Raw genomic sequence first — 56,410 nt, 5'->3', positions numbered from 1 at the left:
TAAACACATAATAACATCAAAGGCTATAAATATAATCCTACCACCATGTGTGTTATTAATTATTATGTTAATGACGATTTATACATATGATTATTATCACACTGTTATAATTATAATTTAGAATTGTCATAGCTATTAACTATTAAGTAAATAGCATTTAATGCCAAAATTAGATTACGAACAATGTACATGGTTACTAAATTTAAATCGAATATAATTATCGTTCATTACGATATGTACATCCTATAATAATAATATTGACATTTATTGTAGAAACATAAACATTGAAATGCTCTGTACAGAATATATTTACGACAAACCAATAGATGTTTTACACAGAGTATATTATTAATTATAATCAGGAGCGCAATTTCAATGAAAAAACTGAGGGTGCTGAAGCTCCTCTATCTTTTTTTATAATGTTAACTTGTCATCTTGAGGTTATGGATACCGCTGTTTTATTAAAATCTAAATTAACACGAAACAATTTTCTGTTGCTAATTTCAAAATTGGGGTGTTAAGCACACTCAAGCCCCCCTAAAATTGCGCCTATGATTATAATATATAATACAGGGACTACCTCAAAATTATCTCTCGGAAAATGATAGACTATCATTTAAAAAATAAAAAACAATTATTTATACTATAAAAGTATAAGTGTTATTTTTCTTCGTAGTCTCCGTTAAATTCTTTGTACTTTGTATTTTTGTAATGCTGCACGGTTTTACCGTGGCCTTTCTAAAGAATGATGCCGTTGGTGTTCCAAGCTATTGCAGGTTCACTCGTTCATAGGGCTTTTGTTGTATGCAAAATATTGTAATAGGATTTACGATTTTATCCCTGGAAAAGGTGATCATTACTCGGTGCTAAATCGAGATTATTGGCCAGATGATAAAAAATAACTCAAACTCGCCTTCAATTACAGTTTTTGTGCGTACAAGTGTAACATTGTGGTGGTCGTGGTTTTTTACTAACGTCTTGGTAACTGGTAAACATTTATGCCTTTTGCTTTGCATTACTCTTCTTAGGTTACGTAATGCGTTCTAGTAAAATGAGTATCTTTTCCCAGCGAAGAAATTATCAATCGAAACACACGATTTTACAAACAGTGAAGATCCCGTACGAACGGAGTAAGCCATCACTGGCATCGCCTGAATTTTTTAGGGAGTTCGTGCTTCGTTAATCGTTACTGCAAATATCACATAGAATTAAACGGCGACTATAATACGCAGAAATGTTATACTTAAATACAATTGTTTATATTATAATTTATTGGTTTGTAAATTTTAAGTATATAATTATGGATGCCCTCTGCAGTAGGTTGATTTTGAGATAGCGTGTACCTATATGACAAACCACGATAAGTATATTATGCATATTGCATACATATTAACCTATATAATAGACCTAATATCCGCAATATACTATATACGGTTTTGTCTGTTCTTCGCAGGTGTTGGTGTATCTGCCGGTGTTCTACAACAAGTTTTACAAGTGCGTGCTCAACAATTGTTCGGAATCGGACACGGCGTTGCTGCTGTCGCCGGTGTACACCGAATATCAGGGACAGGTGCTGAGCGTCGGATCGGACGCAGTGGAGAAATGGGTCGACACCAATCTGCAGGTCGAGTCCAAGCACGGCCACACGTACGTCAGCCTGTACGCGCTCAAAACCGGCCGGAGCTGTGCAATGAGATCGTCGCGCTCATGGACGACCCAATCGGTGGTCGGGCTGCACCTCAAGGTCGTGTCCACGTTCGTCGCCGAACCGGCCAAGCGCAAGTGGTTCACCGAAGTGCTGGACAACCATGTAAAACTTCGCGAAGTCAATCTCTGAACAGTCTGAACTCTGAACCGTAATAGGTACGTCCGGCAACGGAGGAGGAATACTCAATTTGTATAATATTGTGGATTATATCCGACGACCTTTAAAAAATAGCGTTAGGTCGATAGTGTAAATTGTGTATATAGTACCATAATATTATAATAAATAATAATTAATAGTACCTATATGAAATGACTGCAGCACATCTATGGTCGGCAGGAGATCGTCAATAGTCAATATGTAGACGGAAAAAAAATTATTATTTATTATTTTCTAGTATATATAAAATTATATAATTGTATATATAACTTTATTTAAATTGTTCAGTGTTTACATAAAATAACACTAGTAATTTTATTGAAAAATTATTAAATAATTCTGTTTGTATAAAAAATGTTCATTACATTTTAATTTTTTATGATACTCGTAAATCGTATGTAAACTTGTGTATGTATAGTATTTACTATCTATAATACATTAATACGCATGTATTAAATAATATAATATAACTATCACTCCATATACGAGCAGATATATCAGATTATATTTATTTCGATTGCATTAGATGTAATAATAACATCAGTCGTCGGTGTCAATATTTCGAGGTAAGTATAATTGTTATTACTGTTATTCGTTCTTTTGCATACTGCTGTTACTTGTATTTAAACTGTATATGTACATACATGTTACTTGATATAATATAATATGATGCATGGATATAAAAATAAACATTTTAAAATGTATATCTGTTTGAGTTGTACGCGCTTATACTATACAAGGTGATTTTTTTTGTCACTAACATTATTTCAAAAACTATATTTGAAACTATCGCCTTATATATTACTATACGTCTATACATGACTGTAATTATTCGTATACGCATACTGAGCATAGATGGAGAATTACTATTTAGTCAAATTTTAAGGAAGAGACATATGCGTTTACAAATTTGTACGTTCCTACGAGCCACGAGGGAACTAATTTTTTGTTGGATTTTTTTAAACAAGGTATATTATTGGTTTTAATTGCTAAAAAAATTTGACATCAAAACCAATTATTAACGGACGTGTTTGTCTAGCAATTAAAATTCCATAGGAATCGTAATAGTTTTTTTTTTCACGTATAGAATTTTTTTGAAACATTGGTAGTGATGCGATAGTAGAAAAGTCTATATGTGCAATGTATGCTTAGATGATGGTCAGTCACCAGTTATCATAGACGGTCGCTATAATATCATATAAAATAGAACAGATAAATTACCAACAAATATGAAGAAATCTAATTTAGATCTTATCTTCGAATCGGTCAAATCGTAGTCTCCGGAAGCCAATATGTATATTAATTTAAAAATGGCGCGTTTTGTTTTCAAATTTCCCGGTACTATACATTGCTATGTTAAGTTGGTATCCGTGACCATCTACAATCTTTGATAATGATGCAGTGATAAACTAAAGCTAAACCAACCAAATGCAGTAAACCACCCACCACCGGTCGACCATACATTATTACAATTTGTAATACCTCGTTGTGATTTTGTATATTAGTGAACAATTATTAAAGTACTGAGTTTTTGATATTTTTCTAAAATCAAAATAGCCGTTATTCCGGCATAGTTTCTATTCGTTGTATAGTATTAACATTATTCTACAGATCGCCAAAATGGTAAGTAACAATGTTTATTGTTTCGTGTGTTCACTTAACCTACCAAAACTAGTGTTTTATGTAGGCGTTTTTTTAAGAGTACTTAGTAATATTATTTGGTTATTTTCTTCCAATAAAGGTTTCTTTAAATCCAGTACGTATTCTAAAAAATCAAGCTGAAGAAGACAAAGGTGAAAATGCACGCTTGTCCAGTTTTATTGGAGCCATCGCCATTGGTGATTTGGTCAAAAGCACATTGGGTCCAAAAGGAATGGACAAGATACTCATATCAGCCGGCCGCGGAGGAATGGATGCCAAAGTTGAAGTCACCAACGATGGTGCAACAATTTTGAAAAATATTGGAGTTGATAATCCAGCTGCTAAAATATTAGTTGATATGTCTAAGGTTCAAGATGGCGAGGTCGGAGACGGTACCACATCTGTTACTGTTCTAGGTAATATAATTTATATTTTTTATATTTATGATTTAATTCATAAATTTATGTATAATTGAATGAATCTTTAATGTTAACAAAACTTGTTGTTAGGTATTTGAATACTTAAATATAAAAAATTGATTATGAATTTAATTTACGAATAACATATGATGTTTCAACTTCTGTTTTATAATATTTAGAGTCTTACTTTCTTGTCAAAACTATTAATTTTTTATCTCAATAGCTGAAAATAATAATTAATATATAATTAACTGATAATTGATAAATTTTAAGGCTGTCTAATGTGTTAGTTATTTTAGGGCTGTATGTAATTCTTTTTAAAAATTATAATTCATTAATAACAATTAAATTTACATTTTGCAATATGTTTATAAATTTATAAGATTATAAAAATATAAATTATTAACTACCTAATTTATGACAAGTTTTGTTGCTTGAATTAAAAAACATTTAACTTCATAAGTCTTTAAGACTATATTATACATTAGGTACATTTTTGTATTCCTCCTTATTTTTTTTTTATTCAAGTCCTACTTGTAATAATTTAATTATAAGACTGATGTTATATCCTTTGTTTAGCTGCTGAATTATTACGAGAAGCAGAAAAATTGGTTGATCAAAAAATTCACCCTCAAGTAATTATATCCGGATGGAGAAAAGCTACAACCATTGCACATGAAGCTTTACAAGCTTCTACAATGGACAATAGTAAAAATGATGCTAAATTCCGTGAAGATTTACTGAATATTGCTCGTACAACTTTAAGTTCAAAATTTTATCTCAGCATAAAGAACATTTCGCTAAATTGTCTGTTGATGCAATTTTGCGTCTAAAAGGTTCTGGTAATTTATCAGCCATACAGATTATTAAGCTGAAAGGTGGATGTTTAGAAGATTCATTTTTAGATGAAGGTAAGTACAAACATAATTGAATAAAACATAATAATTATTAATTGACTTTAATTTAAATAGGTTTTCTTCTTGACAAAAAACCGGGCCAACATCAGCCTAAACGTATTGAAAATGCACGTATACTTATTGCCAATACTCCTATGGATACTGATAAAATTAAAGTATTTGGTTCTCGTATTAAAGTTGATTCTATGGCCAAAGTGGCTGAGCTTGAATTAGCAGAAAAAGAAAAAATGAAAGATAAAATAGGAAAAATACTTTCTCATGAATGTAATGTTTTCATTAACAGGTAATATAAAATTGTCTTATAATATAATAATAATGCAGCTATGATTTTTTTTCACGGAATAAATTAATTGTGGAAAAATAATTCTATATGATAACTGTATTTTATACTGTGCTCTGCTAAGCCCCAACACTCTGCAAAAGAAGTTTAGGCGCTCTTGGTCACATCTATATAAATAAAATTCAAATATTATTAAATTGATATTCAATATTATTTAAAAACTTGTAAACGTTTAAACTATTAATAAACCTGCGTATTTTGTGTCATATTTAAAAATAAGATTAGATACTACAAGTTTGGTTTTTTTTTTGTTCATTTTACATGTATGATAATTTTGTTAACTTATCTACAATTTACAAAGTTCTAATAATTTTTCAGTTATTACTCATTGGATATCGCTGACATAATTATTATTTATGTTTATTTATTTTGTATTATTATGTGTATACTATTTTAAAAATTAAAAAGTTATTCATTACCAATTTACATAATTTTTATGAATTATTGTCTCAAATTAACTTTCTTGATTTTTGGGGCTCTGAAAAAATATTTGTATGCAAGAGTTCTGTAAGGTTAGGTTGGTATTTTTTTGATTGTTTGATAATTACTTAATATAGTATTCCTCAATGGAGTAAGAAAAATTCATAAAATAACTTAGGAACTGCTACACCAACATTTGTTTTTTCTGTCTATCTCCCACATAATATAGAAACAAAGATACTCCGTATTTCCATGATTACAACTCTGCTTCAGTTTAGGACAAAAGCATCTATTACGTAAATAATAAAAAAAACTATTTCCTATGCATTGACCGGATAGATTTTTAATATTTTTATAAATATAAGCATGTTTTAATTTAAAATAATTTCAATTATTTTTAATTATTAATAATTTATTCAAAATTGTAAATATTTAAAAACCTATATGGTCAATGCACAGGATATACTTTTTTTTATAAAATATATAATTGGTGCTTTTGCTCTAAATTGAATCAAAAAGTCGTAATCGTGGAAATACGGAGTATCTTTGTTCCTATATTATGTGGGAGATAGACGGAGAAAAAAATGCTGGAGTAGTGGCCCCTTAAAGTATTTTGAAAATAGACTGGTAAATAACCTTTTACGTGTAAAAATGAAATAAAACTAAAGTCTTCAATTCTAAGTTTTAATTTATAAGTTAGGTTAATTTATTGTTTTATTTCAGACAATTGATCTACAACTATCCTGAACAACTTTTTGCTGATGCTGGTATTATGGCTATTGAACATGCTGATTTTGATGGTATTGAACGATTAGCCTTAGTAACTGGTGGTGAGATTCTGTCAACATTCGATTCTCCTGCAATAGCCAAGTTGGGTACATGTAAACTTATCGAAGAAACAATGATTGGAGAAAGCACATTGTTACGTTTCTCTGGCGTAGCTCTTGGTGAAGCATGCACCATCGTAATTCGTGGTGCGACCGAACAAATTATTGATGAAGCTGACCGTTCTTTGCATGATGCCTTATGTGTATTATCATCCACTGTGAGAGAGCCAACCATTGTGTATGGTGGTGGTTGCAGTGAAATGCTAATGGCAAATGCAGTAAGTGCTGTAGCTGCTAAGACACCTGGAAAAGAAGCAGTAGCCATGGAGGCATTTTCACGGGCTTTACAATCTTTGCCCACCACTATTGCCGATAATGCTGGTTTAGATTCTGCACAGCTTGTCAATGAATTGAGAGCTAATCATGCTCTTGGAAAGACTACAATGGGTCTTGGTAAGTTATCTTATGATATTTAATTTTCTAGTATTATATTATGTTAAACGTTTTTTTTAGATATGGAGAAAGGCACTTTAGGATGTATGCGAGAAATTGGAATAACTGAGTCCTTTGTTGTCAAAAGACAAGTACTAGTGTCTGCAGCTGAGGCTGCTGAAATGATTTTACGTGTTGATTGTATCATTAAAGCTGCACCAAGACAACGAGTTGAAGATCGTGGTCACTGTTAATTTCTAACTATCTTAAATTTATTTAATAATATTCATAACAAACTAACTCCAAACACATCAGGTTGTTTTAATTCACATGTTTTTTATATACATTTTTTTTTTATAATATATAAAAATATGAAATACTATTTACGAGATATTAATTTAAACATCTTAGTATCTATTTAAAAAAAAAAAAAAATGCTTTTCAATAATTATATTTAAATCTATTCAATAATAAGTGTATTTTGCTATATATATAAAAAAAAAAAAAAAAAGTAAGCAAGTTATTTGAAATAATAAATAATTGACTAGAATCAGGATGATCAAAAATGTTTTTACATTATAATGGTAACAAAAAAAAAGCTTCATAAACGCAAACTGAACAAATTCGAGTGTCTGGATTGATGGAATTAATCAATCGTGTAGTAAAATTAGTTTTATAAAAAGGTCACCTGTTGGTCAGTCTTAAATATATATATATATATATGTAAAAAATTTGGAATTTTTGAAACCAAGATAGTTTGAGCTGGAAGATTTATAAATTGTAATATTGAAAGTCAATGGACTCCTCCAACAGGTTTTCACTGTATGAATGAAAATCATTATTTGATAAACTGATTTGTTCGTTTACGTACTTTGATGGACTGGAAATCAAAAACGAATTGGTATATATTTCTGAAACAAAAACAAAAATGTATAAAATTGACTTTTATTCTTTACTACAACATAATAAAATAAAATAAAATTGTAATTAAATAACAAATACATTAAAAAACAATAACATAATTATTTTTACTTTGGTGTCAACATCAATTTTAAAATGATAACCACAAACTATGTACTTGAAATCTTAAACATTTGAAACTTCATGAAATTACTATAATATTCTTAGAAGTAAGTTGTTTTGTATAAACATAATTCCTAAACTATGTTTTATAACTAAAACATTTTATCCAAATGAAAAATATATATATTGCTATTTGCTAAGTAAATAAACAAATAATTTGCTTCAGTTATAATTTTTAAAAAATAAGTTATGACTGAATGAACTTATTAGGAATAATTGAATATTATTAGTTAATAAAGACAATACAAATTATACATAACGTATTAATTTTGTGTTAATTATTTTGTATTTTAATACGTACTATACATTTAAAATATAGTAGATCTGTTTAAAAATAAATTAAATAAAATGCCAACAAAATATTGTACTGTACAAAGTGGCACTTATACACATTTTGATTTTAACTTAATCGAGTGTTAAGATTAATATTTATTAAATAATATTTAGTTATACAATTTGTTCGTTGACTAGACACCAAAAAACATACCATTCTCTAATTCTGTGTTGATATTTTGAATCATTTTTACATCTTCCAAACTATCTCGTTGTAACTCCCCTTCTAAATATTTGCAAGCTTGTTCTAATTCTGATGACTCTTGTGGCGAAGATGTGTCGTCTTCAGTAGCCATGGAATATTCTCGTTGGCCCAAACTCTCTTCAATGTTGCACAGCCGCCAATAATGTCCAGCGCCTTGAGATTTTCTACCTTTTCTGAAATTAGGATTAATGGACAAATTGTGACGCACAGAATTTTTCCAACGTTCATCGTCTTCGCGGAAATACGGAAAATGACTTCTGCAAAATAAATATATATTTTAAAACCATAATAATATTTAAAATATGTATAGTTATTTTGTTTTGATTATTCTTAACTTAAGTTTGAAGATGATTTTATAAAGAACCTAAAATTTATCTATTACCTAACTATTTTCTAAAATATTTCTTTAAAAAAAACACTTATATTTTAATATATTAAAACCCAGATTTATGTAAACAAGTATGTTTGTGTAAAAGTAATAGGAATTAATATGTTATTAAAATACAAAATAGGTATAAATTATTTTTCTACTGGCATGAATGTAGATATGTAGATTTGAATGTATAACTTGTTACTTAATATTAGTATTTTAAGTATTTAATTTATTTCAAATATTTTTTAATATAATAATATAGGTAGGTACCTACTAGTCACTTAGGTATCTATCACACTATACACGATACTACATTAATAACTTCAAACTTCAAACTTGAACAATGAACTTTCCATAGTCAAATGTTAAATACTTAAATAATACGAGTAGATACCTATACTTACTAATTACTACCAACAAACTATTTGATTATCTTCTAGTCAACCGCAAAAAAAATGTTCTACGATTATAATATGCGTCTAAGCAGTCTATCCAGTGATTTTAATTCGGTGCTATAATATAATAATAGGTATAGGTACAATCATGATCGTTTATGTCTGTAGTTGCCTACGCTAAGACAGGAATACAACAATGTCGTTTAAAACTTCGTGAAATAGGCGTCATAGCGTACTAATAATGATTAGAAAATATTAAAAAGTAGTTTCTAAATAATCATCATACATTTTAGTACCTAATATCTATTTCATTTAAACAGTTATAGTTGCATATCTATTGACGAATAATATTTGAAATAAAATAACCGGATAACTTGCTCTGATGTGACTGTGTAATACTGTAATAAGTTTCGATTATATATACTTACCTATCACGGTACACAGACCGTTTGAGTGTTATGCGTCAATACTCAAGAGTTTGTGGCAATTATAAAGTTAGGATATTTGGTCCCTTTGAATTAATAGCTATAGTGCTATACCATATTAGCATTATATTATAGTTAATTTTTAAACAGTAAAAAATAATTAAATACCTAACCAAAAAATAATAAACTAATATTGAATTAATTTCTAAACATAGTACTATTTCCTTGCTATTTAAATATTAAGTATCTACTGAAGAAATTACTTTAAAAATAATTATAAAAACATTTTTGGATTAAATGACTTATAAATTATAATCAATATAGGTAATGAGAATACAGTCCCCGGTAGCCGTGCACCAAACGTCCTTATAACAAAACGTAATATAGGTAAATTATTTATTTTATATTTTCGGAGTTATTTCTAACATGCATTTTAAATGTGAATTAACTGAACCGTTTTAGATCAACCAAATTGATATTATACTAACCATGACAGCCGTTTACATACATATAACTCAGTGAGTAAGCTAATCCGAATTGAGGTAAAATAGTTATTTAAGTTATGCAAGTATTGCAAGTAGGTAACCGTAGTAATAATAGAGTACCTAGGTTACTGTAATAGATAATACATCAATCACAATACTTAGATGCAATTGGTGTCCTAAGGTATAAACATGATCGTATTATTTTATACGCGTTGCTTATGACACTGGTTTTTGGGTAGAGCCGTAGCGTAGGTACCTAATCGTTAAGATATATTTCCAAAATATGAATATATTATATATTATATTATTATATTATAAATATATTATAGTCACATTATTTATTAATAATTATACATGCACGCATGGGCTTTCGATGAGGGGGCAATACTGGGCATTTTCCCTTACCCTCCCCCTTAACGGCTTAACGTCAAATATAATACATTTTGCAATTGTTAACCATTATTATTAATTAAATAAACTTTTCAATAATATTTTCGCACTTAATAAGGCGTAATGAACATATTAAAATTGAAATGAATATTATATTTTTTGATACTAGTTTATTTAGTTTATTTATACAACTATTAGTCATAACTGATAACTATGCAATACTCGTAACCCGTAAAATAAATGAATTAATGTGGTACAGGTACTAGATACATATGTAAATATTATCACATTATGACGCACATCTATATTTTATTATTAATTACTACAATATAATATCATACGTCCAATATTGACGTGTGGTTGAGAAACCTAGTCAGCGACTAAAGCCAAAGGAGACGAAGAAAAAAATAATGCTACGCTGAATGGTCGGATGATCCTATATTCCTATAAAGAGACTACCTACAGAGAATTTAACAGACAAACAAATTATAAGAAATTTATCAATTATTTCCAAAATGCATTTATTAATGCTTATTTGAAAAGTACAATAATATAATGGGCTGACCTTGTTTCAAAGTTAAAAATGTATAATAAATAAAACGTAAACTAGAAAACGGAATAAAAAAAAGCCTCAATAGTCGCCTTGGAATCTACACGGGTGAAATGAGATTTTACCGACATTTTTCAAAGGTCAATAATAGAAGATCAAAGACTGAAATAGGTAAAGAAGTGTAATGCAATCCATAAATACTCTATACGTAGGCTGTAAAAGCTGAAATAAAAAGAGTATCAGATCAATAATATCGTATTAAAACTTAAAAGTCAATGCTAATATACTGATGTATAATGATAATAATAAATACATGGTATAAATAGCTAAAAAAACAATATAAATATTTTGACAGTTTGATTAAGTATGTAAAGAAAATGCTAATATAAAATATATTTTATTAAAATGTCAACTTCATATACTATGTAGTAGTAGGTACCTAATATAGTATCTATTGTTTTGTACTAATTTCTACTGTTTTCAAATAGCTTTTCCATATCAATGAAAAAAGTAGGAAGTTATCGCTATTGGAGATTTTATTTTTGTAATCTTCCTAGGTAGGTACTAGTTAAATCAAATTTTTCATTAGACGTGGATAATTGAAGTTTTTTCTGCTCCAAAACATAATAATAGACAAAAATAATCACATATAATTTGTAAAACTATCAATATCTACCTACATTCCTCATCTAGAAATTAGAATCTAAAATACAAGTTACTAGTTAGTAGTTAAGTCCCTATTAGGTAATTTAGAATATCTATTCGATTAACCAAAAATTTTCTTATTTATATGTTTAACAAAAATATGATCTATTGGTAGCTATTATATTTAACAGGTATAGGTAGTTAAGTATAAATTTATAGTCATATTAATACAAATATTTGAACAGATAAATGTTAATATTTGTAATCTGATAAATTGTACGATCTACGTCGAATTGTCGAAATTATATTAGAATTACAAATATTATTGGTATGGTCTACTGGTCTCTATTGTTATAGGATAATATCAAACTGCAAGTTTAAAAGGGGACCGTGACTTCGGTAAAGTTAACCTTATTTCTTTAATTTCTATAAGAAACACAAATGGGTGCCTGGTACCAAGGTGGTACGAATACAATAAACGTGTGTAGGGGTGAGTTATTTTCACTCATAGGTAACATACACACGCTATACTCATAAACAAAATCATTTTTTTTATTTCAAAACTGGTCGCATTGAAGAATAAAAAAAAAATCTACATTTGTGGTCAGATATCGTCAGCAATCATATAGTTATTCTATATGAAATATGAATAGTCATGTATCATGTAGATATTATCTTTAGTATGTATGGCATATGCACAAGGCACTAGGGTTTAGAACTTGAAGACACAAAAATGTTTTTATAAAATGCACAAAGAATAATCTATTATCTACAATTAAAAATAAAACACAAAATTACAATTTTACTATAATATAATTATTAAAATAAATTAAGAAACATAATTTAATAAAAATATCTTGTTCATCGATTAAATATTGTATTCGGATTTAAATACCTACTTTTAAACGAAAAATATATAAAAATTAAATTTTAGGTACCTTAAAGTTAATAATTCGCATGTGAAAATGGAAGACTTTAAACACACTGTTTAGCACTCTAATATATAAAAACTATTATACAATTTCCATTGACATAAGTCAGTGATTAATTATCTCACAAGTTTGTAAATACAATTTATCTATAACGGAGTTTTCTTTTGGTATAAAACAACTAACAAGTAAAATAATATTATTTGAATCTTGAATGACTTGTATAAAAGTTGAAGGTAGGTATGCTTTTTATGACCAATTAAGGAAAAAAAGAAATTTAATGGTTAGGTAATCAAATGTATAAAAAATTAGAAAAATTATTTTATCATTTCGATTTCCATATAAATTTAAGTTATATATTTTATATTTAAGGTGGGTATTGAATATATCTAAAAATTAACGAAAATGCAATATATTTTATAAGAATGACCGTAAAATACAAAATTTCCTAAAATTACAAGTTAAAGCAAAAGTTTTGGATACCATTATATTCTATATTTCATATTTTCATGAATCGAATTTCTGTGAAGATGGACAATGAACATTAACTATAAAGTATTATTATGGAACATAATAAAATCAAATGCAATTACAACAAGTTCTGGACTCTAAATATAATTGATTTTATGTATTTATTAGTGTATGAAATTTTAAAATATAGTATAATGCATTCTTAGGATATAATTTTAGATAAAATGGATAGAAAATAATAGATATATTTAGTTACTATTATACTCGTAACTGATTAGATTACGACTTACAAATAGTCACGACACAAGTTTTTTTTTCAATATCTTTGGGGTATTGCCAGTAATTGGTTGAAATAAAAATTTTGTGAAAATGTATAATATATAATGTAAATTTGTACCTAAGCTTGGATGTAAGGTGAATAAGATTTAATTTGAATGATAAAATGGTGCATTTCGTATCATTCGCAATCGTCAGAAGATTTTGTTTTGGTTTATTTTTATATTTTAAGTTTGACACCCTCAAATTTGTATGTTGTAAATTCAAATATATAGGCTATATAAGATTCGGAAGTAGTTTGCAAAGAGTATTAGTTTAGATTTTTAATGAGAAAAAGTCTAAATATAGGTGGTAATTTAATTTAATTTGTGTATAGTTTATGTGGCGTGTCATTATGTTATTATTTAGTAAAAGTTTACTCCAAAGTATTTGTTGTGAATTTTTATTTTTAAATATAACAAAATGCATTTAAATCTAAATTGTATGGAAAAATATTTTTTTAAATAAGTGCAATCAAACCTTGCAGTAAAAATCCATCGATGTATGTGGTTATTTTTACACTATATATAATATAATATACCAACCTAATAATACATATTAGATATATATAGGCTTTAAACGATATAATTTAAATAAAATTATAATCGTCATTATTGTGTATAATATCATCTATATATATCAGGGTGAGAATAGGTAAAAAGTTTCACGGCCGGTTGATTACGGAAGCAAATAGACAGAAACCATTATTAACCCTTATAACCCCCTTATCCAAAACAGTTTTACACAGGAAACACTAACACGTGGCAAGGGAAATTTATAGACAGGTGAAGTGAAACTAAAGGAGAAGTATTTTTTGCTAATATTAACTTGAGGGTGTGGGTCATGGGAAATTATAATTTATAATAATCGATTTAAATATCTAAATAATATACTCGAATTTTACTCGTCGTATTAAAATACAATATAATATAATATAATATATATTTATTATTTAGTATATGTTAATATATTATCATATAATAATTTAAAAGTAAGTACATAACTTATTATAGCGATTAGCAGTACCGAATTAACTGTTATAGATACTATAGCTCTAAATGTCGGGTGACATGTTGTTCAAAGGTGCCAGATAGCATTTTTTTTTTATCTAACCTTAATCAAAACATAAACATTTTTATTTTTTTGGTTAATCATTTAATAATAAGTTAGTTATCGAGTAACATCAATGTGACTAGTTAATTCGGTATGTATGCACACAAATACACAATAGTATAGATAATCATTAATCGATATTATCAATAATATTTTAATTTTTGATTTATATTCACGAAAAATTAGGATAGTAAAATGTAGATAAAGTCATTGTCTTTACACGTATTTTTGTTTAATCCTACCCAGAGCAATAGCCATAGTGTCAAATATAGCTGATTAGATAAAACAACAAAAAAGTAAATTTTATTCTACGATTATTCAACATGTCAAAATCAATGATATATAATAACGTCTATTTTATTTACACTAAAATATACTTTTGGAATTTAAATTTATAAAATTAATAATATACACGATACACCATCAGTTTGAAATTTGAATAGTCATTCAGCCACATATTGCAACATATTGAAATTTTATTATTATTTAGTATTTTATATATTAATAGGTAATAGGTATACCTATAGGTATTTTACAAGCTAGAAATAATGCTATTTCATTTAAACATTTGGAGTTATAACTTATAAAACTTTAAAAAAAATTTGTTTACTATAAGTAAATTGCATTTATTAAAAATTAAAAAAATTAATTTTTTGATTATTTTTACCTAGACCCACTGCATATAAGACTTAGAAATTTAAAATATTATTATTTATTATTTTATAAATTAAAATATATTGTCATACTCTTGGGTGCTATACTTTGTAGTTTAAACCTCATTTTTATTTTAAGTATTTTAACCTTGCAGGCACACAGCCCTAAATGCACTTGTCTATCGTATGCATATTACGTACCTTCATATTTGTTCTCATAATGTCACGCGATACATAAACAGCGATTCCTCGCCACTGAACCGTAAAATTGGTGTTAGCACGCTCGAGAGACGTTATTGTAAATATACGGGTGTGGGAGTTTTAACTGTTGTGGTTGTCAATTGATGACTACGCAATGCAAGTAAAATATTTACATAATAAACACGTGGGACAATATTGAACATAAATATTGTGGTGAAGACATGTTAACATGAATGAAAAGAGTTTACTTTTTATAATCACTGCAGAATGCAGATCACACAATGATTTAATAATATATATAGATATCTAATTAATATGTTGATATTTTATTATATTATTATTATGTAATATGTTATAAGACAGGGGTTGAGTATTCTATATTTCTATGGGTATTATATTGAAATTATATTTACATAATTTTAATGATTTTTTATCAAGAGTGTCCGAGTGTACTTATTATGTTAAATTTACACTAAACAGTCGGCTGTTTCCAATATACCTACTGAAGTGCTGAGTGCTTACATGTTGTGCAACAGTAGGTAACGATTTAAAAAAAAGAAAATTCAAGGATATTTTACATTTTAATTAAGTTAATTTGACATATAAAATTATTATCAATAAATTATAAATTGTCAAATGATTAGGAATTATGATATTTAATTTAACATTTATCTTATCGATAGTATAAAATACAATTATTTATACTTACGATATCCATTGATAGATTTCTGCTACTGGTAGTTCTTTTTTTTCTATTAAGGCTTGATGAATCATTTCTGTGTAGGTGTATCCAGGTTTGTTGGCTTTATCTAACCTCGAAGGTGGCATTCTATATGGTTTTCGGCTTATTTTGGACGAAGCTAAAACAATTTGATTAAATATGAACTTAATATTTATACTTGATTTTCAAATAATATTATTTTAATGCAGCGGTTCTCAAACTTTTTTTTTTACGTACCATTTAGGTATATTATCTATCAGTCGCGTACCACTAATGACTAAAAATTGAACGATCCAAAATCCAAATTGTACAGTTAAATACATTTTTTTTAAATAATAAGGCAGTAAAATACAACAACTACAGTATAATTATTTTTTATTTATTAGTTTTTTAAAATAAGATATGAATGATATAATATTGAATGAGTTTATTATTCAAAAACGCCCCCCCCGCGTACCACCATGTAGTTTTTCGCGAACCACTAGTAGTAGGCGTATCACAGTTTGAGAACCGCTGTTTTAATGAACTACTATAAGATATTTTTCTTTAAGGTAAGTATAGATAATATTATAGACTATAGTATTAATAATCTTGTAAGAGTAAACTATATATATAACCATAATTAGAGAATAAGACTTATATAGTCTAGGTATTTATTCTGATAACCTATAATATTAATGATTTATTAAATCTCATGTTAATGGTTTATGCATAACCATTAACATGAGATTTAAATTAAAAAATGTGATTAACCATTGAAAAAATAATCATAGTTAAAACTTTAAAGGTGATGGCGTGGAATATACATATCTATAGCATCTCTTAAAATTCACGAAATACGATGATATAGAACAGTCTAGAAAGTCATAATTAGGGGCTAAAACGCCTAAAACTAAATTATCATTTACCAACTAAACACTTTCTAAAATTTCATACATTAAAAAATAAAAAGATATGTATTGTTACATACAAATAAGAGAAAACGGAAGGAATTTGAAGTTTTACTGTAGTAGATTTGTGATAATAATCTAATAGGTAAATTTTTGATTATTTATTTAAAAATATAACATATTAAGCAATACATTTTAAGCAATACTTTCCTGGAAATATGGTATAAACAAATTAATGGGTGATCGAGTAGGAGTAGTCATACATAAATGCACCACCAGAAAAAAATTTGGCCCGATATTGTCCCTCCAATAAAAAATATCTGGCGCCGCCACTGATAATAATAATATTAGTACGATTTTGGGACACCTATATAGACGCACAATTTTCACCCTGAATGTTTTATTTTGTATTTTCGGTCATATGTCCGGTAAAAAATATACTCACGTTTCTGATCTAATTTGGTGGATTTTTTTTTCTGTTTCAGCGTCTCTGGCTCCGGCCATTCGGTGTCCATGACATTAACTCCTGGACCAGCACCATTTCCACCGGTGGCGGTACCGCCGTTACAGGTGGGTTCGAATATGGACGCCACCTGAAAGTTGACCAGCCAACTCAAGTCGCCGGGCTTGTTGCCGTTTTGGTTTTGCGGTTCGGCGGCCGACACGGTCTTGGCGGGCGGCTGCAGCGACGATTGTGCTGGCGGTGGCAGGTGCTGTAACGGGCGTCTTTGCTGCAGCGTATTGCCCGCGCCGGACGCCGACTGCACGTGATGATGCGACGGCGGCGGCGGCGGCGGCGGTGGCTGCGACTGCGGCTGATTGTAACGTTCCACAGGCCGTAACCACATGGACATCTGCGACGGCGGTGACGGCGACGGTTGCATCTCTTCGAACACCAGCGGCGTGAACACGTCGGAAGGCTCGTAGCGGGCGTGCACCGCGGCGGACGCGGTCGGCGGCGATACCCAGGCGGTGGACGGCCAACAGTCGGCGGCGACTGCGGACGAGTCTTCGCAGATTCCTCCGCCGCCGCCACCGCCGCCGTCCAGCAGATTGTTCTCGCGTTCCAGCTTGTACACGTGCGGCGGTCTGGCGCACGACAGGTACCTCTTGGACAACACCAACGAACACAGTCCGTCCGACAGCGGGCTGGGCTGAGTGACCGCGGTTGACGAAGACGACGACAACGACATGGGTGGTCGATCGGTGCGTAGCGCTAGACGGCGGTCGGTGCGGAAATGCCGTGCGCACGGGTAGTTCCGCGCATAGACGAGTTGTACAATATTATAATGTGTTCCGCGGCCGATGATGATGATTGTGATAATAATAGTAAAACAACGAGTCGTGTAATTTGTTTATGTGAAATTGCCGTGCGCGACCCTTTCGGAGGGAGGGGCGCCCATCGGTGGACGGCCGCAGGGAGCATGTAGCTTCTCGCGTCGGCCAACCGACGGGTCCGTGGCGCCGGGGCGGAGCTTATATATACGCAGACGTACATCACGTTGTGGTAAGTTGTAGTCGCGTTTAGTGTGTGTACTCTATGTAGTACGTTTTTAATGATGGATAATAATAAAATGTGTAGGTACAATATATGTTATCAGTGCCGCGCATTTATAATATAAACATACATTTTGCACCCAGGGGAAAAGTAATTTCCCTCCCCCCACCAAAATTTAAACTTTGCTGTCAATGTGAGAAAAATTAAAACTGAAAGTTCTTGATTTCATTTTTTTAATTTCACATTATTTTAAATATAATACATATTATTAAGTGCCTACTCATAATTTTTGAAATACTACAACGTAACTATGTCACTCGGGATGGCAGTTCCCACAAGTCCCATTCCTCTAAATGCGATCCTCATCATGACTATTTATACTGTACCAGCGCACAGTACTCGTAATAGAAGGAATAATGAACATACACGATTTGTAGGAATAAGAGAGAAGGTAAGAGTTATAAATGTTAAAATGATGGTAACAGACAAAAAGTCACATTATATATATAATGTCATTGCAATTTATATGTAATCGTAAATCGTAGTTTAAAACACTTATCTTATAATTTATAAGTAAGGTGATCAGCGTAATTATAGGGGGGGATCCTTTTTGCTTAACAGTTTTTAAGACAGGAAAAACTAGTAAAAGTTACGGAAAAATATATTCCTTGCCTACAATTTTTTCGGGCCCTTTTCTTAATTTGGGCCCTCTCTTATAACAAGACATCTACATATTTTAATGAATTATATAACGCACGAATAAACATTACTTACATTTGATCACATATTAATTAGTGGTATTACTAGTACCAAGTTGTATTTTTTTTAGTTGTATTTCATTAAATAGTTGGATCTAAAATCTATTTTTAAGATAATTGCAATATTTATTTATTATTTTTACTTTTGTAGTCAATAACACCTACTGTTATAAATTATAATCATAATAAGTTTTACCACGCAAATTTAAAATATTTTACGTTGTATTATTTTTTTTTATCCCAAAACATAATTTTTTTTTATCACATATCTACTATTTTTATTCTAGTAACATTAGTTAAAACTTAAAATACGGACCCATATTTAGGACTTAAATTTTAGGGCCCCAACTACAAGTCGGGGGCGCCCAGGAACATCCGGAACTACCCGTGCGCACGCCTATGATTTAGTTATCTATACTGGGATCGACTATACAATAAGTATAAAGTAGGTAAGCATGGCGTATATTTATATTCACAATAATACAATAAAGAGTTAATTTTTGAAAAAATAATAGATATCTGTTTGGTGTATTATTAATTGTATGGGACTATGGATTATTATTCCAATAATATATATATATATATATATATACATAATAATTTAATTATGCCGTTTATATTTTATTATTTTATGATATAGATAGAAAAAAAGTAGATACGTGATTCACCCCTATTTTAAATTCTGAGCAGAGCAATGAATGTATTGATTTTACAATGTGTTTTTTTTTATACAAGTATACCTATACTGTATAATGCTATACAATAAGTTGTCAATAAAATGCTTTGATTTTCAACTTTGAGGGTGGTTTTAGATATTAAATTAGATCTAGTTTGTATTTTCACTTAGAGAACAAAATTAAAAATGTTCAGTAATTTTATTTATGATTGGGAAAAATAAACAAAAATTAATGAAAAATTGAAATATTTACGCTGTAAACAAAATTTTAAATAAATTAGTTTACTTTTCCTTATTTATATTATAATTCGAAAACGAACAACTACAGAAACTTGAAACTTTTTCAAGTATCATTTTATCATTTTCTATTATACATCGTATAATTTTCAAAGTACTTTGAGTTATTTTTAGATAATTGAAATTTTTAATTTTTTTTTTTTTATTGTTATTTAAAATATTTCAAATGGGTAAAAATACTAGAAAATTTCATTCAAGGTTCCTAATATAATATATTCTAAAATATCGAAAATTTGTAATTATAATGTTTTCTATAAGAAATTTCAATTTAGAATTTTGACCAAATTCGTAAAAATCTTGATAAATGCATGTTATTTTGTAGTTTGAAATAGAAAATAAAAAATCGCCTCAAGTCAAAACATTCCTTAAATAGGATACAGAGTTACTTTTTTTAATGACAACATTAATCTATTTTTAATTTCATATTTCAAAGCAGATAATTTTTTTTAAGATTTTTCTATACCTAAAAATCGATTGGTTAATTAGTTATAATTTATAACTTATATATACTTGTATCTTTATTTTAAATTGAAGTTTATATATAATTAGATTCATAATCAGATTATTGAAGCTATATTTCACTGAGTATCTATCTATATCACTGTATTTGGCTTATAGAAATTTGGTTTTTATGTTTTTGTCAAAGTACTCCAAAAAATATTTTTGTTCGAAATTTAAAATTAAAAATGTAGGTATGTCATGTTTAAATAAATATAAAACAAAAAACGATATCGACGAAAAATCGTATAAATATATGTTGATTTTTGCAATCAGGTATTAAATTATATAGTATAATATAGGTAAACTGTATGTATTTCTTATGAAAAGAAGAATAATCGATAAATAAAATTATTGAATTATACAAAATTTTATAATTATATAGGTATATTGTATAACAATTAATTTAAGCATACATGTTGCCTGCTAGTTATGTGTAAGCTATAAATTTATAATGAAAAAATATTAAAAATTATGTACTTTTTAATGCTTCTTATATGCGGAGATTATCGTTAACGGCAATTGACAGAACTTTGCTGGCAGACGTTTTTATAGAAATTAACGCCGTACCTGGTGGAGGATTCACCCCCCTCCCCCCGAAATTTTTTCGTGTACCTATAAAATATTATAATAAAATTAGAACCCAATTTTTTTAGCTTAACCCCCCTCCCCGAAAATAATTTCCAGTTACGGCCTTGATAGAAATGATCGATTTTAGAGAAATTGATAAAATTTTTTTAAGAAAAAAGGGGTTATAGATAAAATGTAAGAACATTTCATCTTCCCCCTACAACATGACAAAATTATACCATTGAAAATCCGCCGTAGAGTAAGAAGTAGAGACCTAACATTTTAAAAATAGGCTATGCACGTAAATCTGAGTATAAAAATATATAGATAACAGTATCGACAGTTAGTATTTATACTATTACTATATTAAAATACCTATTTAATATCTTGTTTTTTTTTTTTTAATAATAAATTTGGCTGACATTGAATTGAGTCCCGTAAATAATTTTGAGTTATCGGAGTTGAGTCTGACCAATATTGTATAGGTTGTTCGAGTTGAGTCCCTTCAGCCTATTATTGATATATATATATTGATTGATTACATTGTTTTTAATAATAATAATAATAATTATGTGTAATATAATAATGTTAATAATTAAATAATGGTTGGTAAATATTGAAATGATACAGATTTAAAAAAGTTAAATATCCAAATTTGTTTATTTATATATTAGTTTGTCTGCTTCCGTAAAAAATTTTCTTTTTCTTGTGTTTCTTTACATGGTCTTTTTACTTTGCTTTTTAATTTTATATACCTATGTATTAGACTGTATCTCCAGAAGAGTGTCTACAAGAATAAAAATATTTGAATTTCCCGAATGAAAAAAAGCATTTAATTTTTAGTGAATTTTACTGAGTATAGGTATAGTTATGACCAGTGCCGGCGCTAGGGGAGGACAAATGGGACAAATGTCCAGGGCCCCGTTCTTGTTAAAGAGCCCCGCGATTTTAAATTATCATCTTAATACCGTGAGACACATTGACATTTTACATAATTACAATTTAAATTACCAATTTATAAGTTTATAAATTTATTATTCTATACTACACATCATACATGTATAATATTAGAATGGGGTACTCTGGGGTACCTAATGGCTAATACCTTGTCCAGAGGCTCGCAATACCTAGCGCCGGCACTGGTTATGACATTTTATCTATAAGGACTCAATTCAAACACATAAAAGTAGCATGGACTCAATTCAATATCACCGATAAATTAATTTGTAGGTTTTAATAGGATGGGAGATAGGCCTCCGAATATTTTTCGTGTTATACGTGATTATTTTTTTGTATGATGATTTCCATTTGATATATAGATATACTTTGTTATAAGTTATATGTAATTAGGTATATTAAATGTATAATACATAAACATAACTAATGACTAATGAGATGTATTGTAATGATAGCTATACTACTCTTTATAATTAATGACTAACAAGAGTGACTATCATCATAAATTCATAACCTTTATTATGTACTATTATAAACTGTATATTATGTCTTTATCTACATACAATATTATATTAACTCTAGTCAGAGGACATCCATCTGTGATCTGTCCAATTTTGACATCAGCACCCGGCAGTTTTCTTGCGTTTATCTGTGGTAAAACACTGTTAGTTATTCTATTGTGATATTTTTTTTAAATAATATAAATATGTTTTATTTAGTATGACTATTATATACAAGGGCTAATTGGAGACCTATTTCTTCTTCATTTGTCCAGGTCTGCAGTTGAATTACATGGTAAGATAAATAGTTACTTATACATTTTTAATATTAATATTCTTATATGCAGTGGCGAAGCTTGGGTTCGGGATTAGGGTAGACAAATTTAAAATAATATTTTTTAGAAAGAAATTATTTAAATAAAAATACACAAATAAACTTATTTTATTCATAGCACTAACTAGTAACAATTTTTTTATATTATTTTATAGATTAAATCTATTTTTCTATTTTTTGTTTTTGCAAATAAATCAATAACTTCATCAATAAATGTAGGATCTGTGGATAACTCGTTCAACATTTGTTTTTCAATGGCCAGTGATGACAAATTTGACAATCGGTCATTGTTCATAGAATTTCTTAAAAACGTTTTAATACGTTTCAAAGCACTCATATTCCTCTCACTAGAAGAAGTTGTTACAGGGATGCATAATACTAATTGTAATAATTTTGAAAGTTCTTGATATACATCTAGTAAATTGTCTAAAATTAAATAAAAATAATTAATTATAAATATTTTAAATTAAAATGTACATTATAATTTTTTATATTCTTACTTTTGTATAAATAATTGAATAAATCTTTTGGTGTTAAATATTTATCAGGGCTGTCATAAATTATTTCCAATTCATTTTGTAATCGTTCTAAGTTAAATATGTCTGGAAAATGATTTTTTAGTTCCATTAGTTTATCCATTGGGAAATTATTTTTGTAATCCTTAAACGACGTATTATTTGTAAGCTCGACAAATTTTAAATTTATGAAATCTTTAAATCGAACTTCAATTTGTACTATTATAGAATCTAATATTTCATAAGTTAGAGTTTTGAGATCAATTATATTTTTTTCTGAATATTGTAGTTCGCTATTTAACTCCATCGCCGATTTACAACATATTGATATAGTCTCCTCTTTTCTCATTGCAATTAATTGATCAGAAAATATTTTTATTTGTTTGACACAATATTGAACATCAGCAGTGCATTTAGTCTGTAGTATTAAAAATACATGATCTGAATATAAAAATAGTTTTTTAAACAAACAAAGTAAATAAACAAATTTAAAATTTGTTAGCTTATGCAATAAACCATATGCCATATTTATAGTTATTGGATCCCAGTCGTCTTCGTCTGTAACACAAGTTATCGCTTTTTTCAATTCTATAAAATGGGTAGTAATAGTTGCAGCAGCTCTGGAGTGATAATTCCACCTCGTTTCACAACTTTGAGGAAGTTTAAACCCTTTTTCCCTTAAAAGCTGACTTCTTTTTGGCGATCTACTAAAAAATGTATGAAACATAGTCAAATCACTTATAAATATTTTCACAGATTTTATCGATTTTGATCCGTGTAGAAACACTAGGTTAAGTTGGTGAGCATAACAATGTATGAACATTGCTTTTGGATACGACTTTTTAATAATAGCTTGAACTCCATTCTTTTGCCCTGCCATAACAGCTGCTCCGTCATATGTTTGACACACTAGTTTATCACCTATATTCCAATTTTTTATTTCTGTTAATAAAATTTCAGATAGGCCAAAGGCAGATTTATCTTTTGATACATCGAAAAATCCTATAAACCTCTCTTCAATTTTGTTATCGACTACATATCTAAATATAATGCTCATTTGAGATTTACACGATACATCTGTTGTTTCATCAGCTTGAATAGAAATAAAATTTGCTTTTTGTAATTCGTTTGAAATTTTAGTTTTTAACACACTAGTAATACAGGAAATTAAATCGTTTTGAATATCGCTTGATGTTCCTTTAAAAACTGAATTCGACATAAAATGTTCTCTGAGAAGTTGCTCTTCTCGAGAAAGTAAATCTAAAAGTTCTAAATAATTTCCTTTATTTATAGAAGAACTATCTTCGTTATGACCACGAAAAGCTATTTCTTGCTTTCCCAAAAAACAAATAACATGTATTAAACGTGTTAATATTCGACGATTAACACCGACATTTTCATTATGTTTAATTGCAGCCAAACGACGTCCTTCCGACAGTGCATGTTCAATCCGATTTGCCCCAAGTAACATAAATTGTTCTTGGGAAGTTAAATGTGTTTTACTTATTGCATGTTTTGATGCTTTACGATCAAAATTTTTCATAACTGAAATACTATCACTTCCCCATGTTTTTTCTCCCCGAAACAGTAAACAATAATAACAAAATAATTTACCTAGATTTTTACTTCCAGCTAACCACGCATATTTTGTGTACCATGATATTTGAAATTTTCGTATTGTTTTCCCATCAACCGTTTCCAAACTTAAACGTGGTGTTGGTTTTTTCGTTTTTAATTGAAGTTTATGTTCGAAAGAGTAGTTATGAATTCCTACTTTTAAAATTTCACTTATTATATCTGAACACTCCATATTATTAAATTTAAAACACTTCGCGTTCCAACGAGAAACAACAACTAGGTACCTAAATAGTTTAAAATATGTTTAAAAGATTCATCAATTTAAATATAAAATATAAATTATTAAAAATACACTGCTATTAAAATTAAATACGTATTATGCTATTATTATTACTGCTTACTGTATAAATACGAATAAGAAAATAATTATTACTATATTATATCATTATCTTATCGTCATGTGGGTATATTTATAAATATACCATAACGATACATTCGTGAGACATGTCTCCATTAACTCAATGCGCACGATACCCCTCCTTCAAGAACCCACCACACCGCATGTTCTAAAGTATGAGACACTATTCACATTGTCTATATATCTAGCAAATAACATTATTATTGACTATTGTCTTGTTTTGACCCGACAGCGTCTATTTAAATCTGTTTATGCATGTATATTTTATATTTTATAATTTTTAGAATAATTATAAACTAAAATATCGTCTATAATAAAAATACAAATTTGAAATTACAATACATTTTAATTTTTTAAAAACTTTAGGTATATTTTAATACGATTATAAAACACAAATTGACGAATCATTTTTAATGGGTAGACAATGTCTCTTTGTCTCATAGGTAGCTTCGCCACTGCTTATATGTTTGTAATTATAACTTCTCCAAAATTTGAAATATGACAATTTTTAAATTCTACTTATTTAACATGAGTTTTTTTTGAATTTAAGACAATAAAATAAAAAATGTGGAAAAGTCAATGTCAAGTAGATTTCATGATAAATTTAAATCTGTTGTCAGATTTATCATCACTTCACTCGATCAATCAGTACATTTGGCAAAGAATTTAGAATACGACTAGTTTTCTATGTTTTGGGTGTATTAGATGGAGACAGAAAAAATTAGTATCGAATCCCCCCTTAAAGCTAATTATCCTGATCATATTAGTACCTACTCATAATAATAATTTAAGGATAAATAGTTAATAGGATATATAGTTGATGTTATTGATTATAGAAATATAGAATTATATAATTATATTATAAGAATATAAGATAATATGTATATTATTATTGAAATCAAATACAATAAAATATCATTATTGAACTATTTAGACTACTACAATTATGAACTAGGGTTTAGGATTAAAAAATAAGAATGCAACATAATATAATATATTAATATCTATTATCTAGGTATCGGGTAACAACAATTTGTCAAAATAAAATTTTTTTAAGAGAATTGCAGGTTTTGCAGGTAATATAGAATGGTTAGAATTCGTCAGATACAGATGAGTTTCTGGGCAGTAACGACAACGCTATCTGTCGCCATTGTTTTCAACTATTATTTGCGAAACACGAAGAACAAAGAATGCGAAAGTGAGTTCTCTACATAGATTTATATTAATCTATGGTTCTCCTTCTCTACTCACTACTACCGTGGTTAGGGGTGCAATTTTAATGAAAAAACTGAGGGTGCTGAAGCTCCTCTATCTTTTTTTATAATGATAACACGAAACAATTTGCTGGTGCTTATTTCAAAATTGGGGACGCTAAGCACACCTAAGCCCCTCTCAAATTGTTACTCTTACCGTGGTCAGGCCGGATCATAGACATATTTATGTGTTATATGTCTATGGACCGGATCCAGAATATATTTACGGGGGGGGGGGGGGAGCGAATATCATGACGTGTGTACCGTATTTTATCGGCTGTCGAAAACAGACATCGTAGAATTTAATTGTGTAGTCTACAGGTAGGTATAGCTCCTTAGGGGCCTTGGATCTGTGACTGTAGCCAATTCACTTATCTTTCATCCCTGCCGTGTATGAGTATGATTAATAAATTGTTAGATACTGATTTCTGACCGAAGTTGTGTTTTATTATAATTTATGTTAGGAACTACGCAGGTAATTCGACAAAGTCTTGTATTCTTGTGGTTTGGGAATTAAGGCGCTGATTAGAGCCTTTCTCGCCTAATACAAAGAAATCGTGAATTCCTGAAAATTCCCACGTTATATGTGTACAATTTTATAAGTCTATAGGAGCATAAAATGTATTGTAAACGAGTAATTTTTAAGTAGGTACCTACAGGCTACAGCAACACAATATATTTGAGAGTAGGTGAGTTTTTTAGGTAGACGGATTAGAATAGATGTCTTAAGTATTACACAAAAAATGTATCAAATGAATACTATTAAGTACAAATTATCTGCTACAAATACTATAAAAATGTGAACATGTAGTAGGTGGTGGGTGGTTAAATTAATTAGGTTTAATATTCTAGTTGGCAACATAAAGTTGTTGATACATGGCGTCACTGAGTATCTACATAAATTACTAATTAGTCATATTTATTAAATCAAGGAAATTTTGCATAGCTTTAGATAATATGTTCAATATAGTTTTCAATAATATATTTCATGATATTAAAGAAATGTTGCTATATTTTACATTTTAATACTGAAACAACATATTATGTAATGTTGCATTCCTTATGCGGTTGTGCCCAAAAATAAATGAAGTCATTGCTTAGCATAAACAAAAAAAAAACTTTTATAATTGTTTTGGAATCAATATCAAAGATTATTATAATATTATTATTTAATATAAATATAGTTATATGGTATAGGAATTGAGAATACATTATCAAAACTTAAATTAAAATTTAATCTAAGAACTAGAGCTTCATTATTAGTTGTTTCATACCTATATAATAATATATCACTTGTATGGATATGATCTAATTTTTAACACAAAAATGTTAAAAGGCACTTTCTTTTTATGTATCAATATTCATTTATGTATGTAAATTTGTAATTTCAGTATTTATTTTAACTACACCATGGTTAGCATAAATATAAAACAAAGTTAATTAAAAATATGTAATATCAATGAACCCGGGTATAAACAATTATATTTTCAAACAAATTTGAACAAGTAGTTTTAATAAATTGTATATAAATAAATTCTACTTATTTTAATTTTAAATTTAATATAGTTTATAATTTTAATTTATGAAATATTTAAAATTAAAACTATGAGTTATAAATAAAATTAAAATATTATTATTATTCAATATTGTTTTATATTTATGTACGAATGTAGTAAATTAATAAACACTAAATACAATTTATTATTTTTAAATTAAAAAATAATCGATTTTGCTCTATATAAATGTAATTTTAATACATAATTCAACTATTTAAAGTTTGATAAATAGTATGATTAATATAAAATAACTATTAACACATAACATAAACTATTAATCATTTGTGCCATTATTTTTCTCAATTTACTCAGAATATAATAAAAAATTAACATAACATTTTAGCTTGTTTAAATTATATATTATTTGGTCATAATATAAAGTGTTGTGCGATCATTTTTATTTTTCATGAAGAAAACAAATTAGGTACTATTAAAAAAATGGAGATCTATGAGATAATTTAGGCTATTATGCTGGTAATATAATTAATTTAATTAATTTATAACTGGAATAAGTAATACCATTTAGTATTTATATTTACAGATTTAAGTATAAATATTGTAACTGGTTTTTAATTTAGTGAAATTAACTAATAATTAGTTTAATTATAACACGATGAACTTAAGAAGATTCCGTTGATGATCTTGAAACAATTTTACGACATCCGTGACACACTGGCACAGGATCTTGACTAAGGTGACCAGGTAATGGAACATTCATATCTATACAACGAGTGCAAAACACATTTCCACATTTCCAACAGTGATACTAAATATAAAATATAAACATAAATATTATAATTCTGTGATTTATAGTAAAATAAATATATCTATTGTGAAATTATGTAGATTAATAATTTCACATAAATAAAAAATGTCTTAATTATTGTAACTGGGAATAAAGTTTAATTTCATTGAGTACCACTATGCTATAACTAAAATATAATAATAATTATTAATTACCAGTAACGTTTTACCTGACTAATAAATAAAACAAAATATTAATGCTTATAAATATTATTGTAGTAGTAACATAACACAAAAGACAGCCTTTTCTTGGAACTTTATTATTTGTTAAGTATTGAGTTCCAAGAGAGGTGTCTTAAATGTTTATAACACATTCATGAATAGTATATCGATTTTACTATTATATAGATCCATTTATGTTTAAAATATTAATTCACTATTTACGTGCTAGTGGTTATGTTCACATTTTGATAATTATTTATTATTATAATAAAATAAATTTAAATATAATTAAATCATTGATATTACAACAATAATATATTACTTTTTTTGTAGAAGAATCAGTGGAACATTCACAAGAAACTGCTTCTCGTAAGCTCTTCCATTCAATAGCCACCTTATGGGCTTCATCTAGTTTTGGTTCCATAACAGTTAAGTTATCAAATGCATCATTCATTGATTGTTTAATGTTATCTTCTCTGTTATAGCTCATAGGTTCTATACATATTTCTTTTGAAAACAGACTGTTTTTGACCATGTCTGCACCATCAGATATTTTACGTTTAAAATATGATAATCTTTTTTGTAGGAATTTTACGTGATCATCAATAGATTTTGTTTGTTCACTAGTTGCTAGTAAAATGTCATATACATGCTCACGTGGATGAACTCCATTTTCAAAACGACAATACATTCCCCGCCAAAATCTTATATTTTGTGGAGATAAATCAGGGCTCATAGTTTCTGTTTGAGCACTATACAGAGGGTTTAAAAATTCTTTTTTGTGTTCTTCAACATAACCCCAAAAAGAAAACGTACGATCTTTGAGTCTAAACAATTATTTATAATATAAATGTTATAAGAATAAATTATTTAATTAATTGTATGAAATACAGTAAAATAATTACTTGAGATCAACGCGTTCTTTTTCACAATTTCCAATAAAAGTTCCATACTGACAAGATGTTACATGATCATGTAAAATTAATAAAAATCTTTCATTGAATTCAAATGAAGTAGGTTGAATCATTGTGAGTTGCCATGTTGCTTCTATAAATTGAGTAAATACTGGGGAAACTTCTTTTGAGTCACCAGCTATATGGCCACATCGATCACTAAATTTATGTCCAAATGCTAACCAATCTTTTTCAATAAGCGCCTATTATTTAAAACAAATTAAAAATTAGAACATAATTATTAATTTCAATTTTTCAGTAAAATATTAAATTTTACTTGAAATCCTTGGAGTGTCCGATAATATGGATCTAACATTAGTGAAGCCAGTGAACAGACTTGAGCTGTTCGATCCCACCCATCTGAACAATGGACCACAACTGACTTTCCATTATTAACTGCTTGGCATATAAAAGCAGATGTATCAAGAATAGTTTTGATATGCCGTAACCAACCACTACTGTCTAATCCTCCAATAAATTGTGACATAGATAGATTTCGCTGTTCACATACTAAAAATGATATTAATATCAAAATAAATAAATATATTAACAAGTATTACTCATCAATTTTAAGTTATAATTTTTATAATGGTACTCACAATCTACAACTTTGGACAAACTATTTCTCATTACATGAATATTTTCTATACCTAAGAAATTAAATTTAATATTATCGTAGAAGTTTTCATTTTCATAACCTTTCCCTGTTGCTCGATTTGCCATAGCATTAATCTAAAAATTGACATAACATAATAATGAATAATAAGTTTTGTTTAATTATTTTTCTAATAAAATTACCTTTGGTCTAGTATCAACAACATACATGTACTCACTACCAGGGTTTGTGTATAGTATACATGTAAGAAGTTGTTCATCTTCCATACATCTGGCATTAAATCCAGATAATGGTTGTGCACAACGGCAAATAGATGCCTATAAATAAAAAAACGTAAAATCCAATAAACAACATACTTTTTGTAAAATACCTTGTTTTTGTGTAAGTATGTAAGTACTGGTAATCGTTCTTTGCTACGAAACTTTGAACTGCCCACTAAAATGGATGTACTCACAGACGATGGTACAAAGAGGAACTTTGGGTAAGTATCACACAACTGTCAATAATTAATTAATTGTATAGGCTGATCATTATCATACATTAGGATTATAAAAATAAAATTAATTAAAAATATCAACCTGATAGTCTTGATTTAATGTAGTTAGACTCCAAGATTCATTTGGTACATTCATTCTTTTATATTCTTTTTCCAAATTAAAACTATCCCAACCAGCACTTTTCGAAATCTTATCAGAATTTGATTTGTATAAAAAACAGTAAACATCTTCGATTTTTGCTAGAAATTGATATTAATAATTCATTATCTTTAAATTAATATTAATGCATATTTTTGATTTAAGGAACAATTCAAATACAAACCAGGTTGGCAGAGAACAAGCAGTGACGTAAATATATTGTGAGAATCTCTTTCTTTTGGTATAACAAATGTGACTGATAAGAATGTTTTACATCGTATTAGTATTGGACAACCAGTTGTTGTAATAGGTAATTTTTCGACACTGCCTATATGCATTAATAGCACCCAAGATTCTTTATTGTTTTCAGTATCGAAAAATATTAAATGAGTAGCTGTTAAGTATAATGTACCAGCTGATGTTTTTTTGGAATTATATCGATCTAACATTCGTACATTTTCTATCTGAAATTAAAAAAAATTACAGTTTAACGCAAATTAACTCAAATTGTATAGATAATAATATAAGCAAGTAAGTTAATAGCATTTTAACTTGTGAGCTACTTAAGCTTTTTTTATGAAGGATTAAGGGCAGCTATGACCTATGTGTAACATGGTTAAAAGTTAAGTTTAATTTATATATACAATAGTATCAAGAAAATATCAATACCTAAAGCTAAAAATAATTACACTATTAGTGACAAAGCAAAATACAATCTTGAAAATTTCAAAGTAAACCACATTACATTTTTATAATTACACAAAGTTTTGAAAACACTTGATTTTTTTTTTAATCTCAAATTTTACACCATGCATTTCATATTCTTAAATAGTAGGTAATATTACAGTTATTATTGAAAGCAATTTTGTTAAGAGTTACAAAATTAATTTTTAGCATGTGAATTTCTAATTTGAAATAAGCATATTAATTGGAACATAATAATTATAATATTTGTAGTAGATTGTATTAGAATTAAACAAACAATACAAAAATGTTGTGAGTTAAGCTTTAAGAGATAATATGAAATAATGGTGTACAAGTCATGAGCGAATCGAGGGGGTATAATATATTAATTTCTAGTTGAAAAATCATATAATGGATTCTTGATTCTTAAGTACAATGAAACTTAACTTAACAAACACCACTCTCAACAGACAAATTGATATAATCCCAGCAAAAAATGTGATTATGATAATTATGTCAAGGATCGAATTACGATTGTTAATATACTCCTATATTGCCTAGGACGACAATGTTAATTGCCTATATAATATAATAACTACTGATATGTACATGAATAACTATATTTAATATGTATTAATATTTACTATCAGCTTTTATTTTTTATAAAAGTACAATATTTTTATTAAAAATGAGTAAATAATACGTACATGAGTTCATATTTTATTGGAGCAATGGTACCCGTATATTATAGGATTAAAATATTTTACAAACCATCCAGTTAATAATAATCTTTAAACATTTTAGTAATTATTAAATGTTATTAGTGTCATTAAACATTTTAATAAATATATTCTATCAATTATTATCATATAATAAGAATATAAGAATATTATACTTTAAAAAAGCAGGACAAAATACAAGGACACTAGATTCAGTTAACTCACCTCAAAATAAAACTTATAATGGTTTTTTCTAGTAACATTTGAATTAAAATTTTGATATAAAATATTTTTTGGATTACTCATATTATCCAAAAACACATTCAGAAAAATAAACAAATCATTCTAAAATCTATATATTTCTCACTTCACTTGGTATTTAAGATTATATTAAATCATTTTAGTTATTACAGAATTATTTCTGATATATATTCAAAATATTGTTGTAATAAAATAACTAATTATTAAATAATATATAAAACTTCTATTTTACTGAAATAAATTTTGTATATTTAGTTAGGTATGTATATTTTTTCTGATAATTGTATTGATTAATAATATTTCTTAAGAATTAGGTTTATCAACATAAATAATTAAAATATGGCACCTAAATTTAGTATTGTTAAAAATATAACTTGATACATTTGACAGATAGTTTTTAAAATATATATGTGAAATATGAATATACAATAAATGGATAAGGGATTATAACTTCATGCATATATAACATATGCAAAACCATGCAGTTATAGGGTAAACTTCTAAATAATGGGTTTTAAAATTATTTACTAAAAAACAATATTTATTTATATTATATTGCTAATTTTTGATAATTCACAAACTAATCTAATGGATGTTGTTTTTTTTTTTTTAGAAATTTAGTATAAAAGTTATCACAATGTATATGAAGTACAATGGTAAAATTCAGTGGTGCCGAAGTTCATTCCAAGATCATACATTTAATTTACAGACACCTACCACTAAATATAATTTTACAGGCCTACATGGATCCCTCTACTCTTTAATTAATATATTCAAATATTTATTAATTATTCTAATTAATTTGAGTTCCTACATGAATAAACTAAAAATATAGCTTTGCATGAGTAAAATGTATTAATATATTATAACTAAACCTAAATGGATCTATCAATACTTTTTTGTAACTATAAAAATCAGTAAATAATGTAATAATAAAAACATAAGTATTAATAAATAATTATTTTTTAATCAAAATGAAAGTATTATTTTAAAACTTTAGATAATAATGCACTTTTCATACTTATAATATAATTCTTTTTGTATTAGCTTTGCAAGTAATTCTCATTAAACTATTTGTTTTAATATTATAATTGGTTCTTGTTTTAACTAATAGGTATCCATAATTATTATTATAAGAAAAACTAGAAAATAAGGCATTATTACTAGCTGATATATACCACCACCACCATCATCCACATAATATATATGTTTAGGTCGCATACTAGAAGATAAGTTCAGTGCCACTGGTGAAATCATAGTAACTTAAAACTCAAAAGTTTATTTACAAGTTTAAAATAAAAAATCTTTGAAAAATTCTATAGGATAATAATTTATAAATATTTTTCCCTATAGTTTAGATTTAATATTATTTTTGTAATACTAATAGAATTATACCTACTAATTTAGTTGACTCCAATATTAAGAGCATTTTAATAGAATATTATTAGTTAATAACTAAGAAATTATAAGAAATATCTTTTGATAGATTTTAAAAGTCAATAGCTGAATAAATTATTGTAAATTGTATTTAATGTAAATTTTTTTTTAAATGTTTTTATAATTATTATAATGATTTTAACTATTAGGTAATCAGCATTCTTTTTTACTGAATAACCACGTTGTACCTTTTTAATGACCGAACCGTCCTGTTGCTGTTGCCTGGCCACTTTGGCCATGGCAGCTTCACGCTGTAGCCACGACCTCAAGCGGCAGAACAAAGAATACGATCCGGGTGCCGATGACAAACGATACAGACGGAAGCCGGCCGGTGACACGAACCTGTCTTTTTCAGCCATACAACTGCATGTGATACAGATTTATACACACAACTCACTGCGTGTCCTACAAAAGCATGCACAACAACCTGGGTTAGATCTACTTTAATAACTACAGAATACAAACCACCATAACCTCTCCGGGTAGAATAATTAAACACTACAGGTAGGTAGGTTAGGGATTGTGTAGATTAGGATAATTTAAGAAGGAATCTAGTTTTCTAGCACACATGCATAATATGTGTTAACCTTAGCCACAAGCACCCAACAAAATATCCAACACTTATTTATCAAGTATATTTTCAATATTTATAATTAAAAGGACGCGACTAGGAATCATGTAAATTACTTTTGGAGTTTTTATATGTTCCATCTTGGCAATTCAAGGCACATTAATAAAAAAATAAGTGACTAGAGTATTAAAAATAGGTTAACATAAATATGAATAAATAACTGAAGAAATTAAGAATATAAAGTTGTCAATCATAAAGTTAATTAGGCATTCGGCCTATAGTAAATTTTTAAACCAATAAATATTAAGTAATAACTATTAAAGCATAGCAATTAAAAAACATAAGTAAGTACATAACACTGAGACTGATATTCACTGTATAAGTGTTAGGTGGTAGTACTCATAGACCATAGTAGCATTGATTATCAGTATTTTGTGGTAGTAACATTGATTATAAATAGTACATAAGTCAATCATGTATGATAGTGGCAAATTTTTATCAAAATACGATAAGGTATCACGGCAATAGATAATAGTATAATACTATTTTTAACGTAGATATTAATATGTAATAGTCTTTTGAATCACAATTTAGTAATTCACAGATTAGTGATTTACTAAACTACTCCAGCAGGAAAAAAAATCAATGACAATAGCCCACAACCTCCCCAAGGTTTTTAAAAATTAAATATAATCAATACTACACATTACACATAGCCACTATAGGTACTATAATAATATAATCACCTCTTGTATAATATTTGTTGGTGATTGGTATCTCTATGACCTATAATGCTTTATAGTCTAAATTATACATACATTTTTGAATTGAATTATTAACTATAATTATGAAATATTTCTCTGCTTTAAATGAAGTAGTGTACAAATTATAAAAAATAAATATTTTATTACTTTTACTTGAAATATATTTAAATACCCAAGTAAATAAAATACTGAACAAATGTATTATAAGAATTAGGTCATAAGTCATAATTTCTTGATAGAACTTAATTATTTAAGTATAAATTCCACTTTTGTGATAAATCTGTGTTAAATTTATTTAAAGCCTCATCAATGTGAATATCATAATTTTGGTAATTTTATATATTAGGTAGAGGCAATTCAGTATTGTCTCACATAGTCACATTGTTCTTATTCGATGCTATATTATGCCTATATGTCTATATGTATAAAAAAATATTATAAATATTTATGATACTATGATACCTACCAGATTGTTGTAATGTTGTAATTATAAGTGTGATCGGGTATATAATGCCGCACCGGACGTCATTATCTTGAATATGTTCAATGTTCACTTGTGTCTTGTTCAGTTTGTAGTTCGTAATATGCACATAATTCCTGTTAAATTAGAGTTAGGTAGGTTTGTTATAAAATCGTTAAAAATAAAACAAAATTTAAACATCAAAAGCCAAAATATCGTTCAAATATTATATTAAACTTATGGCCAAAGAAGTCGATGTTTTATGCTAAGATTAATAAAAAAAAAAATTTAAATTGTAATATTCCCACTAGTAGCCGTACCTATTTTCATATTTATATTTTGAGCATCAGCATTAAAGTCAAGAATGATCGTTTAGTTATGACAGTTATATAATAATTAATAAGTTTAAGTATAACAGTCAAAAGGTATTTATAACATAATAATAAATAATATATGTATACAATTTACAACTTTCGGAGGTTGAACATTGACGGGCTTGTCGTATCTACAACTAAACATATATTTAGTATTTTTTCTATTGTTTACTTTCCTTAAATATACCAATAAAAAGTAAAATATGCTCATAAAATCGACGAATTTTATGTAGTTATTATAAGAAAGAATCATCCATTTTTATGACAAATGTGAGTAGGTTCCTATACTGGAGTGTAATCGTTATGATATTGTTGGCTATTGACCTGTTGTTATACAAGTGAATTTCATAAGTTATAATCTTTGTAAAAAAAATTTTTAACCGATTATCTGTTATGTAGATAGATGGATAGATTATTTAACCGAATCTATAGGCTAAAGAGTTAATAAAAACCATTCGAGAGAGTACATTAGCTAAACTGAATAAAATTCTAAATACGAGTTGAGCGTTTTCCGTTTTCTCATTTCCATATAAGAACCCACTCGAGTTAATATTGGCACAAGTAAAAGAAAAAGTTTCGTTAAAAAATTCTATTTAAAATTTTGAATGTCAAAATTTGTGAACGTAGATAATTGAAATAAATGTGTTGTTCATTACGAAAAATTGCAAGTTTATGATTTCATAAAAGATTTACCGTTTACGTGATGACATTTTAAAACAAATTATTATGATCATTAATCTAGAGTCTAGACGAAGATGATGGCGTATATGTATTTTCAAAAACAATTTTATTTGTTCAATATTTTATTTTCATTATTATTTTATAATTTAAGATTTTGTTAATACAAATTTAAGTTTTAAAGATTTTTTTAAGAGGTAGTAAATAATCATAATAATTGTTAATAATGCGTGATGGAAAATATTGCAATTAAAATATGGTTTTCATAAATTTAAATTTACCGCGCTTCGATTCAATTGTTTTACTACGTAAAAACGTCCAATGAGCGCGCTATCGTCGTGCCACAATCAGTATTCGGTACAGTCGTAAACAGAATATACACTTATATTTATTTTTAATCGTGGTCGTAGTTAAGTGGTTTTTGGTTGTATCGGACGAATAAAGCCTTAGCTGTTATCAATTAAATAAATCCTATTATCAATATTATTTGTATGAGAAACAAGACCACATTTTAATATTACTTAGATCTCCAAAAAAACATAAACTTTATATAAATAGGTATGATTTAATCTTAATAGTTTCAACAAACATTTACATTTCATATCATGTAAACAATTATAAAGTTAATATATTTATAATACAATGTTCACAATTAAAAAAATATAATTGTTTTATAAATAACTATTAATTAAATTTTATAATATTATCAATTAACAATTTTTCTAAAAGAAAAAGAAATAATATAATAAAATTGGATTTTATAAAATGTACAATTAATCAATAGTATAACTAATCAATTAAACAAATAATTATCAATTTTGTAATTAGTTAAAAAGCTTTAAATTAGTAGAAAACAAAATACTTAATTGATTATATTTATTTTAATTTTAAAAAATTAAAATATTTTTTGTTTTAACAAACAAAAAATAACAAAAACACAATAATAATCTAATAACATTTTGTGTAATAAGCAAAAATATGTCATACAACATAAAATAAAAACAATCCTACAAAATATAAACATATCGAATGGTTTTGGTAGTTGACAAAATGTGGTAAAATTAATTAAAACAGGGAAATCAATTATACATTATATAATTAACATTTAACACTTCTCCTATGGCTACGAGTTACCATGCCCGCTGACCAGGATGCTCTAGATGCAACTTTTTTGAATCTTCTACTATCTTTCTTTTTGTGTGACCTTAATATTCTAGTCATTGGTTCTGTTAAAGGTGTTTTAATTTTTGATATTGTTGTAATTTTAGTTGGAGTAGAATCTTCTTTGGTATCATTACATTTCCATACCTTTTGAATTTTTCCAGAACTTCTTAATACTACACCTACTTTAGTTTCTTCAGGTTTGATTGATTTAGTTGGAGGCAACAGCCAACTTTCACGTGGCAATTGCTCATTTTCAGAATCACTATTTCCAAATTTTGAAGTCTCATCATTAGTTGTTGACTTTTCGTTTAATTTTTGTTTTTTGACAATTCTTCCACTGCTTGTCCGTGTACATCTTTTTTCTGCTGGTTGACCATCTTTTTTACTAGAGCTATTATTGTTGTTATTATTGTTATTATTAATTTTTGCCGATGTTCTGAGTACTTTATTTGTTTTTATTGGTGGTGTTTCTATAGGAGTATTAGGATATCTATATATATAAAAAAAAAAGTAGAAACATTAAATTAGAACAAATATTATAGTTAAATACTAAGTAACTTACGGTTTTGAAGTGCTAGCATGAGCACTTGATGCTGCTCTTAAATGATGATCTGTAGGATATCTAGTGAATATGGCATAACCTCCACTTGTACCTCTACCAAATCTTTGAACTTGTGGATCTCCGTCAACACATTTGCAACTATTTTTATCTTCACATTTCATATTACCAGTCTGCATTTTATGTTTTAGTAGCACTTGTGGAGCAGGTGGTCCAGGTGGATCTAACATTAGTGTTATGACTGTGGTATTGTCAGCCCTCAATCTTACTTTATTCCATTGTAATATTGCCTTATCAACAAGATTTTTTGATGGATTTAACCAATCTACTTTCTAAAGAAAAAAAAAATGAATTAAAAAAATGAAATCTATTATCAAAGGTGATCTCTTACTTCTAACGATTTCATTTCAATATTGTGCTTCTCTGTTGCATATACATTTGAAATTGCAACATCTGCTGAAAGAACATTCCATAAGCCATCGGTACCAAATATCAAACAACGATGTTTAGAAGGATCAACATTGAATACTTCAACGTCCGGTTCAGGAGATACAACAAATTTATTATGTTCAGAATTGAAACTCCAAAAATCACCAAGAGCACGAGCTACCGCTAAGAATGGTATTTCATCAATTGTAGTTGAACGGCGTACAGGACCTTTGTGACCAATGCGAGGCCTATTCCATACTACTCGAGGAACACCAGATTTATTAATTACTTTGCCTCCACACTCTTCTATTCTTATTTTTTCTTCAAATGACTCTGGCTTATGATCTCGTGTTAATGGCTTGGCTTTCCACTCTCCGTTTTCTAAAATAGAAAAGCAATAAAAAAAAAAAAAAAAAAATTGAAAACACTAGAAAAACAATTAGTAAAATAAATAAAAATTATTACCTTCATCTTGATAACCAAGTACTATACAACTATCACCGACGTGACCAGTATAAATTTTTCCTCTCATTATAAAGGCTATGCTTGCAGTGGTTCCCGATGTGTTAGGTAAACCAGATGGAGTTCTCGGCCAATTTTCTAAAAAAAAAAGGTATTATTCATGGGTTAACTTATAAGCAAATGTATACTATATAAATACCTAAGTTTTTCCACATTTCAATATGAGTATTTACATAACCATTACGAATAGCTCTTAAAACGTCATCATCGTTTTTTGACCAGAATGCATCGTCTTTGATGATGGTGTCAAGTAAATGATCTTTGGCATATGCGGCTGCTTCTGAACCACCGTGTCCATCAAATATTCCAAAGAAGGCGTACTCCAGATCTTTCATGTCCGGTGTCTGCTGGTAGGCCACCGAAAACATATCTTCCATATACTTCCTACCGCCCTGGTTGCAGTAACCAGTCACACGAAGGTTGACACCGATGCTCGGCATTGTGACGGTCAAGTGTAGGCCAACAATACAGAGCTGAACAAAAGTTTGCGTACAACCGTTTTATGTCGACATCACCATGTACCTACGGCAAAGTCAATCCAGATTATTCAATTTGACACCGGAATTCACGCTAAATGTAATTTTTCGATGAAATTACCTGTATAACACAAGTATCGCGGGGTTTTGAAGGAAACTACTTTCTACGACGTCCACATACAGCGCGAGACAAATGGCGCGCAGTATGCCGTAATGACAACGACGGATCGGGTGGTACGGGCCGGACGTTCACTTCGATACACTGGACGAATACGCGGGCGACACAATGGCGACGGGAAATAGAAAAAAAGTATAATCTATAATTATTTGTCGTTAAAATACAGCCGAAGCAGTAAAACGTAGTCGCGACGACCGTAACACATTAACATTAAACTGCGTTTACAAGTGTTGGAGCGCTAGAATCTAGATCGCGTTTAATAACGAATTTGTGTTTTGAAGTGCATTAATGCATTACCATTTACCATTCGTCCGTCCGTACGTCTGGCAAACGGCGCGACCGTGAATGTCCCTCCGCTCGGCGGGTTGGCTGCACCGGTGCCCCGTGTGGCGCGAACGAGTGGTGGCTTGGGAGAATGGATTTTCGTCGTCGTCCGGCGGTGCCGAGTACCCCCGCCGGGTGGCGGCCTCCTTCCAAGGCGGTCGAGTGTCGACCCGCGTACGTACGTGTGCAAACGCGCGCGTACACACACCACCGTCCGCCGCAATCACGGCACGAATTTTATTCGGATCATAATTACAAATACGTGATAACACTTCACGGTCCGGGGCGGTCCGAGTGTCCGACTGTTTTGTTTTTGTTTTCGTACTAGTGCAATTTTTGTTTTTTTTTTTGTTTTTTTTTGTTTTTTTTTTTAAATTATTTGTCTGTTTACGTTACGCTAATTAATTTAAATATCTACACCTACTCTCGTTTTGTTTATATTAATATTATACATCGCACGTACACTGTTTACGCTGTATAATAATACATTTTTACAATAATGTGCATAAGGGCTCGTTTAGTATACGGTCCCCGAAAGGATTTCACCACAACGCCTGCAGTAATATCCAAGTAAGTGTGTATTCGCTGGTATATTATTATCGTACATGAATGCTGTGATACACACTATACCGGGTACATTTGACTATAATGTATATGACGTGTATTAGTTATAAATGTATAGGTAGCACATATTATAAATATATATTGTTATGTGATCTCGTCTTTTTCTAAGAACTGTTACGTATAACTGTGGAGTAGGTACTCGACTTTTTTTTTTTTTTTTTTTGTGTCGTTTTGCACTTATATTACGAGTAATGACTCAAGTATCAACAATTTTATTTTTTATTACTGACAATGTATATATTTTTGTCATACACCAATCTAAGTTTGTTTACATCCCTACTAAAATATATTGGATGTTATTTTACCATTAGTATTTTCATATAATATTTTGTTCTTCTTTATAAAACTATATTGGTAAACATTGATTACCCCTACATTGTTTTAAAGTGTTTAATTTTCTGTGACTACTTAGTCAGTTACATTTGTTCAAAAATTGTCACAGCTTTTAAACAGATTAAGAAAATTAAAATACCTACCTATTGTTTATAATAAGTAATTAATAAATATAATAAAAGTTAATAATATGGCAATTGTCTATTTCTGAATAATTTTATAATTAAATTAAACAATAAACATGCCATTATAAATAATGAACATGGGTAATGGTAATCAATTTGTTTAATTTAATTATTGTTAATGATATGTGTTATCAATACCTCTAAAATGAATAATTAATATAGGTATAATAATATATATTTATTTTTTGTGATTAATTAAATATAAATTATTAGCTATCAGGTTTACATATTATCTAAATGTATATTTTAAACAAACATTCATACTATTACTTTTACATTTATTAAATAATTTAAAGATAGTATTATATTTGATACATAAATTTTAGTTAGTATTATATTATTCAGACTAATTTCAAAAAAAATTCAGTTAACCAATCTTATGTGGTTCTGATTAATACAAATTGATATTTTCACACTGTTTTAATTCTGCAAAATCTAAAGTATAATTTTTTATTTCCAACTTTCTCTATCTATATAGTTTTTAATAGTCTTCTTCCAGAGGATGTTTTAAAATCTCAAAGTTTTAAGTATTGCCTTAGTTTCAATTTCTTATGACAATACACTCACATTATTATTTTGGTATTAAGTTGACTGTTTTTGCATTGAATACATTTTTGCTTATTTTAATGTATGTCCTTGATTTTTCCATTATACATTACTGTGCTTCATAAATACATAAAACATTTAACATTGAACTGTTTACAATTCTTGTTTTTGACTATTATGTCAAGAGTTCAGAAGCTTTTTGCTATTTATAATATAGTAAATTTTAATTATTTTGTTTTTATTCTTGTTAATATTATTATAATCTTTACAATTATCTTCATTTTTTTAACGTTCCTTAATTCTTTTTTGCCTTTGTAATTTATTTTAAAGTTGTTACTTTTATTATTTATAATCTACCAACTTACTTTTAAAAGTAAAATATTATTTTTTTTGTATTTTGTAATAAACAATAAATTGTAATAATATGTAATTGAGAGATCTATTTAAATTATATATAATTCAATATAAGCAACTGCTAAAAAAACTTATCATAAATTTTATGATAAGTATATGTTTTATTTGTTAGGTATAACAAAATATGTATACATAACAAGTCATAAGTACGTAGATATTAATAATAGGTTTAATGAAAAAACATGTACATAAATAATTTAAGACATTTGTGCAAATTAAAAATAATTTAACAGAATTGTTTTCTAATGTTATGGCTTACTGTCATTATAAATCTATTATATTAATTCAATTATTTGTAATTTGTAGTTTGTACACATATATTTGTATTTTAAGCAGCTTTAAATTTAATGTCTCTGATCAAATTTGAACTTTTATAGTCTCCTATGGCTATATTAATCATTATCAATTTTGATTAGTCTGCGGAACTTAAATTAAAAGTTTTTAAATTCTAAGTTTTAAGACATCTATGGCTACAAAGCTTTGAAAAGTGGCTATTTCAACACTCAGTTATAATGTTGGTTTGATTTCCATCTCTCAGTGTTAGTTTGTAGACATTCCACGAGGAAGGTTGAAATATAGGAGATATTCTTTGCAAATGCAAAAACCAGACGGTTTCTACTCGCCTGTTTTTTCTATTTACATAATAAAATAAATAAATAAAAAAAAAAACGAGAAAAAAAAGGTGTTATAGATGAAGCGGGGTATTTTTTTACGTAATTTCATCTAACGCTTTATTCAGGAGCAGACAAGCTAAGCTATCGATCATGCAACAATATACTTTCGAAACTCGTTATTTTGTTTATAAGCAGATGGCACATTTTTGAATTTTTCACCAGTGGTCAGAGACCCTATTATTTTATAATTTACGTTATTTTGCTCAATATAAATTAATTTGAACAAAAGATTATCGATATTCAAATCGATTTAATGCAGGTACATTTTATTGAATTCTATTTTAAACATTTCCGATGAACCATATTTTTTATGCAAATTTCCACAGTATTATTGTAAGAAATTTAAGGTTTTCATTATTATTTTGAATCTCTTCTATTATTTACTCGCACTTTTAATACAAAATAATCAAAACGTTATACAAGATATACCCATAAACGAAAAAATCGTTGAGAAAAGAATATAATATCTACTATAGGTACACACTTTTAAATTTTAATTCAAAATAATCAACATAATGAACTAGTGAATTACGTAAACAAAAATAATCCACATGGCATGTAACAATTACAATCATGTAGGTATACGATTTTCGAAAAATCAACGATAAAATATAGCATCTAAATTATTTGCAAATGATAATGTCAAATGTTGATATTTTTTTGGTAATTTTTTATTAATATGTATTACTATACACACGGTCACACGACTGTGTGTTCAAAAACTATGGAAAATTGGTAAATCCTAATCATTTTAAATTTATGTTTATATAGCTCGTTAAATAATTTATATAATATAGGTATATACATAGCGATTTTAATATAAATTTAATTAAAGTTCGTTCGAGGCTTTTTATATCTTTTTTTTTTTAATTTCCAAAAATAAATACTAATATATTTTTTATAATGCGATTATATTTATATATTTAAAAAATAGTTACATTAAAATACTTAAATAAATTATCAACAAATCTTAAAAGATCGCCATATAATTGTTATTAATTTTTTAAATAAAAAATAATGTATAAGGGAATGTGTGATCCTAGGCCTTTTCACTGTTATGATTAGTATAAGATATTTGTTAAGTTTTAAATTATAGGTAGATTCAGTTTTAATTATCATATTATGCCTACGTATTACATAGTGAACTGACTGATGAACTAAGGTATTTTTTATTTTTTCTTAGGTTAGAATCTATTTATTTAAAACTATGAAATAGGTAGTTGTAATAAAATTATATTTTATTTGAAAACGATATTTTGTGTCGCGTGTACCCTATTATACAACGCTTCTGTTTTTTTTTTCGTATTGTGTGTCCTACAAATTATGACAGTGTCTTCGTTGTTAATTCTACGAACATATTTCAGTTGAGCGTTGGTTAGTTCTTTCCGGTGGTCTTTTGTAATTAGTACCGTTACCTACCTGTTTGGTACTAATATTTGTTCCTAGTTAAAAAAAATTCTGTAGATCATAATATTGAATGGTTGTGAAACTCTAATGGACAAACATTTTCCTTTGTTTGAGCTTCTTAGCTTTGTCTTCTTTATCATTTTATATTGAAATATAATAACTGTAACTATTGGTCGTTAACCATTATCAAAGATCAAAACATTTTTATTCATATCAGAGAAGTTGTGTAAAATTGAATTCAACACATTGTCTTTAACAATTCATAAGAGTAGGAGATCATAATAATAATTATTTTAAGTTAAATAAATATAGTATATTATTAATTATACTTGATTTTATTTTAAAACTTTTAGAATTACAATTTAAAAAGCCGATGCCGACTATAATAAAAACTATATACGTTATTTTGATTACTTATAATAAATTATTTGTTTTCTCTTTGACCCCGGGTATCACTAATAAATGTAACATAGCAAATATACGTTCTGTGGAAATAATCGTGTGTAATTAGTTTTAATATTATAGCGTATTGACCTATTTAAAACTTAAAAGTTAAGAATATCTGTGTTTGTATGGTACAAGTTAAGTCAGTTAAGGTTGTATCTATCTTAATTCGTATTTTGCATGTTAGTTTTTCTACGATATTTCAATTTTTATGCAAATTAGAAGTATATACTATATGAAAATTTAAAAATACTCATGTATAACATTAAAATGTAAATATCGTAAATTTTTATACGTAAGATATTGACATTGAGTACGAGATAATATGATATTATCTGTATACAGATAATGCTCTTAACTTAAAACTTGATGGTAGATCAATCTATTTTTTTATTAAAGTTAATAACAACATAAGAGGGGGTTTGCTGAACACAATTTTGGTATGGGGTCTCTGTATACAAAGAAAACTAATAGTTTGCAGACATTCTCTTAAGAAAGTAGAGTTGAGGTAATTTTTTTGGTTGTAAGTAACATGAGATCGAACCTAAAAATATTCATCTATATAAAAGTAAGATCGTCCTGAACAGATTATGTAAATCTTTTTATCCTCAGAATAAGTAGGGGTCATTTATAGATTTATCGGATTGATGTTAGTTAGAAGATCTGAATTGATTGTTAGAGTTATTTTTTCGATTCATTCATATCTGCCTAGACTCTTGAATAATGCTTGGATTACAAACTATGAACTAAGATGATATACTTTGAATAATATCTTTGCTCATATTTTTAAGAAACAGATAAAGGTGCTAGTTTAAAAAAAGTCAAAGATTGAAATATCAACACGTTAAATTTACTTCATTATTATATTTTAGTTTTATAGTTACTTATTAAATAAATTATGTTTATGATTTTTATTATTATTGAAAATTAAAATATTTTAAGATAAAATCTTTGATTATGTATTATGGTATCGATAAAAGTAAAAAAAAAAAAAAATATAATCTTGATGATACGTGTTTGAAATAATAACAATGTGCACTGAAAATTATACTCTAGAAAACTAAAATTTGATTGAAAATTGAAATTGTAAAAGCATTTTATAGCATATTTTGTAAAGTTTATTTCTTCCGGTCTGATAATCTTGATGTCTCAAATTGTTTTGTATCTGTGCTATAGACGATCGTTACGTTCACCATGAATATAATGTCGACTTCTTTAGTTCTTTAAACTCAAACCTAATGGTGCTAAAAATGTTATCTTGTACGTAAATATGAAATATTGTATAATATTAATGATGTAATAATTAAAATGTGTAATATTTACGCCTATGGTGACGAATTTTGAATTCTTATGTATAACATATTTTGTTTGTTTTAACTATAGCATATAATCAAATAAATCAGAAAAAATATGCAAATATATGAAAGACCTTGCTTAAATTATCAAAACTCATTGGAATTATTTTTTATTTAGTATGATATCATTTCAATATTAATGTGAGTTAAGACAATGTATAATTATTAAAATCAATTCTTCATAAATATTCACCAAAATATCATCATGCTATTATTATTAGTTTGCTTATGTTTTTAATTGATGATACTTCTTGGGATATAAATAATTATATTAAAAATTAACATTGATACTAATGTAGTTATAAACTCATGTGCAGGCACGTATACAGGGGGTTTGGGGTTCAACCCCCCATCCCCCGGAATAATTTCGAGTAACGAGAAAAAAATTGTTTTATTATGTTATGGCACAATTTGTATTGCTAAATTTTGTACCCCTTCCCCCGATTTTTTTTTATATACGTGCCTGCTCATATGGTTATTGTTCTTTAAATCTAATCTATTGAATACCTACTATAATTTTTTTAAATAGCTTAGTGATGTATTGAAATGTGATCACTAGGAAAGGGGTTAAACAAATTTATTTTGTGAAGATCAGGGAATAGTTTTCTTCGTTCTCTAAAAATGATTGAAACACAATTTTATGTATACTAAACGATTCTCTTATCAAACAACATTCATTATTTCAAAATCTATTTATATTTTTGAAAATATTTTTTTAACATAATTTCCAGTAAAATTAAAACAACATTTAAAATAAAAAATATATATTTTTTATCGTTATAGATAATTGTTAAGGTTTTTTAGATTTTTGGATGACAAGATACATTTTTAAAATCATATTATAAAGTATAATATTTTTCGGGGTATTTCGATGTATAAAAATCTAAATTCGGATGATTAGTTTATGTGTTATAACTTATAGCTATTTAAAGTTTTGGTGAGTGGAGTGGAGAGGTACAAGAGGATACTTTGCAAAAAGTTGTTCTACTACTCCGCTTACCTATACTTTAAATACTTATAATTTATAAACTACTCGTCCGAATTTCGATTTTTATGTATCAAAATATTCCAAAACATATTCTGCTTCTGAGTATAAAATTGAAAATGTATGTTCAATTTTTTATTAAAAATGTTTATAAATTTTGAACTGATGAGTGTTGTTTGAAAGATTCATCCAGTAAATATATTTATAAGTTTATGTAAATTAAAATTTAAGTACTTGATAATTGTACACTTATACGTCTCAAAGCTCTGTAAAATGTCAATTGTGTACAACTAATTTATTAATGAGTAAACAATAAATAGATTTACGGTAATTTATTGACGATAAGATATTACTTCAGCATATTAGTGCTATAGATTAAATAAAAATCGTATAGTTAAGGTAAAATTAATATTCTACTGCGACGATGTCAATAAATACCTACCTAAAATAATATTGAGTAATTATTCAATATTTAAAATAAATAGGTAGACTAAGAAAAAAAAACCAATTTTTTTAGAATATTTTAAATATGTTAAAAATGATTATGTGAATCAATGAAATATGCACTTTTCTCGACAAAAATATAAAAATACGCATTTTAAATTTTCGATTTTTAAACTTACCATCGTATAATTTAATTTCTAGCTCGATCTATAGTGCTTTGATTTTAGTATGACATGTGTTTTTTCTCTTTTTGTGTAAACTTTTTATAATGTTTAGGTCTACCTTTGAGTGAGATTTCTAATAAAAAATATTGAGTGTTAGTATTTTTGTGATGTTAAAATTGATAACTCACAGTACTTTTCAAAATTATCGAAGGGAGGGAGAATATATGAAGAAAAAACTGCAATTTTTGCGAAAAACTAGTTTTTGACAAAGTTGATTTACTCTAAAAAAGTTAATTGAAAATTTTTTATATAGTTATTATTACTGGAATTACAAAAAAACGTAATTCTACAAATATTTTTTATAACGTTTGAAGTTTAAATTTTGACGAAATTGAATATTCATGCATAAAATAACCTCATTAAAAAAATTTATATAATATTTTTTTAAAAGTTTTTTTTGTTATAATATAAAATTTATAAATCATAAAAATGGGAAATATTATACTATTATTCTAAGTACCTAGATTAATTCAATTTACTGACGGAAAACAATAAATTACCTATGTTAATATAAATAAACTATAAAATATCCTAAGAAATGCTGAAAGATAGTTTTATGATAAAATAATTTTTATATGCATTGATTTATCATTGAATTCAAATTTAACACATCTATTATTGTAATCTATTCAATGTTTATTATTCAAAACCTAGAATAAAGCAGTGACATTTAAAAAAATTGATTTAATTCTTTTATAATGAAATATAATGTTTAATTTCATTTTTATGTAGGTACTAGAATAATTTATTTTTTCCTTATTTAAATATTATACAATATTTGCATTACGGTTTTGATGACATATTTATGAGCTTTATGTTTACTAATGAAGTATAAAATTGTATGAAATTTATTACTAATGTTGGTAAATTTCAATTCCCATAAACATAAATTGAAATAATGTATAGTCCATATTGTATGTTAATTAAAAAACAATAACTAAAAAAAATAAAATACTAATATTATGAAAATAAATAATAATATACTTATTACATATTTGTTCTAAATCCATGACTATTTATCGAATTTTATAATCACATTAAGTATTTAATAATTAACTAGTTAATTTTAAGTTATTATAAATTAATTAATTGACTTTAGTGTTGATGCAAAATATATATAACATGATATGTACATAATACACAAAATAATAATAAATTTACTAGTTATAAATAAAACTATTTTTTTTTTCAGAACAAAAATTCATGATTATTAAGCATAGTTGTATTACAAATGCACTTCATCTTACCAGAATTTCAGTTCAACAATGACTTTCTTGAATAACAGAGTAGCTTAAGGTAAAAATCGTACTGTATAAAAAATAATAATGATATGCATGTTTTATAATATTTTATAAGAACCTATAATTTTTCTTTGTTTTTTCAACCTCAAAAGATGTATTTGTTGTTTAATAGTTTTATATATGATAAATATATTATATATATTTTATATTAATATAATATATTATATTATTTATATTATAATGTCAGAAACTAAATTTTAGTGTTTTTATTATAACATTTTTAGTTTATGATAAACCAGTATCAATCACGATGTTTAATTTTATGAAAAAAAGTTCTGGTTCCCACAATGTGGTGAATAATGGGAGCAGTTCTGGATATGGGTCACAGGGTTCAGCCAATAATCAAACTGAAGAAAAAGAGCAAAGAAAAAAAATGAAGAAAATGCGTAAAGAAAAGGAAAAAAAAGAAAAAGGCAGTTTTAGTATGTCTTCTGATGATTTATTAAGATTGGATGAGGTGAGAAAAACATAATATTATTTTAAAATAAGTATATATTATACGATATCATTTTTTTAGGTGAGAAAATCATTAAAACTACGAACAAGGCGTAAAGAGAAACAAAAGTTGCCTAGTGGAATTACTGCAGATTACAGTGCAAACTTTTTTGCTCCATTGAATCGTGATGAGACTGATGAAGCAGTTCAAACCCCTCCTCTTCCACCTCGCAGAGGTATTCTTAAACCTCCACCAATCTTAGAACATGGACCATTACAGGATCTTGATTCAGATTCTCTTCTACAAACTAATACATTAAAAAATGAATTAATTGTGTATGAAAATGTTCCAAGAGTATCAAGTATTGATAGCCTCACAGACTCAACAACAAATAGCAGTTTTGCTACACCATTTAACCTTAGTCCTTCTGGAAATGATTATTTAACTGATGAGTTTGACGAAAACTTAAAACTTCCATGTGTTCCAATTGTGAAGGTAGAGCCTCGTATATTGACCATTAATAGAAGAGCAGGACCTGGCAGTGATTTTGGGTTTTCATTAAGACGTGGTCTTGTATCAGAAAATACAGCAAAAAGTTTGAAACCAGTGATTTTTGCTGAGCCGGGACAAGATAAAACACATTATACGGGACTTCTTCCTGGGGATAAATTAATAGAAGTAAATGGTAGTCCTGTTTCTGATAAAAATAGAGATGAAATTATTGATATGATTAAGTCATCAGAAACAAGCGTAACTGTTAAGGTAAATTAAATAAGAATTAACATTTGTTATTGTTATTATAAACTGTTTATATTACTTGTAGGTAGAGCCAGCTTTGGAGCTTTATGAATTAAGTCAAACATATTTAAACAGTCAAAATGGAAATACTTTAGTAAGTAAACAGTTATTATTTATTATTATTTGTAATCATTTAAAATAAACAATATACAATAGCTTCTTGGTAATCTGGAAATTTTTTCTTTGACATAATACTTTTAAGATTTTTTATTGTAGTTGTTAAAGCAAAAATTTTGAAAATAAAATATAGCCAGATTACTATATGTACTGAAATTCAGTACAGCCAGATTATCGAAAGTCTACTGTATTATATTGTATCACTAGAGTATAAGAAGTAATCTACTATATTAGTTTGAATTTTGCGTTATGAGTTTTGAAACTAAAATAAATCAAATAATACAAACTATAAATGTTTTTTGTACATTGGTTTTGAGCCATATCTAATATAATAAGGTGATGGACACCAAAGGTAGTATTATGTCATATTTTTAATGTTATATACGGATAGACATTAATACATTATACAGTATATACATTATAATTGAGAATATATTTTATCATAAATTATTTGGTAACCAGGAAAAAAAAATCTGGGCACCACAATCCCTCTTTACAGCAATACTTTCCAAGTAAAAATTATATTTAAACAAATTTGTTATAATCTATATTTCAGTTTGTTATAATTTTCTTAATTCTTTTGTTTTGTTTCTTGATTAAGTGAACAAAAATTTGTTTGTTAAAAATTGTTTATGTGAAAAAGAACTTATTAGGCTAAATGAAAAACGATATTGCACAGACAAAATTATTTTTTTTTAACAGTGAAAATTTGATTTCTTAAGTGCACCTGTAGCTTTTTTCATGTTCTTGCCCTTAATATGAATATTTTTTCCATAAGATTTTGTAATTAAAATACAACCATTAATGCTACTAACATAGTATGTTACTCATAGTACTACTTGTCAGTTACTTCAAATTAGTATTTAATATGACATTGTACATTTATGATTAAAACTTGCCTATATCAAACCCCTTAAAAATATTTAAGTACGGCGCTCGGCGCTAATGTAATTTTGTCCCAAAAATACACTATGTGAATAATGATCCTGTCCTATGGAAACAACCAATTTCTTTTTTAAAACTAATTTAGGTAAATATTCTACAGTCCACATTGAACCGTGTTTTTCAATATTTAAATCTCAAATTTCATGTTATATTTAAGACAGTCAAAGCTTTATTTTACAAATTATTTTTTGTTAGTGTTTGAAAAAAAAATATTAGTTCATTCATATCTGTAAAAAGTCTTCCTCATTCAGATAAAAAAAGCACAGTAATATATTCCAAAAATTCTACAAAGTCTGCAAGTTTTTCTCGTAAAGTCATTTTTGTTAATATAATTTAAAGTATCCCCTCCCTCCTAAATATGTATCGTGCATTAAGGCTGTTGAAAGCTGGTTGTTTTTTCGTTCGTTTTTCGTACAATTAGACCAATAAGCGGAAGAAAAATTTACCCAGTAATAAAAGTCCGATATTAATTTTGAAAACATATTTGAATTCCTTATTCTCTTTTCTAGGTTATGTAGGAAATGGATTTAAATTTTTTTTTTTTAGGAACACTAAAGTTGAAAATTGAAAAAAAAATTATATAAAAATATAATTCATTTGTTACAATACTAATTAAACTATAAAAAAAATTTTAAATCCATTTCCTACATAACCTAAAAAAGAGAATAAAGAATTTAAATATGTTTTTAAAATGTATATCGAACTTTTGGTACTGGGTGAATTTTTTTTTCTCTTTTTGGGATTTTCATGTAAAAACATTTTTTATCGCAAAATTTAGTGACGTATGACTGCGCGTGTGTACGTTACTGATTTCCAAGAATCTTAGCCGTAGTTTATCATTAATTACATAAAACGTTCGGGGAACTCACGCACACTAATGATCAGTTACAACACATAACTCACGATGGCTATCGAATATTGCCTAAATACAACTCCTTAAAAATGGTTTACTTTCAACAGCCTTAAATAAATGAAAAAGTATTATAATTAAGATGGAAAATATACCATAAAATATAATTTCTACATTTTGTAGAATTAAGGACAATATGGAAAACTGGTATTTATAAAATAGATATAAAATTGAATCTATTTAATTCACAATTTAGTTAATGTTGAATGATTAATATTATTTACTTAAGTCTATAATTACTAGTATTTCAACATTATTTAAGAATCTGATAGGTATTTAGGATACATTTTTATAGTATTCTTTACAAAATTAAAATAATTTTTAAATAATACGTTTGTGTAAAAAACCGTTGATTTTTCTCTTAGTATTGTAGAATGCTCCTTAAATAGTATAGAAATCTTAGCATTTTAAAATATGGTCTTTAGAATTGATTAAAATATCTCTGTAAAAATAGCCTACGGGTGTTCAAAAATTTAAATTTAAATTTTTATTATATCATTAGTTTTAGACCAAAAAATTTATGAAATTCAAAAATATATTTGTAACTAACTAAAATTAATGATGATATAAGGCAATTTTAAAATGTTTTTATATGAACAGAAGAAATTTGTATTTCATGTTATCAAAATTGCCTATACTAACTCCTTTTAAAATTGTTACTACAAATTTCTCACCTTGTTTATTTATTATATTTTGAAGTTGTAAATTGACACACACACCCATTGCTTGTATGTGAAAACAGTCGAAATATTTTGGTGGAACCCCTTTAATATTGATTAAAATACATTGGGCATAGTCCTCCAATTATAAGTTATCTACATATTAATACAATTCATTAATTGCAAAATATATAATTCAATAGAGCCATTGACATATAAATAAATAATTATAAATTAGTCAATTGATTTAATCTTAACATTTTAAAATTATAATTGTGTATAGGAAATAATAATGTAAATAATTGTAAAAAGTTTCTAGTCAAGAATTTTAACTTCAAATGCTTACAAAATAATGTTACCAGTGTATTTTTAATCTGTTGTATGAACAATTTAAGATTTAAATAAAAACATTTTTATCAACATTTAAAAAAAAAAAACAAAAAGGCTTGAAAATTGTAAATGTTTAAAACTAGTTTTAACAACTTAAAGATTACATTACATTTAGAAGACAATAATGTAAAAACTATGTGCTTTCAAGTAGGTACTAACTAGATTAAATTGTTTAGTAGGACAACATTAGAGTTGAAATTTAAAAAAAATTACTGTTTGAATAGTATTGACAACAAATAAAATATTATAAAAAACTTATCATTGAATAATCAACACACATTCATTGCTTACTCAGAAACTAGAAATTAGAAAAAACCAAGGAAGAAACTAAAAATTTTATTTAAAAAAAGATTCCTATTAAAACGGTTTTGTTTTATTATTGTAATTAAACTATAATTAGTCTCAAGAGACCTGTTTCTTTTACCAACAATTTATATAAGCGATTTTTAGACCTGATATAAATTCAGAATAGTTTTGTGCTACTTATAGTCAATAGATATTTTAAATTTTAATCTATTGCTAATAAATTTACTCTATTAAATTTAGTTTGAATTTTTCTGATAAAAAATTTAAAATTTAAATAATAGTGTGTATAATAGTAAATGAAAAAATGTTCAATTTAAATTTTAAACCATTTATCAAATGCTAATATTATAATAATACCTTATGAATTATAATACACACAATATATACTATAAATATAACTATAATAATATTTATCCACACAAAGAAATAAATATTTAACAATGTTTGTTTTGGTGGACACGTGACATTATGGTAGGCATTGAAAAATATTTCAAGGCTGTAGAATTTGCTATAGTATGCATTCTTTGAATAGTTTTTAGTTTTCTATTGATCATTATGTTATAAATAATATGTATTAGATGAATAATATAGATTATTAACGGTTACTAAAATTTAAATGTAAATTATTTTGATTCAATAAAGATTGAAAATGTCAATATAATATAATAGTTCTTTATTCAAGTTAATACAATAATAACTTCTCTTTACTTCATTTTTGATGAAACAATTTTAGATAATAATATATTTTGAACCGAGATTAGAGAACTTCTTGTTGATTTTTATTCTATAGTAAAAAATATAAAACGCATTATATTTTTTAAATAATATTTTAAGCAAAGATGGCATTTAAAAAATGTTGCCAAAGCTAATTACCTATTTTGTTATTTTTGCACTAATTACGGAAAGTATGACTTTAAACACTATATATTGAGACTTAAATTTTTCACCAAATATTAAATTAACGTCGTACGATACATCGTATAGTTTCAGATTTTTTTGTACTATTCACACTTTGAATTTTTAGATTTATGCTAAGCGATGAATATATTGATTTTACGATAATGTGTATTTTTAATTTTTAATTTTTAATTTTGTGTCTGTCGTCATTGTTCGAGGCAGTAAAAATATTTTAATAATCATCTTTGTAGTTGATTTATGATAGTAATTGGACCGGGTGATACTTTGGAGTTAAAATTCCCAATATGGTTTTCAAATAATCAGTAAAAATTAATTAAAGATAACAGGAACTTTTACGTTTTTCTATATATATAAATATATAGATTTTTGATTTCGTAGCTTTTTGAATATTATAATTTATAACGTCTAATGTCTATAGAGGCAATTTATTTATAGTTAGATAAAGTTGAGTATATAAGCTATTAAATTTTTTTAAATTTTTCAATAAATAATTCGAGATAAAATTATAATTAATAAAAACATGAATAAGAAATAAGATAAAAAAGTTTTGTAATGTAATGTATGTATTTAAAAGCGTCATCTATATATATATCTTACTATTAAGATAATCAGTGTTAAACACTTCAATTGTTTATTTAACTATCTAGTATTTACAAATATATAATAATATAATATACCGATAAGTGTTAAAGATATCGATAAGTAATCTGAATAATTAATATAATATCCTCAAATATTATCTATTGGATTGCGTTAGTCATCATAATAAATTATATTATA

General features: G+C 27.2%; 4 protein-coding genes, 1 long non-coding RNA gene and 1 pseudogene across 7 annotated transcripts; 3 read left to right on the top strand and 3 right to left on the bottom strand.

Moving 5' to 3' along the window:
- Positions 1-3,305: 3,305 nt before the first annotated feature.
- LOC113556004 lies at positions 3,306-7,242 on the top strand (annotated as a pseudogene).
- A 300-nt stretch (positions 7,243-7,542) lies between these two features.
- Positions 7,543-18,230, bottom strand: LOC113558582 (forkhead box protein O1-like). The gene is made up of 4 exons (XM_026964077.2): positions 17,483-18,230; positions 16,136-16,286; positions 8,431-8,738; positions 7,543-7,771 (listed from the first exon to the last, which is right to left on the bottom strand). The coding sequence occupies exons 1-4, from the start codon at positions 18,228-18,230 to the stop codon at positions 7,632-7,634; spliced, it is 1,347 nt and encodes a 448-aa protein (XP_026819878.1). The 3' UTR covers positions 7,543-7,631.
- A 4,647-nt stretch (positions 18,231-22,877) lies between these two features.
- Positions 22,878-26,341, top strand: LOC113558985. The gene is made up of 3 exons (XR_003405789.1): positions 22,878-22,945; positions 23,011-23,086; positions 26,187-26,341. It is a non-coding gene; the product is annotated as an uncharacterized LOC113558985 (long non-coding RNA).
- Positions 26,342-28,798: 2,457 nt separating this feature from the next.
- LOC113558703 (myotubularin-related protein 6-like) lies at positions 28,799-35,674 on the bottom strand. Of its 3 annotated transcripts, XM_026964212.1 has the most exons (11): positions 35,404-35,674; positions 34,905-35,121; positions 31,800-32,079; positions 31,559-31,716; positions 31,351-31,476; positions 31,163-31,297; positions 30,964-31,096; positions 30,642-30,874; positions 30,317-30,567; positions 29,734-30,238; positions 28,799-29,211 (listed from the first exon to the last, which is right to left on the bottom strand). In XM_026964212.1, exons 2-11 carry the CDS (start codon positions 35,073-35,075, stop codon positions 29,065-29,067), a joined length of 2,139 nt encoding a protein of 712 aa, XP_026820013.1. In that variant the 5' UTR covers positions 35,076-35,121; positions 35,404-35,674; the 3' UTR covers positions 28,799-29,064. The 3 variants fall into 3 exon arrangements, with proteins under 3 accessions (XP_026820013.1, XP_026820016.1, XP_026820014.1); XM_026964215.1 differs by lacking the exon at positions 34,905-35,121; XM_026964213.1 differs by lacking the exon at positions 35,404-35,674 and having other exon boundaries at positions 34,905-35,382.
- A 2,835-nt stretch (positions 35,675-38,509) lies between these two features.
- On the bottom strand, positions 38,510-41,153 carry LOC113556766 (protein phosphatase 1D-like). Its single transcript, XM_026961899.2, has 6 exons — positions 40,835-41,153; positions 40,377-40,759; positions 40,181-40,315; positions 39,678-40,096; positions 39,290-39,618; positions 38,510-39,217 (listed from the first exon to the last, which is right to left on the bottom strand). The coding sequence occupies exons 2-6, from the start codon at positions 40,675-40,677 to the stop codon at positions 38,662-38,664; spliced, it is 1,740 nt and encodes a 579-aa protein (XP_026817700.1). The 5' UTR covers positions 40,678-40,759; positions 40,835-41,153; the 3' UTR covers positions 38,510-38,661.
- Positions 41,154-41,589: 436 nt separating this feature from the next.
- On the top strand, positions 41,590-51,555 carry LOC113557527. Its single transcript, XM_026963097.1, has 5 exons — positions 41,590-41,785; positions 50,043-50,146; positions 50,376-50,608; positions 50,669-51,349; positions 51,411-51,555. Exons 3-5 carry the CDS (start codon positions 50,402-50,404, stop codon positions 51,525-51,527), a joined length of 1,005 nt encoding a protein of 334 aa, XP_026818898.1. The 5' UTR covers positions 41,590-41,785; positions 50,043-50,146; positions 50,376-50,401; the 3' UTR covers positions 51,528-51,555.
- The last annotated feature ends 4,855 nt before the right edge of the window (positions 51,556-56,410 follow it).

The sequence above is a fragment of the Rhopalosiphum maidis genome, chromosome 3, assembly GCF_003676215.2.
Source record: "Rhopalosiphum maidis isolate BTI-1 chromosome 3, ASM367621v3, whole genome shotgun sequence".
NCBI lineage: Eukaryota > Metazoa > Arthropoda > Insecta > Hemiptera > Aphididae > Rhopalosiphum > Rhopalosiphum maidis.
Note: the sequence above shows the minus strand (reverse complement) of the source record. Positions and strands in the feature narration are given on the sequence as shown.

Bases quoted from the DNA above. Each gene is read 5' to 3' on its own strand.
- LOC113558582 (XM_026964077.2), bottom strand. From the start codon at position 18,230: ATGTCGTTGTCGTCGTCTTCGTCAACCGCGGTCACTCAGCCCAGCCCG. The intron at 16,287-17,482 runs GTGAGTATATTT...AAATTGTTTTAG, and splicing joins CACCAAATTAGATCAGAAAC to CTTCGTCCAAAATAAGCCGA. The intron at 8,739-16,135 runs GTAAGTATAAAT...TTTATTTTGCAG, and splicing joins GAAATCTATCAATGGATATC to AAGTCATTTTCCGTATTTCC.
- LOC113558703 (XM_026964212.1), bottom strand. From the start codon at position 35,075: ATGGCTGAAAAAGACAGGTTCGTGTCACCGGCCGGCTTCCGTCTGTAT. The intron at 31,298-31,350 runs GTATTTTACAAA...TTTTATTTATAG, and splicing joins CATACTTACACAAAAACAAG to GCATCTATTTGCCGTTGTGC. The intron at 30,239-30,316 runs GTAATTATTTTA...ATAATTGTTTAG, and splicing joins AAAGAACGCGTTGATCTCAA to ACTCAAAGATCGTACGTTTT.
- LOC113556766 (XM_026961899.2), bottom strand. From the start codon at position 40,677: ATGCCGAGCATCGGTGTCAACCTTCGTGTGACTGGTTACTGCAACCAG. The intron at 40,097-40,180 runs GTAATAATTTTT...TTTCTATTTTAG, and splicing joins ACTTGGTTATCAAGATGAAG to AAAACGGAGAGTGGAAAGCC. The intron at 39,619-39,677 runs GTAAGAGATCAC...TTTTTTCTTTAG, and splicing joins TTGAAATGAAATCGTTAGAA to AAAGTAGATTGGTTAAATCC.
- LOC113557527 (XM_026963097.1), top strand. From the start codon at position 50,402: ATGTTTAATTTTATGAAAAAAAGTTCTGGTTCCCACAATGTGGTGAAT. The intron at 50,609-50,668 runs GTGAGAAAAACA...TCATTTTTTTAG, and splicing joins ATTTATTAAGATTGGATGAG to GTGAGAAAATCATTAAAACT. The intron at 51,350-51,410 runs GTAAATTAAATA...TATTACTTGTAG, and splicing joins AAACAAGCGTAACTGTTAAG to GTAGAGCCAGCTTTGGAGCT.